At 44.9% G+C, this 66,252-nt stretch overlaps 2 protein-coding genes across 3 annotated transcripts; one reads left to right on the top strand and one right to left on the bottom strand.

Annotated features, from left to right (window-relative positions):
- Positions 1-10,441: 10,441 nt before the first annotated feature.
- On the bottom strand, positions 10,442-22,380 carry LOC129341682 (protein eva-1 homolog C-like). The gene is made up of 8 exons (XM_054996989.1): positions 22,281-22,380; positions 19,894-20,093; positions 18,218-18,341; positions 16,820-16,972; positions 16,167-16,310; positions 14,901-14,975; positions 12,497-12,586; positions 10,442-11,160 (listed from the first exon to the last, which is right to left on the bottom strand). Exons 1-8 carry the CDS (start codon positions 22,378-22,380, stop codon positions 10,775-10,777), a joined length of 1,272 nt encoding a protein of 423 aa, XP_054852964.1. The 3' UTR covers positions 10,442-10,774.
- Positions 22,381-27,083: 4,703 nt separating this feature from the next.
- CLIC2 (chloride intracellular channel 2) lies at positions 27,084-52,868 on the top strand. Of its 2 annotated transcripts, none has more exons than XM_054996504.1 (6): positions 27,084-27,458; positions 34,032-34,141; positions 38,066-38,191; positions 45,725-45,831; positions 50,197-50,378; positions 51,778-52,868. In XM_054996504.1, exons 1-6 carry the CDS (start codon positions 27,402-27,404, stop codon positions 51,937-51,939), a joined length of 744 nt encoding a protein of 247 aa, XP_054852479.1. In that variant the 5' UTR covers positions 27,084-27,401; the 3' UTR covers positions 51,940-52,868. The 2 variants fall into 2 exon arrangements, with proteins under 2 accessions (XP_054852479.1, XP_054852478.1); XM_054996503.1 differs by having other exon boundaries at positions 38,066-38,206.
- Positions 52,869-66,252: the final 13,384 nt, after the last annotated feature.

The following is a 66,252-nucleotide window of genomic DNA, read 5'->3' as shown; positions in this document are numbered from 1 at the left end:
GGTCTGGCGTCAGTTGTGTGCAGATGATTAACAGCAAGGTCAGTACTGGAAAGTGAGCATTCCCCAGGCACAAATGATGAAGAAATGCACAGTTTTTGCCAGTTTTTCAACTCTTGGAAAATGGTTAACCATTTGCAGCAAGATAGAAATGGTAAATGCCTCCATATCGTTGAGCGGCCCTGAATCGTTCTGATATTTGCAGGAACTTTGTATCAAGGTCACCAGGCCTTCCTGACTTGAATTCATTCCGACCATACAAGTATATGGGTGCATGCAGGGCTTTTTTTCTGGGAAAAGAGGTGGTGGAACTCAGAGAAAATGGTCACATGGCTGCAGTACGGAGCGGCAATCTCAACTCCCCTCTGTCTGGAGATCAGGGGGCGGGGCCACCAGCCATGTGACCATTTTCAAGAGATTCCAGAACTCCGTTCCACCGCGTTCCAGCTGAAAAAAAAGCCCTGGGTGCATGTATTTTTTAAATCTTTTCCTTTTAGCAGAGACTTTCCCTCTTCGACCGTTAATGCAGTCTTTTAAGATATTTCATTGTGGCCTTCCATCTCTTTCAGAAGGCAAAGCCAATTCTCTCCCAGTCCCCACCCTCTCACCCGCCCTTCGTTGCTGGGGTGGTTCAATTCAGTCTTCGCTTCTTTCCTCCTCTGCAAGTCTTGCTCCTCCCTGCCGGAGCGGTTCACTGGTGTCATCCTAAGAACCAGCCCAGCTCTTTTCTATTAATAGTCCTTTGTCTCTTGGGAGGTGTTACCTACCCCTTCTGCTGAGATGAACCAGAATTTTGCTTTAAAATTGTGCTTGGCTCTGCTTGCTCCTTTGCTTGCGAGGCTTTAATTATGTGTTCTTCCATCCGTTGCCATGGATTTGTACAATTAAGGCTGTAATTAACGTCCCGGCTCCAACATTCAGGAAGACTATATCATAAAAGTGTCCATGCTTTGTTGATTGTTAGATACAGTTCCCTTTCCCCTTTTCAGTTGCTACCTTTTTAGCTAGGGAGGCTAAAAGGTAGGACCTGGTGCTGATGGGGAGCTTTACCACTCCAGGGGCCACAGCCACGCGATTAGATGCTTATTCTCCCCCTCCCTTCCTCTTTCTTGCAGAGCAGTTCAGAACCAAGTGGATTTGGGGGCAGCCTTTGCCTGGAGAATGGGATCTGGCAGGCTGCAGCCCCTGAAGGCTACTGGTCAGTAATTTCCCCTCCCTCCCTCTGGCTTATGAAGGAAGTCTGCTTGCCTTTGTAGTCCCAATGGAGAAACATCATTTTTTTTTGCTTTTTTTCTCTTGCTCAGAGGCACTACAGTGCAACTGTACATCAAAGGCACCAATGGATATCTATTTGCCCAGACATTCATCACAGAGATGTTGGTTAGAGAAGGCCCTTTAACGTCATGGCATAGAATATCTTTTTCTCCCCCCTTTAAATTTTCTGTCATCCACCCCGCAGAAGAGTTCTGGCCTTCTCGAAAGCTCATGCACTGCTTTGTGTCATCATCATAGCTAGTCCTAATAAATGGCTTTACACAGATTATGATTTGGTTTTTGATTTTGGTCTTTTATGGCTGCAAACAACTTTTGTCTATGTGGCTTATGAGACAGGGATAAGGGAAGTGGCAATTAAAAATTAATAGACAGGAGAAGGCAATGAGAGAATCTGTGCATGTTCAGCCTTCAAAAAGGAAAAATAAAATCCTGCACCGAGCTAAGTTGAATTCTGCTGGCTGTCTTGATGCAAATAACAATACACGAGAGTTGCTTGCTTTGCATTCTGCATCTTCTAGTCAGGGGAGGGGGTCAGCAGCTGTGTAATGCATTGAAGGTCCAGTTTTTAATTGCAGTAGAGCTACTTAGCTTCCTATACAGACTTCCTCGAGATTTGTTCCAACCTACTTTTCTTCTGAGCATGGTTTCTCAGGGCCTTGCATCCAGAACTAATCTGTGCATTTGCTGGGTGCAATTCCCAAAATGTGCTCAGCCGTGTCTCTGCATACTGATTTTGACAGAATCTTCCTGCTAAGTCCACACTCCCTTCGACATCTGGATCCAAATATGGATTTTGAAAGTGTGCAGTGTGGGGAAGAATACCTTCCCAGTCTGAGTTCTTGATCCTCATGGGGCACTGAAGATACTGATCCACCTATCTGCTGACAGTTACATCCTCTACAGGGGTGTGTGTGGGGGGGGGGGGGTGTCATTTAGTACCTAAAGGAAATTACAACTTGGTTCTCACTGACATGCATAGTGCCACTCAACACTGTAGGTGGCTGGATGCTGCACTGTATAAAAAAAGGTCCTTGCATAAAAGCTAGGCTAGAACCCAGCTCCTTGGCATCTAGTTCTCTATATGCAAGGGATGTTTTTTAATATGGAAGAGCTTACAGGGATGTGAGCCCTCCCCTGCAGCCTGAAGCAGTACAGTCCATTGTAGTTTACCACTTTGGTGAGGTCTCCAGCAAAAAGGTATTTCAGCATTCAGATCAATGGCTGTGAGCACCATTTCTCCCCCAGGAATATGGCCCTAGTTGCCTACGTTATTGGTGGCTGCTGGTCCTTTGCCTTTCTAGAAGTTACAAGATTGCGTTTATGTTGCACAAAGAATGAAGTGTTTGCAGTAAAAGATTTGAAAAGATTGCTGATGAAGGTGAGAAGGATTGATAGGAATAACGGGAGGATGAACTTCAAGCAAGGGATGAACCGTTCCTTGGACAATTCGTGTGCCTTAAGATCTCTTAGTAGAAGCAGATCCCTCTTCAAACCAGGGAAACCCAAGATCCTTGTGGCACAAATGCTTTGTACAGGGCGTACAAGAAGTCGGAAAGGTGAGCTGTCATTGTTAACGTACACTTTTCCGCCTGTCATTTGTGTGCTTCAAGCCCCATCCACATGCAGGCGGTGCTTCTAGCAGCCTGACAAGGTCCCAAGCAAAAGAATTCTGTGAGTGGCTCTGGCGCTCTCTTGCTTTCTTTTTCCTTGTTTGACCTCCCACCGTGGTGCCCTTTTGTGGTGCAATTTGATCAGCACTTCTGGTTTCAAAATAAGTTTGGGTGCCATGAAAACAGATTTGTGCTAGAGAGGTATGGAGGTATAGAGTGATTCCCATTATCTTTGTCTCACAGCCTTGGCACTCCAATGGTGACTTCTACATAAGAACCACAAGTGGATGCTGTTAGTTAACTCTTAGCTGTCTCTCTCTAAGCATAGGGAGGCAGAGGGCAGGGCAGCCAATCAGTGATCATGCATGTAACAGCATTTTCTACTTTTCTGCACCTGCTTTGCCTCTTGGATGGGGAGGGGGCAGGAGATGGGGGATCAGAACTGTCTACAATTCTGTCTTGTTTCAGAGCTTTCTGCGCTCGTCCTTCAACCAAAACTCAGGAATGTGCTGAAGTACCAATGATTGTAAATCTTAATAGCTTGGATTCTCTTCATTTTCCAGGCAGGTGGGCACAGCCAGGACAGACCAGGTATCCTACCGAACTGCCAGCCCCACCTTCCTGGTTGACTGTCTTCTCGATGCCAGAGCCTATTGCTTGTTGGGGTGCCTTCTGTGGTGCTGGTGGCCAGAGCTTAAAAGATGGGGATAAGTGGTGAATATGGATTTTTCCCCATCTTGAATTTTTTCCATTGATATATCCTACTCTGTCCCCCTCCCCCAAACAGTTTCTGATTATAGATGTTGTTGGGGAGGGACAAGATGTTACGAAGATTGACAAACTAGTCATTTCTCACTTTTGCCTTTAAGTGAATCATAAAAAAAAATTAAATGTATCCTAAGTCAAACCTGAAATGCTTTGCAATTAAAAGGATGAATTCTGAAAATGGAGCTGAATGTTCAGATTTGCTTGAAGTTTCCTTTTAGGGTTTAGGATAACTTCCCCCCTGCCCACTCCTGTTCTATCTGAGAACCTGTTTGAAGGTAACGGATTAAGGGCCAAACGACAAGTGATGAATGACACAGGTTGGACACTTGTCAGCTTCCCTCAAGTTTTGATGGGAAATGTAGGCAGCTTGGCGGAATGTTGCACAAGTGACAGTTGAAAAGTCCATTGGACAGCAGTTGGAGAGCCAAGCTGCAAGACCAGGAGGCCTACATTTCCCATCAAAACTTGAGGGAAACTGACAAGTGTCCAACCTGTGTCATTCGTCACTTGTAGCTTGGCCCTAAGACAGCTGGTTGGTTTCCAGTTTACTGTTTTGCTTTGGAGCTAAGGCTCTTTTTTCACTATGTGAACAAGTGGAGGGCAAGTGAACAGGGAGGAATAACACGTGAGTCTGTTCACTTGCCAGGCAAGTGTAATTCGTCACTTGTAGCTTGGCTCTCAGTCTCTCCTTGAAAAAGGTACAAAATGTAAAGGATGTGGGAAAATTTCACCACCCAGAGCTCCACTTTGCCAGCTCTTGCTCTGTCCCTAGACCATCAAGCTTCATCGCTCTCTCTCTCTCATTTTTTTTTTTGCTTGCCCACCTAAACTCACCCAAGAAAAAGACCACTTCTAGCAGCAGCAGCAAAGGGAAAAGTAATGGGACGTGCAATCAATCAGCATTGCTGATAATTGCTGCAGAGGCGTGAATGTACTATAGCCCATTTCTGGGCTGGCAGAATGAATGTCAAGAGGTCTTCTTTCTCCAAGTGTAAAGAATTATTGACCAATCCGAATGTATTTTTGAGGTCCTCCCGTATCTTGCTCGTAGCTGATTCACCACTGTAGGCAGCATCGCTGGTGGGGAGCTCTCATCCTTGAACAATGTACATGATCGTTCCCCCACAAAGGGCTTTAAACGAGCACTTCTAATAGGGACTCATCCCGTGAACATATTTTGGCTGCATACACAAAGTTGGAAATGCAAATAGAAGCAAATTGGCCATTTGGGCAAAGCCTTGCCCATGATGCAGGGTGAAGTCAGAAAGCTCATTGCTGGTTATTTCTAGGATGGGCCAGAGAGAATATGATTGCCTGAATGTGTGGCCAAGAAGAAACAAAATGCCATTAACCTTGTAGAGTGTTGCGTCAGACTGCTCAGGAAAAAAAAATTATTAAAAGGTGGTGAAAAGAAAGAAATTAGCAGTGGCTAAATAGGACTTGATTGCATTTCAATTTTGTTCAGACAGCCTCCTGCCAGCAAAAAGTCTCCTATAGGTTTCCATGAAGAGAGTTGCCTCAGAAAACCCTTTTATTGGGGGTGGGGAGAGCTTTTAAATAGAAAATAGTTTGATCCCGACACAATGTCTTTAAGAAACCGAAATCTTCATTTTATTAGAGGATGCTTGTATTCTTTTCTCTTTTAGCTAGTTTTTAATACAAAATTTTCTGTTGCAAACTTGCCTCTCTTGGGGATCTGGTATTTTTTTCCATGTTCTACACCTAAGTGGATTTAGATAACCTTTTTCCTGGGGTGTTTCTGTAAAGGTAAAACTGATGTCCTACCTATACATATCTAGCTATCGCTATATTTGTATTTGTCTTAACAGTGAGCCAGTCCCAACAAAGACAGAAGCATTTTTGACTATTTTGTGTGTGTGGATGCAAATCAAATTTGGGGTGCACCCCGTTTTTGAATCTGGCACTCCTGTTCTTGCCATTGTACAGTATCTGGAGATGCATATAGAGACTTTTTTATATTTCTGAATGTTGTACTTTTTAACTCTTGCAAGCTTGGTAATACATTATCTAAATGTCTTAAAACCTGGCTATAAGTGTGATGAAATTGCCTGGGAGTCAGCTGGTTGGAAGGGAGGGAGGTGGAGGGAGGGAGGAGGCACCATGGGGATCGGTTGTACTACAAAGAATGATTAGAAATCATGCCTTAAGATTTTAAGGCATGTAAGGTGCTTTGACACAAGGGTCTTCAAGAGTTCATTTTTCAGTATTCCATGCACTCTAATAGTTTGTTCCAGTCATTTTGCCACTCATACATGAATTCTGTAATATCCCCTGGCACATTAGCCCTCATGGAGAAGGTAGGATGGGGAGAAGTTACTGAAGCAAGTCCATGGTCAGCCTTACCTGCTCCCTCCCCCCAATAATTAAACCTGGAAGGCATGCTCCCGTGTGAATGAAGTCCACATAGCACTCTACGGCAACTTCCCATCTCTGTAGTATCTGCTTGGAACATTGGTTCTATTTTTGTAAAATAAAACTTGCATTGAGAAACCAAGTGCACGGATTGTGTTCTTGTTCTCTCTGGATGTCGCCAAGAACAAGCAGTGAGAGAGTCACTTTTTTAAACAGGTAGTACAAAAGCAAGAGGACAGTTATTGTCTTGTTAAGTTTTACTTTGTAGAGCGTTGCGAAAGCCATGTTTTCCCCTGAGGAGTGATTCACTGGGGAATGTTGGTCAACTGATGATTGCATGGGTCAATGATAACTTGTATGCCTGAATGGGGCTGGCACAGAGGAGAACTCCTGCCAGAGCAGACCAATGGTTCAACAGGTCCAGCATTCTGTCTCACATAGTGGCCAACCAGTTACTATGGAGGGCAACAAACTGGGCATTGAGCCCAAGCCCTCTCCCCCTCATGTTGCCTCCTAGCATTGGTATTCTGAGATATTCTCTCTCTGAATGTTCCTTTCAGTCTCCTTGGCTAGTAGCCATTGATGGACATCTTCTCAATGAACTTGTCTAAACCCCTTTTTAAACCATCTGTACTTGCTGCCGTAGTTGCATCCACTGGTAGTGAATTCCATATTTTAATCACTCGTTGAGTAAAGAAGTACTGCTTTTGTCCATTCTGAGTTTGTTATGCATCGACATCATAAGGTGCCCCGAGTTCTAGTATTTTGGGAGGAGAAGAAAAAGTTCTCTGTTCACTCTCTCTACCCCATGCATAATTTTAAAAACCTTTTATCGTATCCCCCCACACCCACACCAAAGTGAGTTGTCTTTTTTCTAAATTGAAAAGTCCCGGTCTCTTTAGTCTTTTCCGTAGAGAGCCTGTTCCAACATTCTACTGCCAGTCATCAAGTACTGGGAAATCAAGGGAAGAGGGACATGTATGTGTGAATCACTCCCATGACCTTTCCAATGCTTTGCCTAAGAGTGGAAACACATGAGACAAATTACACACAAAGAGCACTTCATTGGTCCCACAAGTGTCCCTGGGAGTGGTAGTCTAAACCTCCCCCTCTCCATGCAACTGGAGGAAAACCGAGCAAAGTGGATTTTCTTGCAAAGAACAGCTGCTTGACTGGAGAGATTATTTCTTTCAAAAATCCAATTGGCTGGTTTTCCTTCAGGAGCTCAGAGATGGGGGGAGGGGGAATGTAACAGGACCCTGCTAGGAGAAGAAGAATTTGAGGGACTGGGTTTCTCTCTTGCTTGCAAAACACTTTGGCTTTTTTCCTGCCTCTTGTTCCCAACCTCCCCCACCCCCATCCTGAGCTCCTAGAGGATTTTTGAAAGAGAGAGAGAGAGCATGTGTGTGTGTGAGCGAAAGAAAGTCCCTCCAGTTGCGATTCTTCCCAGCTGAACTGAGATTCACATCGAGCAGCTGTTTCTTTGTTTTTTTTAACTACAATTCCCAGGGATCCTTGCAGGATCCAACACTCGCCCGTGTGTCTCGTCTGTTTTGACCCTCAGAATGGAGAGGAATTTACTGCCAAGTCAAATTGAGTAGAGATTAGTTGTGGTTAAAATGTAGCTCTGGGAATTTCAGTCAGATTTAAGCACAGCTAATCTTGGTTGATTTAGGTTGATTGTGTTTTACCTTATTCCTGGCCATCAGCTGTCTTTTGGGGATAGCTTTGATTTTTGACACAGTCTGATCTGGAGGCCCAGGTCTGAATCCTCACTCTGCCATGGAAGCTTGCTGGGTGACCTTGGGCTAGGGCTGCCAGCCTCCAGGTGGTGGCTGGAGATCTCCCGGAATTACAACTGATTTCCAGGTGACAGAGATCAGTTCCCCTGGAGAAAATGGCTGTCTTGGAAGGTGGACTCTATGGCATTATAGCCAGCTGAAATCCCTCCCCCTCCCAAACCCCACCCTCTCCAGGCTCCACCCCCCCCAGATCTCCAGGAAATTTCCAACCAGGAGCTGGCAACCCTACCTTGGGCCCAGCTATGTCTCACAGGGTGGTGGCTATTAGGGTAAAATCAAGGAAGGGTAACTCCTTGGGATAAAAATGCACTAAAATAATATACAGAAAGGGGAAATGTATAAAGATGCCTATGTAACTTGTGACTCACAAAGGCATATACAGTCATTAGCCATGGCAATCCCAGATTTTGCAATCCAAGGCAAACAGGCACCCTAGCTCTCCGCTGTCAGTCTCCAGGGTTTAGACAAACAATGGCCTTTCCCCACGTAAGCTATAGGAAATCCTTTTAACTGGTACTGCCAGGGATTGAACCGGAGACCTTCGGTCTGCCCCTAAGCCACAAGCTTTCCCTGACACATCCCTAATAGTCAACTGCATTTGCTTTAGGGGATCACAAGCTATGCAGATTTGGCAGTAACTATAGCATTCTACTGAAAAGCCACTGCTTAAAGAAAAGCAAGTGATGGAGGAGGCCTTGGTGCATATCACCCATCTCTCTCTTTCTGGCACCACCATTTCAGCTGCTTTCCACACACATGCACCAAAGAGACCTGAGTGTGCTGTCTTGATTCATCTTGACCATACAAGCACAGATGTCCATAGAAAGCAATTGTACTATCAATCAATTGAACTGTTAGTGGGGCAAGTTTTTTTTTAAAGGAACAGCTCATCTGTTGTTGTCAGCTAGTTTGTCTTGACCAGAAATCCCCCAATCCAAGCTGTACTTGTAGTGCATCCCCTGAGTAAGAAAACATTGGGTTGGATCTAAACAAATGCTTTCCACAAGCACAAGGACTTCTGCCCACAACATGCACTCTTTCTGCCTCCCTCAGCAGCCTGATATCCTCCAACATCCTGTTCTTGGGGTAGACTGGGGTCTCCCAGGAAGTGGATATCACAAGCAGGCATTTTCACAAGTGGCTGAATGTCTTTTGAGGCCTAGTCCGGGCAGCATGGAACAGCTTTAGTGTTCCATATTCTAGTTACTCCAAGAATTCCTTTGGTTTGCTTAAACTTGCATCAATGGACTAGCATCAGTGGTTATTTGTCATGTGGACTAAATGGATCTTTCATGTTCAGAGGCAGAAACCCTCTGAATGCTTCTGGAGGGTGAAAGCAACATCAGAGGGAACTTTTGGCCTCTAATGTCCTGCTTGTAGGCTTTTCCAGGGTGTCTGGTCAGCCACTGTATGAAATGGGATGTTGGACAAGGTAGACCATTGGTTTGATGCAGTATGGCTCTTCTTACGTGCAACCGTCTGCTGGGATCTGGTTCTCCCCACCCCAGTGAAAAGCAGTCTTGGATAATGTAGCTGAAACTGGAGCAGAAACCCCCTTAACTCTTTTCCTTCCTGATGTTTATCTGCTCTAAGTTCCTTCCCATGAAGACAATATATGTCCCTGCTTGAGAATTCATTTGGGATTGGAGGAATAGCAGGAGGTGTTTGTATAGCTCACCCTCTTCCCATGCTTTCTCTTTTTTCCCTCTTTCCAGGGAGGAAGATGGGGGGACCCTAATCTTCCTCACTATGGGGGGGGGAACACCGGTGTGGGGCGGAATAACATTAGAATAGACGAGAGATGGGCATGAACTGGAAAAAACCCAAACCATGTGGTTCGTGGTTTGTCATATTTCACGAACCACGAACTTTCACGAACCCACCCCTGGTTCACGAACCGGTTCGTTTGGTCCGCAAAAACGCCACACCCGGGGTCAGAAAACCATCACTTGCGGGTCAGCAGAAGGTCACTTCTGCATCAGCGGAAGGTCACTTCCAGGCCTGCGGAAGTTCACTTCTGGGTCAGCAGAAGGTCTGCAGGAAGTCCATCCCCTGTTGCCTAGAAAACTGATTGATTGGCACCAGGCTGTCTGCAGTGACGAACCAAAAAACAAACCAAATGAACCCGCCTAAAAGTTTGTGGCAGTTCGTCAGAAATGGGATCTGACTAACTGTGGTTTGCGAACCACAAACCGGCCTGGTTCGTGCTTAATTTTGGTTCGTATTTCAGTCCATGCCCATCTCTAGAATAGACAGCTGTACAGGAGGATAAGGGTTAAGTAGAACCCTTTACCACATTTTCTCCATTCCTAATGGCAGTCTGTAAGACTGCTTTTTATTTGAAGTGAACATTCGGAAATGGCTACATCTCCCCTGTAACATCGATTTTGACTCTCAGCAATTTAGATGTATTTTAGACCCTCTATGGCTTGCAGTACACGTTGTTTTTCTCCTCTCTCTTGCTGTTATCCCTGGCCAAACAGGTTTTTTGAAGCACTGTAAAACCCTTTGAGAATAGTGATTGTGGCACGGAAAAAAACAAACAAGAACCCAAACAATGTCCTAGTTCCATCAGTACATGGCACTGACGCCTTTATCTCTTCAGGGCGCTGAAAAGCTATTGTCTGTGCACAGCTTGGATGCTGTTAATACAAGCAAAAGGATGACTGGTTTTAAAATGTTCCAAGCACTCTGAATTTCTTGCATTAGTAAACTGAGCAAAGGAACCAAATGGAGGTCAGAGCCTGACTTATGAAAGTTCCCAGGGTCAGGATGTTATTGCATGGAGATCAAACATTCTAGTTGTTATAATATCTTGCTCTTAATTTACTGAACTTACTTAACAGCTCTAACTCCTACTCAGTGATTGGTGATAACAAACCATGCAACTAACAGTTCAAATCAACAGCCTACAACCTGCTTTTAGACCTCTACAACATATTACTTCTCTCACTTGGTGGCTGACTTAATTTTGTGAATGGCGTACGGGCTGGACTCCTTGGGTATCCAAATCTCGTCTCCCTCATGATGCCTCTGGTCAGCTACTCCTTCCAGGGCTGCAGTCAGCTCCGGCCCAAAGATGTTGTTGGAGTTCCGGTAGGTTTGGGTGAGGCGGCGGAAAGAGGAGTCAGATGAGCTATCATCATGGTTATCGTCTTCTCGTTCATCTTGAAACTTGGTTTGGTCCAGCTCTAAACTGTTACTCAGCTCTTTGCTTTTGAAGACCTCCTTTACATCATGCCAGAAGTCCACTTTGGGGGCAAAGAGGAGGAGAAGAAACACCAGGCCCGCTGAAACACCGCACAGGAAATAGAAACCCACCTTCTCTGGGACGCCTGTGAAGAGAATCAAACTTAAGTCACTCTGTCTCTCCTGCAGAAAGTCCTGCTTTTGTCGACCTTCTTTTGGGATCCAGGTGAAGAAGGGAATGATTAGCACAATTGTGCCAAAGACAGTCTGGGCCTTTGGCTATCTTTGTTATCTGGGCTTTTGGGTATTCCCCAGTCACGCTTCATAATTACACATCTTGGTTATCAGATACAGAATTCAGGACCAAAATTCAGATTATCATGCTAGGTGAAAAAAGTGTCTACATTGTATAATCAGTTTATGGAATTCACTGCCATAAATCAGGGCTTTAGCCAGTGGGGACATTGCCCCATCAAAGGATTTTTCAAAACACAGATTTTTTTCAAAAAGAAAAAATGTGAATGACTATTAGAAAATTGATTTGAGAATAGGAATATGTCCGGTCAAGGAGAAAATCAATGACAACTCGTGCTAGTTCTATCCCCAACTCACAATGCCCATTTCTCCCACACCTCGCTATTTCTACTGACGAAGAGTCCTCCTGATTAATTATCCTCACTTGTAGGAGCTTTAGCTACCCTGACTGTGACCATGACAGGATAATTGCAAGGGGGGAAATGAATCAACTTCAGTTTCTATTTATTTAAGGAAAGTGCTCACTATAAACAGGTAAATACTTCAAAATTTAAAATTAACTCTTCTTATTCCGGTTGCATGCTTCTGATACTACCCATTCATAGATATTCAAATATAAGTAATTTAAGTTTGGTGACGGTTGTAGGAATTTGGTCAGAAGGAATCAGCTATTTTTTCCAGTCGCTTCTACAAAGCCTTGCCAATAAATTCAGTGTCCCTGCCTCCTGCATAAGGAAGGCAGGCGATGGTAGTGACTGCACGGCCTTGTTATTAATGCCCCCTGGCTCTCAAAAAAGCTTATACCTTGCAAACTCTTGTTGGTCTTTAAGGTGATGCTACAGAAGTCGAACCTTGCTCATGTACTGCAGACCAACACGGCCACCCAGCCGAAAGGCAAATGTTTCCCCCCAACTTTTGTGGGCTTGCCACATGAATCCTGATCGGGCCCCAGAGTTCCCTGGCATTCTCAGCTCTGTCCTGAGCTCTTTTCAAAGTGAAGGGAGGATGAGGGCCAACCACTCATTCACCTCTCATTTATCCTCTCACTCATCTTCTCGAACATCCTAAGCCTCTTTGTATCTTGACTGCAATGAACATCCCATGTCTTGCAGCTCCAGAAGAGTGCCTTCGAAGCAAGAACCCACCAAATGCATGCCAATGGGGCCTGTCTTTCCCCCTCTGCCCCCCCTCTGCCCATCTCACACCGCCAGGGAAAGTTGCACATACCCCAGACATGGGCAAAGGTTTCCAGAGAGCTAGTAAATATCATCAGATTCTCTTGAAGCCTGGAAAGTCTTGGCCCAGTGTACCAGCCACCTGCAGCAAACAAGGGGATAGCAGGATCTTACCGACAAGGGTTTAGGAGACAAAACCGATACACCTGACACTAATCCATCCTAGGCATTTCCCTAGCAACTTACAGAATCTACTCAGGCAAAATTGGGCACTGACAGCCCTCCCAGATGGCTTTAACAGGGACTAAACGCATAGACAAGGAGTCTGTCAATGCCCATGAGCTATGGTAGTTAAATGGAACCTCTGGATTTGGAGGCAATCTACCTTTGAGTGGAAAGGAACAACAGGAGAGGCCTTTTTATCTTCTGTCTGTAGCCAAAGGCTACAGACTATGGCAAAGACTATGGAACTAGATTGACCCTTGGTCCAACATGGATGGAGGAAGATTCCACGGTACAGCATGTGAAAAATAGACAACAGAAGCCAAGTTATGGTGTTCTTTGGTTTTTAATTGTATTTATATGTTTTTAATGCTTTAGAGCATTTTTCTGTAACCCGCCCTGAGCCAATTTGTAAGGAGGGTGGTGTATAAATAAATAAATAAATTTCAGAGCCTGGAAAATGATCTCAAGTACCTGCCTGAGACCCTGGAGAGCTATTGCTGGCCATACTGAGCCCCAGGAACCAGTGCTCTGGGCAACCTTGTACGTTGTTCAATGTAACATACACACAGGTTCACTGTGGAGGGACAATGGCTAGTGGTGCATATGTTTTGCCTGCAGGAAGTGTCAGGATCCATATCGGGCATCTCCAGGCTGACAAGGACCTTTCTTTGCTGGAGAGCTGCTGCCCTACTGAGCTAAACAGACCAATGGTGCTGGTCTAATGCAGCACTGGCTGCTCAGAATCCAGCAAAGAAGTACTTGGGTTTTTATCCTGCACTCATCCCCTCTGCTTACACATAATGTCTCTCTGCTGTACTAGGTCATGCTGGCTATAATGGACAACTTGATCACATGTGCTGTTAGCTGGTTTCCAGCTCACGGCCGCTTTCTGGAGAATAAAAGGGTAGACTTTGGATGAGAATTCTAATGTTGGCCATCCCTGCACTCACTCAGTTGTCTTCTTCTGTGGCTGTTCTCCCACTTTCTGTGCTCCTCAGCCTTGTCCTGCCCGCTATTATCATATCCTAAGATATCTATTGCAAAACTTAGAGAACAGTTACACGTCTGTGTGGGTTATTCATCACTCTCCTCACCCTGACCAGCTAACACAGCATAGAACAAGTTGGATTTTACCTGTCCCCTTTACTCATATTTGTTGTCCACAGTAATTGCCCGGGATAAATATCCTCGCCAACACCATCGCCTTGCCAAAGTGTGGTAGTCTTGGAACTCACTACCTTTCCAGGCAACTGCTGAACAAATTTTGCAATGGAGCCAAGGAGTTTAACGGCCAATTCTGCTGCAACGCTGACATCCAAGAATACGTGTCTGGGCTACAGGTGTCTCGGACCTCTTGCATGTATAGTGGCTAAGGGTCCAGTTTAACCAAAATGCTGAGCACAGGTAACAATCACACTGGCAAGTTCTTCAGCATCCCATTTCAAGTGGGTCACAGGGGCCCAGCTGAGTTCCAAAAGAGTGAGTCCAAGGAATGGAAAACACATTTGGGTTGTGTCCTGACCCTTAGCTCAGCAAAGTTCGAAGCCTTACTCCAAGGAGAAGGAGACCTCTTAAACTGGACAATGATTTCAAACTTTGCTGAGAGGAGTGGTAAGAGATCAGCTACTACCTTTAGGGCAGAGCTGAGAACACAGAGAATGCTGTGCAGGCAGAAAAGGAAAACTTAGGGATTACTGGGAGAAAAGATATATAACAAGGAAAATCTGGGTTGCTGTAATAATTGCCCCTGGGAAGGGAAACAACCCAATGAAAATTTCTGGGCTTCCAGAACTAGGGTTTCCTAGGACACCTCACTGCAGGCAAGAAAAAATAATTCTCTGTTGCCTCATGGGGTGAGATCTCTCTCTAAATGTGTTGTGTGACCCATGGATGGGAAGGAAGGGGTTTCTGTCCCATGTATTAAACAACTTCAGGTTAGTACCTGTGTTGGTCTGCAGTAGAAGACCAAGATTCGAGCCAGTAACACCTCCTCGTACCTGACAAAGGGCACTTGATGCCCAAAAGTTTATACCATGAAAATCTTGTTGATCTTCAAGGTGCTACTGGACTCGAATTTTGCTCTTATACATAAACGAGACTGTGAAGATAAACTAGACAGCTGCAGCTGGTTCAGTAAGAGTCTTCTCCCATACGACAATGCAAGGTGGGCACATTTTCTACCAGCTAGTTGTAAAACTTTACCTACAATTACAGAAGGAACATGTATTTACCATGTGTGTAGTCTGAGATTGAGAAGGGGTCTTCCTGGGAATCGCGGCCTACCTCCTCTAGCAGCTGTCTTGGCACTGAAAAAAGGAAATTGATACTTTATTGCTGGCACTTAGGAAAACAACAAATTGGAGGCATGCAAGGGAATAAGCCATGGGGATGTTTCACCCTGACTCTCAGAATACTGTAATATCTTACGGGTGTGAGCAAATCAATTCCCATGTGCTCTTCTCTTTTGCTTCCTTTTGTCTGCTCTACACTAATTCTCAGCCACCCACAGTCTTCTATGCCTCTTAAAGAATGCCCAGTCAGGCCACTTGGGGAGGAGGATTTCCCTTATTATTCTTATTTTTTAATTTACAAAGAACCATGCTTACACAAAAGGAAGAATAGGGATCCCCCATCCCAGGTGTGTTGTCAAGAGAAAGAGGAGGGCATCTTACTTTTGCACACATGTTACACAGAGGTACAGTTTTAAAAAGTTGTGTTATAACTAGAGATGGGCATGAACTGCAAGACGAACCATCTCTAGTTACATGATTAATAGCAATAGAGATCTTTGTTAGGATGCTTTTGTGAGTAGGATGCTTTTGTGTTATAACTAGAGATGGGCATGAACTGAAAGACGAACCAAAATTAAGCATGAACCAGGCTGGTTTGTGGTTTGCAAACTGCGGTTCATCAGATCCCATTTCTGACGAACTGCCACGAAATGTAGGCTGGTTTGTTTGGTTCATTTTTGGTTCGTGACTGCAGACAGCCTGGTGCCAATCAATCAGTTTCCTAGGCAACAGAGGATGGACTTCCTGCAGACCTTCTGCTGACCCGGAAGTGACCTGCTGGCCCGGAAGTGACGATTTTCTGAGCCTGGATGTGCCATTTTCACGAATCAAACAAACCAGTTCACGAACCAGGGGCAGGTCTGTGAAAGTTTGTTGTTCGTGAAATTTGACAAACCACAAACTGCATGGTTCGAGTTTTTCCCGGTTCATGCCCATCTCTAGTTATAACCTATTTTAGAGAAGTATATGATCTATTTTTGCCATTTCAGATAGAAAACAGACTTTTCCCCATGAGTCATGAGATCTATGTACACAATGGGGTTGGGAGGGGGCTATAAGTTTGTTTGGGCCCAGAGAATTCTGCTCAGGTCCTGGTGAAGAGCCTCAGCTTTGTCTAAGTGTCAGCCCTTTTTCCTCATTTTCTCCTGCCACTCTTCTTTCTACGCTGCAAGCTCTCAAGTCAAGTGCAAACCCAGGGCAAGTTACCACAAGTATATGAGACTCTGAGCTGTTTCTTCACTCCAGGGAAGCAGGGATCGCCGAAGGTGGCTTTATTGGCAACCACAGTGCAGTTTTCTTTCCGGTGACATCTTCGGGAGACTCTCCTCAACGCATCAGGAACCAGACATTCTGTCAAAAACATACACTATGCAGTCACTCTCAGAAAGAGTGGCGGGGGGAGGGTGCAAGGTCAGCATGGCCTTCTGGGTAAAAATATCAGCGATGGACCTGCACTCAGCCACAGACTTGTCAGAAAATGTCAAGTAAGGAGCTGTTAGATTTCTTAGCCACAACCTAAAAAATGGGGCTAATAATGATGTCTCATGAACATGTTAAGAAGATGAAACTGATCGTCCCTGGTAAGCCCATTAAAAACATTCAGCAAATGATTAATAGCAATAGAGATCTTTGTTAGGATGCTTTTGTGAGTAATGCAGGAAAAGATGGTTAAATTTCACAGTCCTAAACAGTGGCCGTCGGTGAAGCCAAATTCACATATGCTACTTCAAGTGTCCTTCTGTCACTGTGGTGTGTATGTGGGCAAAACCAGAAAAGCTGTGGTGTTCAGAAACCACTCAAATCCCAGAGCTCATGTGAGTGTCCCCTGGAAGGGATTGGATCCAGGCATCTCCATTTACCTATGTCAGGGCTAGTCCCATTCACAGATTCACACTCCGGCTTCCCACGCAAAGGCCTCCCGTAGGTTGCAGAATAGATGGCTAGAACAGACTTATTCCGACACTGCAGCCTCAGCTTGTCATTTTCACATGCTGTCTTGAGGCGGTGGTTAGCTAGGAAGCAATACAGGCCATGAATTCATTCACGTTCGGGAACTTGCTCCTTCCAGATGATCATTCATTGATCATTAACTTTTCAGTCCCAGCTTGCCATGAGAGATGACCAAACAAAAGGGACACTTCTTAATTAACAGAGTTTTGCCATTCTAATTTAAACAAAATCCTACCGAGTAAGTTGGGTAAAATTTCTCAACCTCTAGCTACAGCTTGCGTGGCAATGCTGAGTTAGTGGCCCCAGACTTTCACCCTAAAGTCTGGACTTGACAGCATCCCCAAATGGGGACAGATTTCCCCCTCTGCAAACAAAGCATTAGTGGACCCCCACCACTACCACCATTACCAAACTAACAATTGATAGCTTCATTTCTGGTGACCTCATTTTTCATTGGAAGGAAAAAAAATTCCCAAAATGCAATGTGGTTTTCATCTATATTAAATAATTTCAATGTATTTTATTTAACATGAAAAACTGAAAACTAGATATTTTTAGAATGGAAGGAGGAAATTTCTTTGTTTAACACATGAGTCTAGTGGCTGCATGGAAATAACTGAACCTGTCTTTTATAGACATCACATATAATGTTTTATTAGATTTTACTTACATCGTTAACACCTTTTTTAAAAAACAAGCAATGCAAATATTATTACTCTAACCCTACGCTAACATGACTGACAGATTTCTTCAAATGAAAGTTTTTTAAAAATATACACTGGATAAAAAAGCAAGCTCATCATCTGTATTCTCAGTGTGAACGTTATCCAGAATAGACGAACACTTCCCAATCCACTCCTTGACCTCAGACATTTTCCAACCCTCCTCCTTGATGCTTTGCAGGTTTGAAACAATCACCCCAATCAAACAACACAGAATTTCCTTATCGCCCAGCATAACCTCAAGCCCAATGCTTTTTCAAATGGAAGCTGTTCCATTGCCCGTCCTCAGGTGATCAGATACATGAAGCATGGCACATGCCAATGTGTCAATCAGTTCACATGTGAACAAACTGGTGAATGGAGAATAAAATTAAAAAAACAAGCCCAGCAGAACCTTAAAGACCAAAATCATTTCTTTCAAGATGAGCTTTTGTGAATCACTGCCTCAACAATCCATACTGATGAAACAAAACTGCTGAAAATAAAATTATTTTGACAGCTGAAATAGGATTAATTACCTTTTATGACCATCTAAATAAAAGGATAGCATGAATGAAACCCAGTCTTTGTAGCACCCTCACTTACCTGGCCTGCATTTGTATGAAACTACTAAGTACTTGTGTGTCCCAGGACATGGATCTGGCCCAAATACACGGCTGTGGACAGAAAAATGGCACCAGCGCTGGTCTTGACACTCATCCATCAATTTCTGTAGCAGAAATGCCAAAGTTAAGTCATTCATGCCATACTCTGCAACAATCATAACTGAAACTCAGAAAGGTGATCTAGCACTTAAAATTTAAAAAGCACAAAAAGAGGTGCCATCCATGAGTATATCACTTTAAAAAGCAGAGAACTGCTTTTACACAAATGGGATAAAGTACTTTTAATGTACTTTAGTGATGGTTTGCAAGTGGATTTTCCTGTTCCACAGGAAACCACTAGATGGAGCAGGGTGCTTTCAGAAGACGATATCCCTCCTTGGCTCCATAGAACAGACCCACTCAGGCAAACTACAAGTGACGAATTACACTTGCCTGGCAAGTGAACAGACTCACGTGTATTCCTCCCTGTTCACTTGCCATTCACTTGTGCTCCAGAGAGCAAGTGAATGGCAAGTGAACAGGGAGGAATACATGTGAGTCTGTTCACTTGCCAGGCAAGTGTAATTCGTCACTTGTAGCTTGGCTCTCAGCCTGTAAATCCACCAATCCAAATACAGAGCCAAGCTACAAGTGATGCCTGACACAGGTTGGACACTTGTCAGCTTCCCTCAAGTTTTGATGGGAAATGTAGGCATCCTGGTCTTGCGGCTGTAATGGAGAGCCAAGCCAAGCTGTAAAACCGGGACACCTACATTTCCCATCAAAACCTGAGGGAAGCTGACAAGTGTCCAACCTGTGTAAGGCGTCACTTATAGCTTGGCTCTTAGTTGCCCAATTAGATACTGTGTCGCCTGCCAGGTATATTGACACAGCCCTCTCCCCCACCCCCTGCTCAATTTTTGTAGGCAACAAAGAGTAGAGCTGCTAATCATATCTGGTTATCTAAGTTGGGAAATTCCTGGAGATTTGGGGGCAGAGCAGGGCTGTCAGCATAAAGCTGGCAACCAACAAGAGACTTGCCCAGGTATGGGGGCCTTTGCTGATGACCCAATGAGGTCACTGGCAATGTGATAACATCATTCCTCATGAACCTGGAAGTGAGGTCACCACATTGCTGGGGATGCTCTAGTATTATGGTTTAACCATAGAGTTTTGCCCAAATACTAAAGCGTCCCCAGCAACATGCTGATGCCACTTCCAGGTGCATGAGAAGTGACATCAGCACATCAGGATGCTGCCATCACCTCCCCATTTTCCCTGCACTGGCAACTGTAGGGTGAAGCCTGGAGCTCAGCAAGGATGTGATGCCATACAGTTCACCCTCCAAAGCAGACATTTTCTCCAGGGGAACTGATCTCTAAATTCCAGAGATTGGTCATAATTCTGGGAGACCTCCAGGCCCCACCTTGAAGTTGGCTACCCTACTTGGGGGCGTGGTGCGTTACTTGTCCGCTTTCTGCCATCTAGCTTGCTGGATGATCTTGAGTCAGTCATTCTTTCTCAGTCAGGTGGCTGTTATAAGGATAAAATGGAGGAGGGAAGAACCATGTATGCCACACCTTGAGCTCCTTGAAGAAATGGTGAGGTAAAAATATATCACATAATTGCTAACACTTCCCACCCTTCTCTCAAGACCTGGATTTTAAGGGCCTTTACCTGGTGCGCTGTGGCAGATACACAATTAGTGCTCTCTAAGGTAAGGTCTCCTGGGGCTGGGCAGAGGTTTTGACTGGGCACCCGGCGCCCGTAGAACGCAGAGAGGACACTGATGGAGGTTTTGTGAGGGCAAATGACAGTCAGCTGATCACCATCACAGGCATGGGCAGTCTGATTCTTCAAAACCTTCTGTAGATAACCTGGCAGGAGGAAAACAAAGGGCAGGAATGTTAAGGGTAAGCTTGCCCACTCCCCCCGCTGATCCCAAAACCAAATGATGATGAGGTCAGCCAATTAAGATTCAGTAGAGGTTCAGCAGATTTAGATGATCTAGCTGAACAACCACCGATATTCACTCTAATTCCACTTCTGGAGGCCATTTTGGATTCCAAGGTCACTGTGTTGAGTGTTGCAGTGCCTTTCCCTATGGCTCGGTGAAAGTTCAAGAATTGGGTGAAGTCCCCAGAACCACCACAACATTGTAGGAATCCAGTAAGACTCCAGTTTGTTCTGGGACAGTCCTATCTTGAGAGGAGCCACAAATCTCCTGCATTTCTTACAGTGGAATTTGTCATCATCTTGACTGAAAGCCACTAAACTTCAACTGTATCCATATGGAAAGGAAGCAAAATGACCAGGAATCAGAGACTTTGTGGTTGACATTTAACATCTTTCTTGGAGAAGATCTGATGCAACTTTGCACTTACTGAGGGTAGGTAGTCTCCTCAGGCCCAATATTCACAATACATTTTTGAGGTGGTCTGAGCAATATTCACATAGAATATCCATTTGTTTATCTTTTCCTTTTTCCATTTGTGTATTTCGTTTCCCCATAAGTTTAGCATTGTCAGAAAGATACACACACTCAGAGTCAAGCATGTGTATGGTGCTTAGTTTGCTAGGCAATCAAATTCTTAATTCAGAGCTGAGTCATCTCATCAATCTCCAGTTTTCTTTTTGGCTTCCTGCCCTCAATTGACAAGTGCACAGTTTTTGGGTGCCACACCTGAATTTACATGATTGGATATTCAATTGTTGCTCAAACTCATTTCTACCTTTCACAAAGGACTAAGAGCAGAGGGGTACTCCTATCGATACCAAAGGAACTGTGTTCAGATCAGTATGGCGCACAAACAATTATGACACTGGAAAAAAAATCAGTGCCTGCAATTCCCACATAAGTCGCAACATGATTACCTGTGTGACCCCACATCCCATTGGACTGTAGTTAAATTTAATTCACTCGCCTAGGAGCAGGGCTTTTTTTCAGCGGGAACGCGGTAGAATGGAGTTCTGGAATCTCTTGAAAATGGTGACCATTTTCTCCAAGGGCAACCCACTGAGTTCCTCCACCTCTTTCACCAGAAAAAAAGCCCTGCCTAGGAGTAAGATTCATTGAATAGATCTGAGTAGGATTCTGAGGAGATCTGCTTAGGATTGACTGTCTATGTACACACAACACACATCATAGAGTTAATGCAGAGTCTTGAGAGTGATCTTTGGAGTGGATTGAGCTTGGCACCTGAGATTTATACTTCATTCAACAAAAAAAATTACCATTAAAAATTAGGGTAATATTTCTGACTCCACAGAGAATGAGGAATAGCTTAAATAACAACAACAACGACAACGACGACAACGACAATGACAACAACATTCAATTTGTATACTGCCGTTTAGGACAACTTAATGCCCACTCAGAGAGGTTTGCAAAGTATGTTATTATTATCCCCACAACAATCACCCTGTGAAGTGGGTGGGTCTGAGAGAGGTTGGCAGAGCTGTGACTGACTCAAGGATACCCAGCTAGCTTCAAGCAGAGGAGTGGGGAATCAAACCCGGCTCTCCAGATTAGAGTCCTGCTGCTTTTAACCACTACGCCTTTAACATGAAGTCTACCAAAGGAGTCTCCAAGACTTGTTTTAGAGCAAAGATCATATGACATTAGGGCTAGTCGTCAAACTGGCAGTTCCCTAACATGGTTAAACAAAAGAAAATGTCTCTAAGTCATATATTCTACAAGAGCCTACTTTCAAATTAAAAGAATAGTTATTTGCATGCTTTGCAAGCATTTTCCCTCTTAGAAAAGTTTCTTCCTTAAAAGGGGATCAGTAAAATTTCACCTGGACCTTTTAGGATTTGTTGCCCTCAGTCAAAATACAAGACCCTCCTCAAAAACGGGAGGGGGTCTTCTGTTCTTACTCCCTGTTATTTCAGGATGCACTTGCTTTGGTTTTGCTAGCTTCCGTTTCTGTGCATGGAACAGAAAGATCCAAATCTTGGGTGTATAATTAGTGGAAGTTGTCCCCAGACGCCACCCTGGGCCATAAGACGGATGCTGAAGAAGAACCTCCCTGGTCTCATTTTAGCTCTTCTCACACACTCACCTGAAAATTCAGGAGCTGCCTTCAGCAGGGTAGAGAACCAGAAGAAGCCCAGCACTGCCCCGGAGATCCGAAACCGACTCGCCTGCCAAGGTCCAGGCATCGCATCGTACCCTCAATGCCGATTTCTGCTGCTGTCGCCTGGACCACTCTCACTCCAGCCCTGCTGGCATCTCTCATCTCTTGGTGCTGCTGCTGCTGCAGTTCAAAAGCTCCTATTGTCCATTCACAATGGGCTGTTCTTTGCAATGCCTGTGTGTGTGTTTGGGCGTTAAGCAAAAGAAATCCAATCACTCCAAACAGTGCCGGCCTTAGACGACTTCATGCTAGAAGTGAAATGTTACAGACAGTCACACACCTTTCCATTCACTTCTTTGTACTACTCCTTTTTCAAATGATCTACAAGTTGAAGGGGAAAAGGGGAGACAGAAAAATAGTGCCCCCTCTGGAACTTCTGCTGCTCAAAGCAATTGCTTCACATCAGGTCATGAGAAGGAAGCCCTAATGCCTCTCCTAGAAATTTGTAGCTTTCCCATCATGGCCTGCAAAGAAAGGCATGAGGGGATATTCATAAATAGTAACACTGAGGTAAATTAATGACAAATATTTATTTTATCACTGTTGCTTCCACCTGTCCACTGAAAAGTCAGGGTGGTTAATTTTCCAGAGTTTGCTGTCACAACAACCTGTGAGGTAAGTCAGGCTGAGAGAAATGACTGACCCAAGGGCACTCAATGAGCTTCAATGGGCATTTGAATCCTGGCCTCCCCAAATCAGCGGTCCCCAATATGGCCCCTGAGGATGCTATGCTGACTATCAACACCATTCCTGATGCCTGTCAAGAGTTTTTAGAAAGTGGGTAGGGACCAGACAGCAATGGGCCATTGGAGATCTTACCAGCTGAGTAGAATCTTCATTGTATGACTGAAGATAGAGTTATTAGAGTTATGAATGACCTCATGCCCTGAGGTCATTTTGTGGTTGGCATTTTGTGCTGGCAGCCATTTTGTAGTTGGCTCCTCCTCCTGCGGCAGCCATTTTGTAGTTGTGTCCACCAGCTTGTGTCAGAATTCCAAAGGTGCCCACAGGCTCAAAAGATTTTGGGGACCCCTGCCCCAAATCAAGACCAAAACTCAAACTACTGCATTCTTAACTATCTCCTTCAGGTCTTGGCAGATCTGGGCCTAAGTGGGTCCCTGTGCAGACTGGATTAAAAATTACATTAGTTTCAAACTTGAGTCAAATTTACAGACATTCTCAGTGTGGCCTCCTCTTGAAAAGTGAAGAGGGAAGATGGAAACTGAATAAAAACGAAAGAGATGCTTAACATCGTGAGAATCTCCATACAACTCCATTGGTCACTGACCTTAAGACCTGGTTGTTTTTGCAGTGAGATTAAAGAGGTTTATTAGGGTATCTTTTATTGACTCAATATCTGCAGGGAAGAATGTAAAAAGTTGTTGGAATTCCCAAAGCCCTTCCTTGAGTAGAGAGGACATAAAACCGTCAAAGAAGGAGCACTCACCTCAGAGAGCTGCCAGCATTTTCCTGACAAATTCCCAGCGCCTTTCATGACTGCTGACAGGTGCAACTTTTGAAAGGTGCAATTTTCCCCAACATAGTAAGGTAAACTAAAGGAGAAATGTCACCTGTTGGATTTCTGTCACTTTTCAAAGCATAAGACAATGCTAGACCTAGAATTCTCCTGGCTGAGACCACAAACATTCGGCTGAATATATCACAGCCAAAGAGAATGTTTCATCTGCTACTGTCCACAGAACCCATTGGTTTAGAAATCTGAGGTCAGCGAGGACAGAAAGACAAGCATCTCAGCAGAGCACCAGCTTGGCTCTTGAAGCAGAGCTCTGAAAGAGAGCCATTATGTCAGTTCTGCAGCTAACACACAGGGGATAATAAACATCATCACCCATTTTCTGTTTATGGCTTACTCGGGCATGCAGCATGGATTTCCTCCGCTTGTTTCACATGGTCAAAATCATTCAGATAGTGAGCATTAGCCTTCAAAGTCAGGGGCAAAGATTCTGTTGCGCTAAGGAGGTTTTTTAAAAAAAATCTGAGATGGACAGCAAAAGCATTGATATGATCAAAATCTATCAACAACATTCACCATTTTGTGACATGCCTAAACCCACCAAAGTTGAGGATATCTGTGCTCCAGCAGGAGAATTCAGCATATGCCTTCCTTTGAAGTTAGTGGAACCTAGAAGTGCTTAACTTTGGTTAGATTGTACTAGATCTTTTGTTTAGTGTTGCTAGCCTCCAGGTGGGGCATGGAGATCTCCCAGAATTACAACTGATCTCCACATTACAGAGATCAGTTCTCCTGGAGCAAATGGTTACTTTGACGGGTGACTCTATAGAACCATACTGTCTAAAGTCCCACCCCTCCCCCAAATCCCATCCTCCCCACCAGCCAGTGACAGACTAGGATCTGGACAATCCGTCTTCAATTTCTATTCCCCTCTCTGTCGTGGCAGCTTATTGGGAGGCCTCGAGCAAATCATACACTCTCAGCCTAACATACCTCACAGGGTTGTTGTAAGGAAAAAATGGAGGTGAGGGAAATGATGTAATCCATTTTGGGTACACATTGGGGAGAAAAGTGGGGTATGAATGAAGTAAAACTAAAACTAAAATAAAATAAAGATATTTATATCCCTGCCTTTCTCCTAGGCATCTCAAGACTGAATAGATGTACTGATAATGGCCATGATCAGAAACAAAAGTAAGATTATCTGATCTTCAAGCTAGCATATATTTCTTTGTAGATCTTTCAGTAAGAAGCTACTATGGCTCTCGTCTAAAAGAAAGGAAAACAGACATCTGAAATTGATGCGGTCTAGTCCTACATTGATTTTGGTGCATTGAGCATATTGATAGGCTTAAGTACACTTAATACCACATAAACTTGGGCTAATGGTTCTCAGCTAAATCCAATTATTCGTGCTTCATTTCCAGATAGAACTTCCATAATACTGATGGTTCTTGAACTTATTTATTTTTTAAAAAACATATGTTACAATAATAGAGAAAGATTACATATTTCCAGATAGGGCTAAGAAGACTGGCTTTGCTTCCAGCAGTGAGTGGAAGCTTTTTTAAAAAATTAAAGAGTAAATTATCTTATATTTTTGAGATACAGTCCCCTTCGATCTCCTCAAAAGAAATACAGCAAGTGATTACTAGGGCTTTTTTTTGAGCCGGAACACCCCAGAATGGCATTCTGGCAGCTCTTTAAAATACCCACGAGAGTGGGGGTATTTTTAAAATGGCCTATTTCAGCCATTTTGGGCCCAGGTCAGGCCACTACCAGGCAGGGCACAGGCTCGACCCTGGCCGTTTCAGCCCCAATCCGGGCCATTTTGAGCCCTAAATAGGCCCAAAATGGCTGAAACAGTGCCAGAACGGCCCGGATTGGGGTCAAAATGGCCAGGATTGGGCTGGTGATGGGTGGGGGAGGGTTGCCCTGCCTGACAGCAATCTGATCCAGGCCGTTTTGGCCCTGACCTGAGTGCTCTCCCGTGGTGGAGCAGCCTGTTCCAGGCCAAATCGGACCCTCCCATGGAGCACAGGAGCACTCCCGGGGCGGCCACACCTGCATGATGATGTCCTGGAAGTGACGTCATCCTGCAGTCCCAGGAGCACACACCCGCATGTATTGAGAGGTGCACCACCTCCTCCTGGGAGTTGCCCAGGATGAGAGTTCTCCCACCTCTTTCCCCAGAAAAAAAGCCCTGGTGATTTCTAAATATAACTGATTAGAACAGATAAAACTAATAGATTTTACAAAATTATTTATTTATTTATTTCATGTATACCTTGTTTTTATTACAATTAGGAACCAGAGTAGCTTTATTCTCCTTTCCTCCAAATTTATCCTCACAACAACCCTGTGAGGTAGGATGGTTGAGAGTGTGTGACTGGCCAAAAGTTCCCCAGTGAGCTTCAACTGGAGAACTGGAAATTGAACCTGGCTCTCCTAGATCTTAGTTTGATCCTCTAACCACTACACTATGCTGGCTCAATCAAATTTAGTTGATAGCCCACATTTTCCATCAATGTTAGGTGTATCACACCCGGCCATTCCTCCTTTAGGCTTTTATCAGTCAGCGGAAACATATCCAGCACAAAACATTGAGTTGCTTGAAGGAGAACTTCTAAATGTTGTCCACAGGTCAAAAATAATAATAATAATTGACTGACAATTTGCTGCCCTTTAGTAATACCCTAAATCTGCAACCTGTGGTAGTCATTTGAGATCCAGTTTGGTGTAGTGGTTAAGAGCGCAGGACTCTAATCTGGAGAGCTGGGTTTGATTCCCCACTCCTCCACTTGAAGCCATCTGGGTGACCTTGGGCTAGACACAGTTCTCTGGAGCTCTCTCAGCCCCACCCACCTCACAGGGTGTTTGTTGTGGGGATAATAATGACATACTTTGTAAACTGCTCTGAGCGGGCATTAAGTTGTCCTAAAGGGCGAATCGAATGTTGTTGTTGTTGTTGTTTTACCTCATGGTAGCGCTGTCCCTGGGTGTTTGGGTATAACTGTATCTTCAAAAAGGAGGTACTTGAAAGAACTCCCCCCACAAACTAGCAGAGATAAGTTAAATAAGCAACCTCTCAAACCGCTGAGGTACAGGACACTTCCAGTTCACTTCCTGTGATAGAAACACTGGCGGCTGTAGAGTTACAATAGAGAATAGGAGGACCTATTCTGGGATGTTTCCCAGCAGCTCTGAACATCAAGGAGTCAACATCTGGCCTGCTTGATACACTATAGAAGAACCTGGTGCATGTTTCTGATAGACCGCATTGCTGAGTCATAGCTGGAAGGCCTGCGTGGAAATTCCCCCCTTGGTTGTAGCAGGTCACTCCATGTACCTCGCAGCCACCACCACTTCTGGCGGACGATTCTAAAGGAAGGAAGGATAAGGAAACCAACGGGGCAACTTGCGGACAAGCAACGTTCAGCCTTGGGAGGGGGGACGCATCTTCACTAGAGAGGCCACTGCTCTGTGCTATCAGGATTCTCACCTGCTTCTCAGAGCCACCCACAACAGAGAAACCATTCCTCTAGAGTGATCGACAAGCAAAAGAATAGAGGATGGCGAGTCGACTACGTAACCCCTTGAAGGAACCAGAGATTGAGCTGTTTGTGAAGGTAAAGTCCAGGGACATGTTCTAATTTATGTCTTTTGCCACTGGTTAAGGAAAAGCTGGGGCCCACTAAGAGCTTTGATTAAGTGCTTGGGTGTGGCCCATCAGCAGAGAACTGGGCATCTTGGCCTCAAATATATTTGGCCAACACTCTGGTGGCAGAAGGACAGCCAAAAGACCACAGGGGGTTAGCAGAAAAGCATACCCAGTTCCGGCAGTTCCTCATTATTATAACACGTTCCAGGGAGTACGCTTAGTGCTGCAGAGCCCTGGAGGTGCTACATAGTTAACTGCGGAGAGGAGGTGGATCACTTCAGTCCAGAGGTTGTTTTGATGATCTTTACTTATCAGAACTGTTGCTTTGATATGTGCCAGCCCAGTCAACACGAATGTTTTACAGAATACAGATAAGAGAGATGTCCAGAAAACATGACAGTATTTAAAAAAAATGTTTATTTAAAAATATTTGTTTATTTCGATATTTATACCCTGCATTTCTCCCCAATACAAGCCTCCTCTCCTCCATTTTAACTTCACTGCAATCTGGGTTAAGCTGAGGGACAGCGACTCATCCAGCACTGCCAGTGAGCTGCTCTGGCAGAGCGGGGATTCGAACCTGGATCTTTAAGATCGTAGTCTAACACTCTAGCCACCTCTATGCAATATCTGTCCCCCTGGATTGCCAAAGGCAGTTTCCAGAACAAATGCCACAGATATTGATGATAATATTAAAAACAACTTATTAATAAATCCACCACTTTCCTATCAGACACCCCACCACCACCCCAAAGATATTGATCGGGCTGTCTCCAAGTTTTGGCTGTATAATAGGTTATACAGAAACTATTCAAATGTTAAAATCAGATTTTGTTACGTTGTTCCCACCATTAGGTATAAAGAACCCATCTCATATGACAGGTTATAGGATACCATAAATGGACAGCACATTGTCGATTTAGATGTTTAACTTTATGGTTTGTGGAAGGGGGGCACCTTTTGTGTTTTCTCTCTCAGGCATCCAGCTCCAGTGTCTTGGGTTGTCTTGTTCATATCTGAGGTCCTCCCACAGAGACCACATCTTCCACACAATTTTGTGTGGAAAGGCATATATTTATGTATCTGAAACATTTGTACTCTGCCTACTAAAACTCTTGGGGCAGTTTAAAACATATTGAAAATGCAATAAAATAAACAATCTATATTAAAAGGTTACATAATCTAAAACTCCAAAAGATAAGGACCAGAGCAAGCCCAGTCAAGTAGTGTCAGGATAACTGGCAAAATACTCAGGAGAACAGCTGTGGTTTTACCTGGTGCCTAAAACTCATCCAGAGATAGGCAGTAGACAGAGGAGTTCTATAAAGGAGCTGCCAACTGAGGTTTCCAGTTAGACTGCAGCAAAAAGTCCTATCCCTTCAATAAATGTTTAATGTGTAGAAATACAGAGCTGAAGCTTTCCATAGCATAGCTGTGGCTCAGTGGAAGAGCCTCTGCTTTGCATGCAGAAGATCCCAGGTTCAATTCCTGGCATCTCCAGTTAAAAGGATCAGGTTGTAGGTGATGTGAAAGACTGCTGCCTGTGACCCTGGAGGGCTGCTGCCCATCTGACTAGATAATACTAACCTTGACTAGATAATACTAACCTAGATAGCTCCATTGGATGATTCAGTATAAGGCAGCTTCGTGTGTTGTCATAATATCACAGGATAATGGCTGCAAATCAAACAGATATTAAAGGGACAGCTAGAGGGACCTGTTGGCAACTCTCTCTCTAAGATGCCTGTATCCTTGTTAGGCGCCTACCACCTCAGGCTCAGAAAGTGAGAAGACGCTCAGATGGGCCTTCAGCAAAGCTCTTAACAGCCAGGCAGGTTCATATGAGAGAGGGCAGTCCTTCAATTTCCCTCTTGAGTTTTTATCCTGCCCTTCCTGTAAAGAGAAGAGAGTGGCATACATGGTTGCCCCCCCTTCTCCATTTTATCCTGGCAAAAACTCTTGTGGGGTAGCTTTGGTTGAGAGAAGTCCAGGGTCCTCCAGTGAACTTCACAGCAGAAGGCTGATTGGAAGTGAATCTGGATCTCCTCAATCATCGTATAGAACTCTAACCACTATGCCATGCTGGTTATAGATCTCAGACTCTTTAGAGCTTTACATCAGTTGTACTTCATTGAAGTCCTGGCAAGCTATGTTCCTTCCTATCTCATTGTATTCTGATCCAGTTGGCAGACAATTTTAAGGCAGCCCTGTACAGCACATTGTGGTATCAGATCTGAAAATTATCAGGATGGCTGGATTACATTTATCTGGAACTCGCCCTTCCGCATTCTCCACAGAAATAGCTGCAGTTACCACAGCAAGAAAGACACACATCGAAATCTTCTTGCGTGTGGTGACTAAGATTATCTGAAGTGGGAAACCACCGGGTCAGGGGTTCCTTCCCGCCTTCCATTCCCAGTACAAGTTTCTCTGACAGTCAAGGTTGTGCTGGAAAAAATACACAAACATGGGGGCCTTTTCTGCATCAAATCTTAGTTCATGGGGGGATCATAGAAAACACAGATTCAATCTCTGGAACACACAAGTACCTGTAAATCTCCTTTCACTAATGAAAAGAAACAGAAACAAAAAAGAAAACACACACACACAATTGTTTTATGGAAAACATGAGTGTATTTCCCCTCACACCTTTCCTCTTGAGGCTTCATTAAAGCACTTCCCTTCCTGCAGGTCCCACGCTCTTAAAACATGGCTCTACTTCCAGGGTTCCCAACCACGTACACTGTGTTCTGGCTGCCCTTTATCTCATTTCCCCAAGACCCATCACAATCACACCGAAAAGACACAATTGCCACAATTGCTTGGCAAGGCCCTGAGAGGGCTTTCAGTATTGCTTTCACCCCCGAACCAGCTCCCGCCTAAGGAAACAGACACAATATTCTGTTTCTTCTCAACAAAACACCAGTTCCTAACTAATAAATCCAAAGTGTGATTCGAACTAGGATCTGTTTTTCACCCGCAGGGATCTTATTTAACCGAATAGAGTTGGTAGGCCTCTCTGGAAGGAATGTGCCTCTGAGCATCAGCAGAGTGCTTTTCCTACAGTGTTTAACATGCTCAGGTTATGCTTGCCACTTTGGCAGGCTGCAGCTTCTCCCTCCCTCCCATAATCGCCACTGATGCCAGGAGGACGTACGGTCCAAGAGTGCCTGCCTATTCCTCAGTCTCTGACCCTGTTAAATCGCTGCCACTATTTTTGCCTTTGGGGGAATGCCTCGGTAAATTTTTGAAGTGTGAGTTCTTCTTCATGGGTCTCCAGAAGTTAAATCTTTGAGCAGCATGGATGCAGATGCATCTTTCTTCAAATGCACAATTGCAGAAACCAGTGTGATATAGTGGTTGGACTAGGCTCCAAGTTTGCATCCTCACTCTGTTATGGAAACTCACTGGGTGACCTTGGGCCATCATTCTCTCTCAGCCTAACTTACCTCACAGGATTGTTGTGAGGATAAAATGCAGCAGAGGAGACTGATGTAAGCTGCTTTGGGTCCCCATGGTGAGGGGAAGCGGGAAATAAGTATGCAAATAAATAAACACAGATGTGCCAACATAAAGATCTAGTGCATAGCCAGGTCATGTGCTGATAGAAGCTTGTTTTGAACTGTTAAGAGATCACAGGAAATGAAGTTTTCATAGTGTATCTTACATCCAAAGGACAAAACTCCCCTGTCTTTAAAATCAATTGAAACAAATAATTGCACATATACTGGATTGTAGTTCCCTGGGAGAAGGGCAGCCCTATAAGTGTTTCAACTAAATAAATATAGCAAAGGGCCAAAGAACATTTATGCTATTACTCCTCTGTCATCTGGATCATTCATGTCGTTGCAATGACTGGAAAACTTTTCCTTTGACTGCCCAGGCTTCTGGGCACAGGAAGGCTGCTGGAGTGGGTAGGTGGGAATCAATCTTGTATCTGGTTTGCTTCCAAGCAGACTGGAACATTGCACTCCCAGTGTCCAAATTAAGCTGTTTAGCATCCCTGACATTGCTGTATAATGGCTAGAGCTGAGAGCTGGAGAACATCAGGTCAGTCATTCTCTTTTAACCAAACCAACCTGATAGGGCTGTTGTGAACTGAAGATAAAATGGAGGCCAGTATAAACTTAACTCCATGTGTTGCCCTGAATTTCTTGGAGGGAGGATGGGATAAAAATGTGATTGATTACTCCCAAAGAAACAGAGTCTTGTGATGCCTGACGAAGTAACACATTAATTGTGCGACAAAATTGCAGGAACTGGAGCCCCAGCCATCAGGTGCATAGTATTGTTCTCAGTCGGTAGATGTTAATTTGTATATAAACCATAATATATTTACTTAGGGCTCAACTGTGAACAGAGCTTGCTTTACCAGTATAGGCTTTCAATTACCATAGCATAATTAGGAAGGCTGTGTTATCCTCTATTACTATGATGATTAAGGGCATGGTGTGTCAAGGTTTGAACTTTGTAGACTATACCAGTTTAGTGTAGTGGTTAATAGCAGCAGGACTCTAATCTGGAGAACCAGGTTTGATTCCCCATTCCTCAGCTTAAAGACAGCTGGGTGACTTTGAGTCAGTCACAGCTTCTCGGAGCTCTCTCAGCTCCACCTGCCTCGCAGGGTGCCTTTTGTGGGGGATAATAACAACATACCTTGTGAGTGGGTGTTAAGTTTTCCTGAAGGGCAGTATATAAATCGAATGTTATTATTATTATTAATGTCCCAGGGCCAGGGCCTTTTGCCTCCACAGTTTACAACTGCCTCTGTACGTGTGTGATATATATCACATACACAAACCTGCTATCTGAGGCATGCAACAAAGTAGACTCCAGACCACAAAAGCTTATATGTCGTAATACATATATTTGTCCTTAAAGTGACACAAGACTTTCAATTTTTTAAACTACAGTCTTAAATTTCTATAAAAGCAGCTTGAGGATGGCAGATGTAGACATAAGGGGAAAGGGAATGAGCTCCTTTCCCCCTCCTCCCTCTTTTTGATGGTCTTTGCTGCAGTATATAAAAATTTTTAAAACCTTCTGTAAAAAGGAACTACTTGGGGACATGCATTTCCGCCCTCAGTTTCAGTTCCTCCCTCACCACACCTGCACTTAGGGCTGCCAGTGGGCCAGAAATATAAACCAGTCTGCCCTCCACTTGTGCCTTTAACTGCAGCTTGAGGCAAAGATTGAACGGCTGAAAAACTTTTCAGGACATAGAGAAAAAAATGTGATCACCTTTGTCAGTTGTTTTTCATTGCTCAGTGGCTGCAGACTGAACTGTGATTCTTTTATAAGTGTAAGGTCCAAACCAGTACATTCATGGTGTTGTGGTCAGCATATCAAACTAGGATCTGGAAGACCCAGGTTCGAATCCCCACTCTGCTATGGAAATTTGTTGGTGACCTTGGGCCAGTCATGCACTCTCAGCCTAATCTATCTCTTAGGGTTGTTGGGCGAATAAAATGGAGAGGAGAATGATGGTGTAAGCCATTTAGAATACACACACACACACCAGATCTCAGAAGCAAAGTAGGGTCTGCCTGGTTAGAACTTGGCTAGGAGACCATGAAGGAAGTCCAGGGTGTAGAAGCAGGCAATGGCAAACCACCTCGGAATGTGTTGCTTTAAAAACCCAATGAGGTCACCATAAATTGCCTGCAACTTGGTGGCACTTTCTGCCACCACCATATATATGACTGCCACAGATCAAATGACTTTTAAAGGCACAGCTGATTCATGTCTCATTCCAATGTTGGCAACACTGGCTGCTCTGTGGCAGGGTAACACTGGCATATTATATTACTGAGATAACATTACATATTGCATGCTTGGAACCAGAGCTTTTTTTCAGGGGGAACACAGGGGAATGGAGTTCCGGCACCTCTTGAAAATACTCGTCAATAGTGCTTGAAAATAATATGATTTCAAAGAATCCCGTGTGTTTCTTCCTCATTTTCCTCTTGAGAGTTCCGCCACCTCTTTTCCCAGAAAAAAAACCCTGCTTGGAACATTATATAAATTTGCATTATTAGTTTTCCATTAATAACTGTTAGGAGGAGATCCTGGGAACTGTAATTTCAGCTGCTGGAGTGTTTGGGGCGAAGTTTCTCTGCTGTGAGCTGCCTCGTGACAGTTGATGCATAAGGCCTCTTTCACCAGTTTTCTGACTAGTTTTGACTGTTGTTTTTCAGGAAGAAATCCTGCTTTTTGAAAAGCAAAAATGTCCAGAAGGCAATGTTTTCTCTATAATATATAATTATATTTTTGCAGTGGTTAGAAACATGCTTTTAAAAATCCATGAGAAGATTTTTCAGGATGATACTCAGCAGCTGTAAAGACTCAAAATTTTGCTTTTTTGACATGGAAATTCTTTGGATGCTTAATTCTGCACAGTCATAAGAATAACGAGAGTCTCTGGGTGCTGGATTCTGCATCCACTTTCAAATTATTTGTTTACATAGAGTTATCATTGAAGCATGAAGAGCTCACAGACTTTCAAAGAATGAACTACTGTCCTGTTTTGCTCCCTCTGCAGGCTGGCTTGGATGGGGAAAACATTGGGAACTGCCCCTTCTGCCAGAGTCTTTTCATGGTGCTGTGGCTCAAAGGCGTCCGATTCAATGTGACGACTGTTGACATTGCAAAGTAAGAGGAAGGAGGTGGTGTGTCGACCTTTGTGCTTCACAATCTAGATTAGGGTAGCATCTCTGCCACAAGAAGACTAAAGGTCTGTTCAAAGGGCTATAAAAGATGCTTCTGGGATATGAAAGCATCTGGACTAAAGGGATTTGACCAGGGCTTTTTTTCAGCTGGAACACGGTGGAACGGAGTTCCAGAACCTCTTGAAAATGGTCATATGGCTGGTGGCCCCGCGCCCTGATCTCCAGACAGAGGGGAGTTTAGATCGCTCTCTGTGCCACTCAGTGGCGCGGAGGGCAATCTAAACTCCCCTCTGTCTGGAGATCAGGGCGCGGGGCCACCAGCCATATGACCATTTTCTCCAAGGGCAACTCACTGAGTTCCACCACCTCTTTTCCCAGAAAAAAAGCCCTGGATTTGACTTTATATTAAACATTGTTTTCAGAAGAAAGTAAGAAGGTACAGGTAGAAACAAAGATGCAGAGGAGTTAGCCGTGTTAGTCTGTGGTAGCAAAATCAAAAAGAGTCCAGTAGCACCTTTAAGACTAACCAATTTTATTGTAGCATAAGCTTTCGAGAATCAAGTTCTCTTCGTCAGATGCATGATACAGAGACTGGTCAAATATAGAACAGGAGGGAGAGAAGGGGAGGAGAGAGAAGAGGCAATTAGGAGGGGAAAGGGGAGGGTGCAACCAAAACCAAAGGAGTTTGCCCTGTTAGTTTGTAGCAGCCAAACAGCTAGACCATCCAATTCCAATGCAGTATGAGCCTTCGATAACCACAGCTCTCCTTGCCAGATGCATCTGACAAAGAGATCTGTGGTCCCCGATCTCTTTGTCCATAGATCACAGATCTCTTTGTCAGATGCATCTGGCAAGGAGAGCTGTGGTTATCAAAGGCTCATACTGCATTGGAATTGGATGGTCTAGCTGTTTGGCTGCTACAAACTAACAGGGCAAACTCCTTTGAAGCCAACTGATCCACACACCAAAAGGAGATGTTTACATATACTAGCAAAGGAATGTTTTGGTTGCTCCCTCCCCCTCCCCCCCTAATTGCCTCTTCTCTCCCCTCCCCTTCTCTCCCGCCTCTTCTATATTTGACCAGTCTCTGTATCATGCATCTGACGAAGAGAACTTGATTCCTGAAAGCTTATGCTACAATAAAATTGGTTAGTCTTAAAGATGCTACTGGACTCTTTTTGATTTAGGTAGGAACAACGTGTCAGTATAAGACTGACTGGTAGGATGGCAGTACTGCCAAAATCTAGGAGATATAAAAGATTGTCATTATAAAAGATTGTCGGCTGCATCCTCTTACGACCTTCCACCCTGTCTTCCCTCAACACAGAAAGACTTCTGTTACGAGCCCCTTTCTTTCTCATAGGGCCAAACTACGAGTGACGAATGACACTTGAACGGCAAGTGTATTCCTCCCCATTCACTTGCCCTCCACTTGCTCTTCACTCAATCCACTTGCCGTTCAAGTGTCATTCATCACTTGTAGCTTGGCCCTCAGTTAAATTTTGCCTTTAACCCTTTTCTTCCTGCCTCCTCTGGGTAAATTGCTGCCACCAGAAATTATATTCGAAAATAATTTAAATTTCCCCTTTTAATAACATGCCCATGGGTCAGGCTCCTTTATGGTACTACATGGCCCTGAGGATAGGAATGGGATATGGGAATAACAGTACTTGGGGGGGGGGGGACAAAAAAAACTTTAATTTTTCAAGAAGAGTATCAGTTTCATATTATTTCTTAAGCTTGATGGTTTCAAAAAGTATTATCTGTTCTTAAAGTTTCTTTTCATTGACACAGGGCCAAACTGCAAGTGACGAATGACACAGGTTGGACACTTGTCAGCTTCCCTCAGGGTTTGATGGGAAATGTAGGTAGTTTGGCGGAATGTTGGACAAGTGACAGTTGAAAAGTCCATTGGACAGCAGTCGGAGAGCCTGGCTGCAAGACCAGGATGCCTACATTTCCCATCAAAACTTGAGGGAAGCTGACAAGTGTCCAACCTGTGTCATTCGTCACTTGTAGCTTGGCCTACAGTCACTCATCTTCTCTCAGGCAGCACAGATACCTCGCCTCAGGGCTTTTTTTCTGGGAAAAGAGGTGATGGGACTCAGTGGGTTGCCCTTGGAGAAAATGGTCACATGGCTGGGAGCCCCGCCCCCTGATCTCCAGACAGACGGGAGTTTAAATTGCCCTCCATGCCAGTCAAAACTCCCCTCTGTCTGGAGATCAGGGGGCGGGGCCACCAGCCATGTGACCATTTTCAAGAGGTTCCGGAACTCCGTTCCACCGTGTTCCCGCTGAAAAAAAGCCCTGCTTCGCCTGCTTCAGATATCAATTTCTCAATTCAAATACACATAAGACTTTTTCTCAGGCACTCACACAGTTTGCCTCTATTGCTCTGACTCAATATTTCTCTCATAAATGCATAGACACCCTCAGGATGCACACAGGTTGCCTGCTTTGCCCAGACTGAATGTTCTCTCTCTGCTCAGTAACTAAAAACTGCAGTTCACTCCACCCACACTCTCAGTCCTCAACCAATCATCTCACTCACTCATCCCTCTCTTGCACCCCCACCTTTCATCTGTACCACACCAAGCATTTAAAGACACACATGTACACACACGCATTTGAAATCATTACAGCTTCTTTCAACAAAGAAAGACTTGTCTCCATCAGACAAAGTTATTCTCCATTGCAGGAAGTCTTTCGCTCTTAGCAGAAGAGTGTTTCAGGAAGGGAGTTATAGGATTCAACTCCTTCAGCTTTTAAAAAGAAATCTGCCAGCCTCAGGTCTTCCACTGGACGCCTGCTATGTGTCCTGGAAGATTCCTCCTGCCTGATCAGATCAAGAGCCTGTCTAGCTCAGTTGTCCCCTAAAGGCCTACAAGCAGGACCTGAGGAGCAAGGCCTCCCCTCTGCCACTCAGCAACTTGGATTCAGTACAATGTCTGTGAACATGGAGGTTTCATTGAGCTGTCTTTATAACTAATAGCTAAACAACCGATCATTCCGTAGACCCATCCATGGCCGTTTCCAGACGGCTTACCTGCCTCCCGAACGTTGCGCCATCTTGCAGGGAAAACACGAAATATCGCATTTTCTCGCGCGAGTTTTGTGCGACATCGTGCAAAACTCGCGCGAGAAAACGCAATATTTCGCGTTTTCCCCACAAGATGGCGCAACGTTCCAGAGGCAGGTAAGCCGTCTGGAAATGGCCCATCTCACGTTTTTCTAATTCCCCTCTTAAAGCCACCTAAGCCAATGGCGGTCACCACAATCTAGGGTTACAGGCTGAAGATCTTCCAGAATTACAGCTGATCTCCAGGTGACAGAGATCAGTTCCTCTGCAGAAAATGGATGCTTGGGAGGGTAGACTGTATAGAATTATACTACACTGAGGCTCCTCCTCTCCCTAAACTCCACCCTCTCCAGGCTCCATCCCTAAAATCTCCAGAAATTTCCAAACATGGAACTGGCAACCCTACAACAATCACAGAAGTCCCTAAGTGAATGGTGCAGTTTGTGGAGCAGTATTTCCTTTTGCCTGTCTACTGCCAATTAGTTTAATTACATGACCCTGAGTTCTAGTATTATGAGGAGAAAAATCTCTGCCTCCATTTTCTCCACACCATTCATCATTTTATGAACATCTCCCCACCCTGTTTCTTGGTCAACTTCTTTTTCTAAACGAAAAACGTCCTGAATTAAACTCACTGCAGATGGGGGTAGGGGAGAGATGCTATCCAGCCACATGACTTTGTAGCAATTCCTTTTTTAAGCAGCAGGATGGCCACAGATAGGAGGGGATGGGGTTAAGAAGCCCTTGCAAGGGTGGTGCTATGGGCCAGCCCAAAAAGTTTCTTCAAGAGTATTTTTTCCCCCTTTCTCACTTCCTCCACTGTTTTAGGAAACCCGAAGAGCTGAAGAATCTGGCTCCGGGAACAAAACCTCCGTTCTTGGTGTTCAACAAGGAACTGAAAACTGACTTCTTGAAGATCGAGGACTTCCTGGAACAAGCCTTGGCCCCTCCCAAGTATCTTCACTTACAGTATCTAATGCTTCTTTCCCCTCTTTCCAGCCAGATTCTGCTAATAATTCATTCCCTTTCCCTCCCGATTATGAATGCAAAGAACAAATGCTTTGTATATGCGCAAAAGTTTCATAATATTGCGAGCAGGTCGAAAGGCTGAGCCGTGCCCCTGAATATCAGTGGAAATGATTAAGTTGGCTACTATTGCAACCATCACACCCATGAAGCTGCTTTCTATTAAATTAGAGCACTGGCCCATCTTGCTTGGTGTTGTCTGCTCTGATGCTCTGACTGGCAATGGCTCTCCAGGGCCTCAGATAAGGAAGGGTCCATCCCCAGTGCCTGATTCAGTGTTGCCAACTCCAGCTTGGGAAATTCCTGGAGATTTGGGAGTGTGCCTGCAGAGGGCAGAGTTTGGGGAAGGGAGGGACCTCAGTGGGATATAATGCCAGAAGGTCCACCCTCCAAAGCAGCCATTTTCTCCAGAGGAACTGATCTCCATAGTCTGGAGGTGAGTTGTGATTCCAGGAGACCTCCAGGCCCCACCTGCAGGTTGGCAACCCTAGCCTGCTACCTGAGATCTTTCTGCATACAAATCCCATGTGCTATTTCTGACCCCCCTTTCCCTTAAAATGAAATTTCATTCAAAATTGCCTTACACCAAGTACAACTTTGGTCTGCCTAGCCTAGGATCATATAGTCTGACTAGGAGCTTTTTCTCCAGGATCTTGGAAGAAAGGTCTTTCTCTTCCTTAATACCCAAGATCTTTAAAGTGAAAATGCTTGGGTTGAATCTTGGACCTATAGTAATCAGTCTGTGTTTGGCCACTAAGCCATGGCCTCTAATATCTACAGTGTGGTGGAACAACCTTCCTCTTTTGTTGTGAAAGCTGCATAAATACATGTAGTTGCCTTATACTGAATCAGACCCTTGGTCTATCAAGCTCAGTACTGTCTACTCAGACTGGCAACAGCTCTCTAGCACCTTAGGATATGATCTTTCACATCACCTACCATCAGATCCTTTTAGGTGAAGATGCTGGGGATTGAACCTGGGACTTCCTGCATGCAGCGCTGATGTTCTACCACTGCCCATCAATGACGAGGCCAAAGTGTGAAAGAGGCGGCCATTTTGTAAAAGAGAATTGCACAAACCTCAACCACCCCTTTCAGTTCAGTGTTGCTGCTCAGCGACTTTGTAGCTGCGTACGTTTCAACAGGAAACTCCCCAGGAGTGAACCACTGTGATGGCTGACTAGAACAGCCACAGTAACAACAAAATAACAAAATTTAATGCTATATATTCTGGTGCCTATTCATTACCTATATATTACAAAGTATGTTCATAGTATATAGCTCTATATAATTCTACATAAACGTGAGTCCAAAATGAGAATACAAATGCCCAAGTCATAGATGGAAAAATTCCAAAAACGTTCTTTGAACAAATACAAAAAATTTACAGTCCACAAATCCTTGAGTAAATCCTTGAGTTGATTTGTAGGCACAAAACCAAGAGTCCATGAACATACTTTGTAATATATAGGTAATGAATATGCACTATAATATATTGTGTTAGATTTTGTGATATTGTTGTTACCAGGGCTTTTTTTCAGCAGGAACGTGGTAGAATGGAGTTCCGGCACCTCTTAAAAATGGTCACATGGCCAGTGGCCCCACCCCCTGATCTCCAGACAGAGGGGAGTTTAGATTGCCCTCCACACCGCCGAGCAGCGCGGAGGGCAATCTAAACTCCCCTCTGTCTGGAGATCAGGGGGTGGGGCCACTGGCCATGTGACCATTTTCACCGAGGGCAATTTAAACTTTTAACCCCCCCCCCCATTCCAACTGACCCAAAGTGACGTCATTGTGCGGTCCTGAGTTCCACCACCTCTTTTCCCAGAAAAAAAGCCCTGGTTGTTACTATTGCTGTTCCTTGGTTGCTTGCTTTTTGCTGTGATTCTTTCTTTCTTTATTGACATTTCACCAGGACTAGACTGGTGTTTAAACTGACCAGCAAAGTTCCTGATGAGCTGAGCCCCAGCAGCATTGGTACCGCCACAAGGAAGGTCCAGCTCAGATGCTACCAGTGGGCCGATGCCTGTCCTCTTCGCTGCTGGCCAGGTCCAAACCGGATGGTCCCTGTGGAGCTGCCAGTTCTGCAGTGGCTGCTCGGCTCAGTTCGCTCCTGAGCTGCTTTAACATCCCAATCCAGCCCTGCATGTAAACATCAGAATGAACGCGCATAGATGCAAATAAGCAAATGGCCTCTTGTGGGGAGCTGGCGATGGTGACCTCCAAGTCTGTTTGGCCTCCTGTTGAGAGACAGATGGTTTGCAGGACCCCATCTGTTTCCCCACCATGTTCAGGGAGGAAATAGGTTGGCTTGAGAGAGACAGGAACAATGCAAGGAAGTTCTGTATCAACCCAGGGAACAGACTGAAGGACTGGAGCACACAGACCATCCTGGGGAGGGGTAGAAACAGACAGTAAAGATACTGCAAGGGATGTAGCTACCTTTATTTATGTGCATGGGGGAGTCTGGGGTGCTCAAGAACTTCTTTATTGCTGTTGATGTTTTTTTGCAAATGGTCAGAGGGGAGATGCCTGTAGCTGAGCCAAGAGAAACACTCAGCCCCAAAAGGTCAGGAGAGCTGCCAAGATGCGCTCATACTTGGCGCTGACCCTTCTCCACCCCCTCCAATTGTCAAACTGCAGCTGCAGTAAACAGGAGGCACTTGAAACGATCACAGCTCTGGGAAGAAGCTACATCGTCACAGTAGATCAGGCTTGCCAGGCTGCACTTCCATGTTGCAAAGAGACCCATCAAAGGGAGATATGCAGCAATCCCTGTTTTTCTCAAAACTAAGATAAAATGAGCCACATGCAGCTTAGGAGTAAATGCCACTTTAGTGTTCAGGTGATCCCAGGTTCAGATCATGACTTTTCCAGTTAAAAGGACATCAGGTGGGCTGGGCTGGGAAGGATCCCCATCTGAGACCCTGGAAATCTGTTGCTGCTCTGAGTGTCTAATACCTGCCTAAATGGATCAGATTAATAGGTAAAGTGCACCTGCTGAAACTCTCCATCCTGTACAAATCACTAGAGGCACTAGAGCTAAGCCCACGCTTCCAGTCTGTGTTCCAGAAAGGTGAAGAAATGCCAAAGAAGGCAGTGTGGTACAGTGGTTAGGGTATCAGGTTAGAACTAGGGAGACCCAGGTTAAAATCCCCAATCTGTCATAGAAAGTGACTGAGTGAGTTTGGGCCAGTCACTCAATCTCTGTCTAAACTACCTCACAGGGTTGTTGTGACGATAAAGTAGACGAAAGCTATTCTGCTGCCCTGAGTTACTTGGAGGAAAGGCAAGATAATAGTTTTTTTTTTGTTTGAAAATTTTATTTTTCAATACCTAACATACAATAACAATAACTACAAAAGATTACAATAACACAAGGGAAGGAAAAGAGGGGAGAAGAAAGAAAAAGGAAAGGTGGAAAAAAAAGGGGAGGGTAACCTACAAACACTAAACACTAAACACTACACTTCAATGCTTTCCCTTCATACTGCCATAGTAAAGAAATAGCTTAATAGAATAATGATGGAGTGGTTGATCATACAGGCTACAAATTACAATCGAATTCAAATTAAATTTTCCTCCCCCTCCTGGGTCCCGGACGCAATTCTCTCTGAGCAACTGCCGCCGCAGTGCTCGTTTCCTCCCCCCCTCCTCAGACTTCTCCCTTTCTTCTTGCTTGGTACACTGAAATTCCGAATTTTTATCCTCAAAATCCCTTAGTTGATCTTCTGATAGTATCTTATAGGTTTGATCTTTGTAACTAAACCAGATTCCTTCCGGAAATAACCATTTGTACTTTATTCCACGTTCCCTCAGAAGAGCTGCGAGTTTTTTATACTTAAAACGTCTTTTCCAAACTAAAAATGGAACGTCCTTCAGTATCTTAACTTTGTTACCCAAAAAGTTCAAATCCGCATTGTATGAATTGTATAGGATGGTGTCTCGGATCCTTTTAGATGAAAAATCGATGATGATCTCGCGAGGCAGCTGACGCTTCATTGCATATTTTGAAGAAGCCCGGCGGACTTCCAAAATAGAGCTTTTAACCTCTTCTTTAGTTGTCCTCGCAGGTGTCGCCAGTAGTTCCGAGACCAGACCCCATAAATCCTCATTTTCCTCCTCTTTCACGTTCTGGAGGCGCAAAATTGTCTGCGTTCGTTCCACTTGTAGCCCGATCAGCTGGTTCTCCACCAGCTTTAACTCTTTTTTCGTAGCCTTCACGAGTGACGCACTTTCCCGGGCAGCCTTCTCTGCCCCCCCCCGCTGCTTCCTTAATGGTTTTCACTTCGCCTTCAATTAAGCCCACCCTTTGATCTGTTTCGTTCAGCTTGTCAACAAAGGGTTTTATGGCTTCAACAACTGCCCTGCGCACCAGTTCCTCGAGCGATTCTCCCTTCAGGGTAGCCGAGATTGACTTACCCAGAGCGGGACTTTGTTTTTTTGCTGCCATTTTAGGGGGGGGGGACCACCAGCCCAAATTCTGAAACTCAGCGAAGGGGAAGAACGAGCCTTCTTAGCTTCAGATCCCACCACTCCTTCGCGTACGCTTGTAATAACAGAAGGGATTCGCTTACTTGCAGGCTTCCGCCTAGTTCTGTTCTTTGCCGTTTTCCATAGCCCTAAGCAAACAAGGGAATCCACCCGGATAGTAGAAAACCAAACAAACAAACAATTCCGGGAATATGTATATATCTAACAGTTTTTTATATTTTTATATAGTGCAAAAGTGCAAAGTGCAAAATATAGTGCATGATTATATACAATAATAAATATACAATAAATACAATAAAATATTGATCTCTCTGTCCCAACATGCAATAAATATGGTAAAAATACAGAATTTAATCCTAATGGTTATGAAGTATATTTTTCAAAGGAACAATGTCCATGAATTAATTAAGATGAAAATGTAGCAGCATGCAGGTTTCCTCAGATAGAGCTCCAGTGCAGACGTGTGAGAGGCATGAGATGGCAAGCTCCAGTCCAAACTGCAAATAAGTCCAAAAGTGCCGACGGGATTATGCGTGCATATTTATACAATTCCCGTTTCGTATAACATACTTCTTCATGGGCACAATAAATATGGACAGCCCCCACTTCACCGGTAGCTCCAATATTGCTGCTTATACCATTCTGATTTCATTCAATTTCAAAAAGCATGAATTGATCCGAGAGGAGCGTCCGACATGGCTGAGAAAACGAAACGGAATCCCCAGGCAAGATAATAGTTGAAGGGTTAAACAGAAGCTGGTGCGGAGTGGCCAGGTTTCAAAAGGCCTCTGATTCTGTGTTGGAATGGGGGTTCCAGAAGACGAGTGAAGAAAGAGGGAGACGGGGAGGCTGAACTAAAAAAAAAAAGCATTTTTTAAAGAAACACAGACTTATATCCAGACTCCAGAGGGGTACCTGTGTTAGTCCATTGCAGTACAGTCAGCAAAAAGTCTTGTGGCATTGAGTTTTATGCATCAGGACTGCTTTATCAGATGCCTCACCTGAATTCTCTGTTACGATATGCCTGCCGATAGATTTGCATGGTTGTAGAAGGAAAAAGGTTGGATAGAGTGAGGATAAAAGACCATAAGCTGGAACACTGTGGAACAGAGTTCCGGCACCTTTTGAAAATGGTCACATGGCTGGTGGCCCTGCCCCATGATCTCCAGACAGAGGGGAGTTTAGATTGCCCTCTGCGCCACTGGAGTGGTGCTGAGGGCAATCTAAACTCCCCTCTGTCTGGAGATCAGGGGGCGGGGCCACCGGCCACGTGACCATTTTCGCCGAGGGCGATTTAAACTTTAAAAAATCCCCCCCTTGTTCCAGTTGACCCAGAGTTGACATCATTGTGCGGTCCTGAGTTCCACCACTGAGTTCCACCACCTCTTTTCCCAGAAAAAAAGCCCTGCATTTAGTTATATTGTTTTTATATTGTTGTAATCTTCCTTGGGTCCTGGGATGCCAGGGAGAAAGGTGGGTATATAAATATTTTAAATAAAGAAATTAAGAAGAGAGAGACTCATCCACAACTGCAGTAGGAAGCTCTCTCAGAGCCAAGGTACAAGTGACACCTGACACAGGTTGGACACTTGTCAGCTTCCCTCAAGTTTTGATGGGAAATGTAGGCATCCTGGTCTTGCAGCTGTAATGGAGAGCCAAGCTGTAAAACCAGGACGCCTACGTTTCCCATCAAAACTTGAGGGAAGCTGACAAGTGTCCAACCTATGTCAGGCGTCACTTGTAGCTTGGCTCTCATACTTCAACACTTGTCAAGTTACCATTACTCAGCAGCAAAGGGAACTCCAACATAAAATTCCTGGACTCAAATTCGTCAGTAAGTTTGATATCATTATTTTAATACTCAACCAAGAAGCAGGATAAATTAGCACAACAAAGCCAGGAAGACTGATGTCACACATGATTGCTGTATTAATGGTCATGTGTATTATACATACATTTGTGCAAAGAAATGATAAGATTGGACCTCTTGCCTTTCTTCCTCCCCTGTAATTGTACACATGCTTATTAATATATATAATAAACCAATTAGTGAAGCCGCAGGACTATGCATCCAGAAAACTGTTCTGCTTCCACATCTCAGATTCCCAAGATACATTGAAGTTAAGCCTTAAATCTGCAGTGGAAGACTGAATGGAGAAAAGAAACATTATACTATTTAATTCCTGCCCCTGCCCCTTCTGGTTGGCAGTTATGTTGCCAGGATCTAATACAAGTTTGAATTAATCTTTCCTGGCTACCTACCCCAAGAGCCTATGGCCATTCTGGATTAGGTGACCAGATGAAATGCAAGACAGACTCATCTTTAATGGCTCCTCGGGAGGACTAGCATTGCAGGGGGAAGGAAAGCATTCTATGCTAAATATTTTTTAAAGGAAGCTTGTCCTGTAAGACTCTCATGGTTTGATCGAAGCTTCAGGCTTTTAACAGGTGCTCAGTGTCTGGGATTTTCATTGCTTCTTGGCTTGAGAGTATTTGCTATTTCCTCTGCACCATCTTGCTTAGACTCTACCCAAGCACAGCCAGACTTGAGCCACCAGATGGCATCACCTGACCATACCAGTACCAGACACTAGTCAGTTCCATCCATATACTACCAAACCTCACCCCTATTTGCCAGGTACCACTCCAAATCTGCCAGGCTCCACTCCCCAAGTTTCAGGAAACCTTGACGTTCTACCATTTTCATACCTTGCGTCTGTAGAATGCTTTGCTCTGGAATAGGGATTGTTTCCAAACTCTTACCTGCCCGGCTCCCTGGATTTCAGAGGTTTAAATTCCGTTCAGGTCATTATAATGGTATATGCTTTAAAAATCTTACCCCCCACCCCCCGCCCATTATTTTAGCTCTTATAAGGTCAGATTTTTGGCTGATAAGCCTTAATGGTAGAAGGATGAAAATCGTGTGTTCTCTTCCTATCTAAACCACCTCTCTGATTTATATTTAAGGTACCCTCAACTCACCCCCAAACACAGGGAGTCCCTGCATGTTGGCGCAGACATCTTTGCCAAGTTCTCTGCATACATCAAGAACCCTCATAAAGAGGCCAACAAGAGTAAGGAAAAAATCTTTTTCTCTTTCTCTTTCAAGGCTGTGTTCCTGGAATGTCTGCTAGGAGAACATATAGGGCACATGGTTATTAACCTATTATTTTATCATATTCATTTCCAAAGTTTGATAGCATTATTGGGCCCAGCAGAAGCCTGGGAGGAGCATACTAGACACAGTGGGACGGGTCACTTCCAAATGGGGCTTTTTCACTGGGTCGAACATAGCATGTCCCTGCTTTTATTGGGGCGGGGTGAGGAGAGCTTTCCAAGCACAATGTGTGGAGCCCCCAGGGGAAAATTCCTTTGCTCCAACATAAAGGGGAACCAGAATGGAATCTCTGTGCACAGCCAGTCCGGGGAGGGGGCTGGAGCTAAGCTGCTGGAGCTAAACTGCATTTTCTAAGGGCTTTTCTGCACCCTCAGCTTAATCTTGATTTTCTTGACAGCTGGTCCACAAACACTGAAATCAGTTTGGGTACAGTTCTTCCACATTTTCCCTCTCATTGCATTTTTACAGTTGTGAAGATGGTTTATTTTCTTCTGCACACATCTTAAATAATCAGGACTTTCAAACAAGGAAGCTGTCATAATCAGTGGCATCAGCGATGATGTCTCAGCACAACCACCCTGTTATTTATTTATTTGCATGCTGATATCACTATATCAATATAAAGGCTGGATTTTTTTTAAGGTAGAAAATAAACACAGTCTTTGTATGGGGAAACCCAAAACTGAAGCAGCTCCACCACCCGTAACAAAGTTCCCCTCCCCCCATCCAAACTGGAGAACCCTGCCTGGGCTGACCCAGTTCCGCATTTAGGTAGGAAAAATCAAAGGCATACTTATAGGATGGGGGAGACTTGTCTTGGTAGTAGTACATGTGAAAAGGAGCTAGGGATCTTAGTAGATCATACACTGATCATGAGTCAGCAGTGTGAGGTGGTGGCCAAAAATGCTATTTTAGACTGTCGCAACAGACGTATAGTGTCCCTCCAAGCCACTCAAAGTGAATGTATTGCTTTACTCTGCTCTGGTTAGACCTCACTTGGAGTACTGTGTTCAGTTTTGAGCACCATAGTTTAAGAAGAACGCTCTAACGTGTCCAAAAGAGGGCAACAAAGATGGTGAGGGGTCTGGAGACCAAGTCTTATGAGGAAAGGTTGAAGAAGTTCAGTATGTTTAGCTTGTAAAGGAGGCAACTGAGATGTGATATGATAGCCTTCTTCAAGTATTTGAAGGGCTGTCCCATAGAGGATGGATTGGAATTATTTGCTTTTGCCCCAGAGGATCAAACCAAAAACAACCAGTTAAAATTAAAACAAAAGAGTTTTTGATGAAACATTAGGAACTTCTTGATAGTTAGAGCAGTTCCTCAGTGGAACAGACTTCTTTGGGCGGTGGTGGGCTCTCCTTCCTTGGAGGTATTTAAAGAGAGGCTAGATGGTCACCTGACAGCTATGATGATTTTCTGACTTAATAGGAATGTACACAGATCAGGAAAAGGAGTAAGTTCAAGTTCAAGTTAGCCTTTATTGGTATATATCAACAATTCAGGTTATCCACTTACAAAAAGAAAAACAAAAATTAAAAGGATACTACATTACAAATACATAAGTACAATTGTAACTTATTTCTGTGATATCCTTTTACGCAACTTCAAAGTGGAATGGATAAACTTAGCCACCTTCTTGGTGATATCAGAAAAGGACTCATTCAACAGTCTATAGACCTTGAGTGAGTCAGAGCAATCCATCATACTAGCTAAAATAGATTTTAAATATGTTTGACGTATACCAGCGTACAAATGACAATGCAAAAGAACATGTGTAATTGACTCGACACATTTTTGTTCACATAAACAGCATCTAGCTGAATAGACTATCCTGTTAAATCTGCCATATAGAATGGCCGAAGGCATGGCATTGCACCTGGCCAGAGAGAACGCTCTACAAAGTTGTGGCACCTACAGGCAAGATAAATATGGAGCCATCCTCCCTACAGTGAGGGGAATTTCAAAGCTCAGAGGAGAGCAGGTTTTAGTAGCCAGGCTGTATAACTTCTGGCGCTCAGTATCTAGCATCCTGTTCTTAATTTGTTGAAATGCAGCATTTGATGTTAACATAGACAGTGAGTCCACAAATATACCCATGCCTTTAATTTTTTCCACAATATACACTGACCAGTTTTGACACATTGGGCTCTGAAAGCATTTGATTTATAAAGCTTCTAGGGTCACAATTATAATGTAAACATAGCCAGTATTTAAATGTCATAAGCCAGGCCCTCGTTTCCACTAGAATTAAACCAGTTTCTAAGCAGATAACTGCATATGGAACACACTTTGGTAGGGCCAGCATTTTCTGCAAAAATTTAGATTGAACATGTTCAATGACCCAATCAAAGACCCTAATCCAAATCGGAATACCATACAATAGTTGTGAAATCACTTTGGACTTAAAATTTTTTGAAGCAACTGGTACAAATTGATTACCTCTGGAGTAAAAAAATGGGCTATAGCTGATGTACTAATGTCAGCAGTCTTCGCTGCATACTTGCAGTGAGTGGACCAAGTCGCATTATATTGAAAATAAATACCTAAGTAATTAAAATATTTAACTTGTTCTATCTCCTTCCCATCCACGGCCCATTTATACGGTCTCCAAGTTTTAGAAAAAACTATGATTTTTGACTAGTCATAATTCAGCTGAAGCTTGTTTTTAGCAAAAAAAAAAAATCGATACAAGTCAGCAAGCGTCTTAAACCAATTCTAGAGCAAGACAACAAAACTGTGTCATCAGCATATAAAAGCAGAGGCATGTGAATTGCACCAAGTTTTGGGCTATGACAGTCAGCACCAGATAGGTGATCAGCAAGGTCACTAAGAAAAAGATTAAATAGAAAGAGAGCTAAAATACAACCCTGTTTGATGCCCTTGTCAACAGGAATCTTTGAAGTCAGTTTGCCTGCTAATGAGCACTTAATCTGTCAGGTATTAGAAGTATATAATTTCTTAATAAACATAAGAAGTCTTTTATCCATATTTAACTGGTCTAATTTGGTCCAAAGAAGATCCCTGTTAACTGAGTCAAACGCTCCCTTTAAATCCAGGAAAGCCACAAATAATTTCAGATTAGTTCTCACAGTGTGATAGAGTGATATTAAATGAAATAGGGTGATACAGTGGTCAAACGTGGTCTTCCCTTTACAAGAAACCAGCTGTTTAGGGCTTAAAATACGCTTCTGCGTCATCAAAAAGTTAAGCTTGGCCAATAAGTGCTTAGTATATAGCTTACCCATTATGGAGAGTAGGCTAATTGGCCTATAATCGGCAGGGTTAGTATGGTTGCCCTTTTTATATAATGGAACCACTATTGTGTTCAGCCATGCCGTAGGGATTATGCCTGTTCTATCTACTATTGTAAACAGAGATGCAAGGGGGGGCAGCCCACCAATCCGGGTCTAATTTTAAGATTTCCAAGGGGATAGCATCAGGGCCAGGTGCCTTTCCTGATTTCAGTTGCAGGATTAATTCTTTGATTCAGGAAAGGGAGCACATGAAGGGATGAGCTGGTGCTGGGCTATCCTGGCCCTTTCTTATATGCCCAGGGTAATGCTGATCACCACTTTGTGGTCAGGAACGAATTTTCCTGCATGCCAGAGGAGCCAGCGATCCTGGAGTTGTTTTGCCTTCCTCTAGGCATAGAGCAGGGGTCACTGGGGAGGTGAGGGGGGAGATAACTGTGAATCCCCTGCACTGTTGTAGGGGGTTGGACTAGATGACCCTTGGGATCCCTTCCAGCTCTATGTTTCTATTGTTTCATGAGTGTCACCAAAAAACCCAGGAAGTAGTAAAATAAACAGAAAGGTGAAGGTAAATGTAAAGGAACAATAACCCTTAGACAGACCTGTTACCTACTGTGGTGCAGGAGCAATCACAGACAAAGCAACAGACGTGCCATTCCACGTAACACGTAAGTAGAGGCCCCTTTCTAAGGTCACTTCCATTTATGGCACTTAAATCACTTAGTGTATTCACTGAGTTTATAATTCAGATTGAATCTCTCCATGGGGTTGAACATTCATTCAGTTTAAATGTACTCCCTTCCTATTTTTATCCTGCATTAAGCATTCATGTATATGCTCAAACAGCATGAGGGAACTTGGAAGATGCTTTAAGTGAAAAACATCCAAAGATGGTTTCTCCAGCAGTTAATAAAACAGCACAAATCTTGAAAAGATTATATCACCCATTACTGTGTTGACCTTCTGTCAAACTGATGTGAGCCAACCAACCGATGCAGCTAGTGAAAAGCAACGCAATTGAAGGAAGATGCTCAGTAGGCTAAACACCTCTGTTCTGTGCCATGCAGATTTGGAGAAAGCTTTGCTGAGAGAGTTCAAGCGCCTGGACGATTACCTGAACAGCCCACTCCCAGAGGAAATTGACCAGGACAGCACTGAGGAGGTGCTGGTCTCTCGGAGGAAGTTCTTAGATGGGGACTGGATGACGTTAGCTGATTGTAACCTGCTGCCCAAACTCAACATCATCAAGGTGAGCACCTGTGGCGAGCACATTACAAGGGCCGCTTGCTCCCTCTGAGCCATCCCATGCTTTGAACCCCAACTTAGGGTTGCCAGCCTCCAAGGGGTGGCTGGAGATCTCCTGGAATTACGACCGATCTCCAGGCCGCTGAGGTCAGTTCTCCTGGAGAAAATGGCTGCTTTTGAGGGTGGACTCTGTGGAGTTATACAATGCCGAGGTCTTTTCCCTCCTCAAATGCTGCCTTCTCCGGGCTTCACCCCTTAATTCTCCAGGGATTTCCCAACTTGGAGCTGGCAACCCTAGTATATTCTCATGCACGAGCTATGTTCCTCAGGTAGTCTTCACTTTCTGGGTGTTTTTAGGATTGTCTGTGCAGCAACAGCTAGGTCAGGAGAAGGCAGACTTCATGTTTCGGGGAGCTACTTAATGTTTTTTCAAGAATCTTGGTAACTACCAGCCACAAAACGGCAGCTTGGTGGGCAGACCCAATTACAAAATGACAGGATTGGCAGCTCGTACAAAGATTACAGTATTATCTCGGTGCAGTGATTTGTCTTTGAAGGGCTGGTGCTTATGATGTTCACCTCCCCACAGCTGAACCTTCACCCCTCATTGGACAGGAAGTGATGCAGTCCAGAAACCTGGCCAGGGGCCTGTTGATGTGATTCCTCATGTGGTGGAATTCTACCACCATCTTCCCCTTCAGCTTGTCATCAATGATGGACACAGTGGCAAGGGGAGGCTTCATTTGCCGCAAAGTTCCCGATAACCTGTGCTCTGAAGATGAAACTTAAAATCTGGACTGGGATGGGGAGGGAGAAGAGACAAAAAAAAATTAGAGTCAAAATCCTGACTGAAGGCACCATTCTGAACCTTACAAGGTGACCTAGCGACACCTACTGGGGGCATGAGGCAGCTCGGCTTTGCTAACGTGCTTTGCCTCGACAGACACACACCCCAGGATGTGAGAAGATCTGCCCTTGGCTTTTAAGCCAGTCTTTGAAAAGAATTGAAGCACACAGCTTGCCCTTGAACTTGACACCTTTTTAAGGCTCATGGCTGGCGTTGCTGCTTCGTCAGAGAAAAACCGGGTTGCAAATATTCTCGGAAGTCTCTTTATTAGATCATTGGAGTGAGGTGTGGTGTGGGGAGAGGAAAGGAGAGATGGCAAAGTCAAATGCCTGAAACCTACCAGACAGTATTTTGGACATAGGAGAGGCAAGCCTAACACAGAGCTGTACTGAAATGCCTTATCAGGCACTCTAACCACTCTGGCTGTCCATTGCCCCTACCTTAACCATCAGTCAAACCTGCCTCTTCTTTAAGCATAGACAGTAATGGAGCTTCTATTCTAAAAATTTTTTTTTCCATCTCTTGCTTCTTTGTATCGTTCTTCTATCCCTCCTAGATTGCCGCAAAGAAATATCGCAACTTTGAGATCCCACGGGAGATGACAGCAGTTTGGCGCTATCTCCAAAATGCTTACGCCCGCGATGAGTTCAGCCACACCTGCCCAGCAGATAGGGAGATTGAACACACCTATGCCAACGTGGCCAAGAAGATGAGCTAAGGACAGGGTTCCGAGAAAGGCAGCCAAGGTGATGTCTGGAGTTTCCAACTCTCCATCCGGCTGGTTTTTGTCTGGAAGCTCTTTTTGTTGTGTTGGCTTCATGAGAGCCCTTTGTTTGGACACTCCAGCAGACTAGACCTCAAGGAGCCCTTCAGCCTCTTTTGAAAAGAACCTTGCTTGCAGTTTCTGCTGTCACATGTCTTCTTCCCACAAGCTGGCTGTTACCTATGTATTTTGTATCTTAGCATGCCTGCTTTATACATACCACTTTGTGGAAGCCAAAGCAGCTGATTGCTCCTTATCATAAGTTGGAGATGCTTAAGGCTGTCTGTGACTGATTGCAAAATTCGTCTTTGAGCCAGACCTCTGTGCAGCTGGACTTTGAAACTGTTTTCTACAGATGCTGAGAAGTTCTTTTTCTCCATGCTGGCTGCAGAAGACATTGCATATACTTGCCTTCTGAAGCTTGAGCCTCCAGGCTAGAGTGCTGTCGGTTCTGCTGTTTCTCCTCTCAAGCATAGATTTGCTGTTTGTGGCCCACAGAATGAGCTGAAGGCATGTAGAGGCATTCTGTGGCTGATGTTAAGCAGTTATGGCCCTGCAAAAGTCATCTGTGCGCTAAGCCACTCTGAGCTCTCTGGAGGACATAGGGTATAAGCTAAATAAACTAGAAAGCAGTCCAGAGCAATAGATCAAATCCTTCCAGAGGAAACTCTGGTTTGCCCCCCTGGAAGAATCTTCTCCGTCTGTAAGCCTGCCATTTGGAGGAAACTTGCATACAACATACAAGTCACATGCCCTCAACCTAACCTACCTCACAGGGTTGTTGTGAGGAAAAATGGAGAAGAAAATGATGTAAGCTGCTTTGGGTCTCCATTGGGGAGAAAGTGGGGTATAAGTGAAGTAAAATAAAATAAACAAAAAAGTCACCCAAGTGTTTCCTCCCAAAGGGGCAAATAACTCTAGGAGTTATTTGAAGACAGGGAGAAAGGATTACTTCCCCCCACCCCCGCACAAGGCACATGCAGCGGCCTCAGTTTGAATCAGGGCCCCACACGTGCTATTTGCAAATTTAAGACGCTGGTCTCCCAGCATCTCAGCTGGTCTGGACCTCAGGATGCAATTCGCCTCGGTAGAGAGGGGGGAATCGTTTTGTAGACTAAAAGGGTGAAAGCCAGAAAGGAGGATCTTTGGCAAGGGCCCAAGTCTAGTAGGAATTGCCAGAGATTGTGGAAGGAAACTTGCAGTCTTACCAGGGTGATGCTGTTAATATTAGTGGCATTATCTCCTAAACAGCAACTAAGATTGCCAACCTGCAGGTGGAGCCTGGAAATCTCCAAGAATTATAACTGATCTCCAGGTGGCAGAGATCAGTTCCCCCGGAGAAAATGGCTGCTTTGGAGGGGGAACTCCCCTCCCCAAACTCCACCCTACTGAGCCTCCACTCCCAAATCTCCAGGAATTTCCCAGTCCAGAGCTGGCAACCCTAAGCAGCAACAGTGTCGACTGGTTGCTTGTCGTGTTCACACATTTCCCAGTACTGCGTGTCAACTTGGCTAAGCTTTCATCGCCAGCTCTAGGAGTGTCCTCTTGGGCGGCATAGCCGATGCTGAGCTAGGCAAGATCTTTGTGTGCTGATCCATGCCACGAGCTTCTGTTGCAAGATATGAGCAGAAGCGTTACTGGAACTTGTTCAGTCAGAAAGGTGGCACATTGGCATTTCCTTCCTTGGAAAGATACCATCTGATTGTCATTAGGTAGTGGAGGCAGCAGAGCCAGGGCTAATCGTCCTTGCATTGACACATGGCAGCAAGAAAATCAACCGGGGGAATGGTTTCCCCCAAGACAGGAATGAAGCAACACGGAAACACTCTTGTAAAACATCAGCTTGTGATCAGAATAGGAGGTTAGCTCCGTTTCTACCATTTTCTGCCCATTAACCACCAGCTTCCTCACTGGCTCTACCTTAAGCTACCAGGTTCTATAGCTCCCCTTCCCCCTGCTAGTATTTTTCACATTAAGATTGCCAGTCTCATAAATCGACAGATATACTGTATGATGTGAGGTGTCATATTTTATTAGGATGTATGTTCAATGCACTGAGGAAAAAATGTAACTCTTAAAAACAAATGCCCATTGAGTAACTCCGATAGTCTGTTGCACAAAGGCAACAGGAGCCTTGTGCACTTAACAATTCTTGTGACATGAGCACTAGTGAGTCATTAGTCTGCCTCTGCTGAAAATAAACCTTATTTTAAGTACACCTTCCACATCTTGCCCTAGATGTGTGCAAAGAAGAGCTGCTGGGCTATGATACAGTCAGACTTTGACAGGCTCAATATGATCATAAGATCTAGTTTGCAGGATTAAATACTTACCTATGGGGATAAAATCTCTGCACCTACGGGGACAACATCTCTGGTATTGTGTTTTCTCTGACATTTAGTAACCAGGAATGTGTATAGGAGGAGCATTTCCCCACTCGCTACAATCTGAAATGGTACAGCGCAGGAACATTATTATTACTGTGGTGTCCTCTGCCTGCATGGACTAGTAAATGTGTTTAGGATTAAGTAAACTTAAACAAGAATTGCATTTGAGTCAGCCTGGGTTGGGCTGGGTTGTCACACCATTAAGGCATAATCCAGCCCAAACTAAACCATTTAAGTCCCATGGATATCAGCAGCTCTTCCACTGAATTCATTAAGAGGACTGAGCAGTGCTTACATTTGGTTTTCCACCCACCGAAGCACAATGCACACCTCATGCCCTGAATCAGCTGTGATGGCATAATGAGCTGTTCCTGCACAAATCCTTTAGAACGAGATTCGGAAATCTATTTTACCCCAACTGGCGGCATGGGAAAATAAATCACACCCAGACATTGTTGCTATTTATCCTAACCTCCATGTAGTGAGTGGAGTGGCTCAGCGGAAGGCCCTCTGCTTTGCATGCAGAAAGCGCAGGTTACATCCCTGGAATCTTTAAAGTTGAAAGGACCAGGCAGTAGGTGATGGGAAAGACCTCAGCCTGAGACCCTGGAGAGCCGCTGCCAGTCTGAGTAGGCAGCACTGACCCTGATGGACTGATAGTCTGAGAGCCAAGCTACAAGTGATGCCTGACACAGGTTGGACACTTGTCAGCTTCCCTCAAGTTTTGATGGGAAAGGTAGGCATCCTGGTCTTGCAGCTGTAATGCTGTAAAACCAGGACGCCTACATTTCCCATCAAAACTTGAGGTAAGCTGAACAAGTGTCCAACCTGTGTAAGGTGTCACTTGTAGCTTGGCTCTCATTCAGGCAGCTTCATGTGTGTTCATCAGCACACCCTGGCCTTAAGTTCCGCCTGAATGCTGATTAAGGTTGCTAGGTCCCCCGGACCCCCTGGACAGGAGGTTTGAGGCCTGGCACCTTCCTTTCGGTGTCCCACTTGCGTGCACTCCTGGTCTGTGTGATGACATCACTTCCAGGAACTGATGTCATCACACAGGCCACCCTGGGAGCGCTCCCATGCTCCACAGGGGGCCAAATTGGGCTGCTGCTGAGCACGGGGCGCTGCTGAACTCTGCAGCAGCCAGATTCGGCCCGAATCAGACCCGAATCAGGCTGCTGCAGAGCACGGGATCATGCCGCCCAGGAGCACACCCCCCCACAGGACACGCCCAGGAGCGTGTTCCCCCCCCCACAGGCCAGGTAAGTGAGGGAAGGGGGCGGAGGGTAGGAGCAGGGGATCCCCCGTTCCCAGCAGGGGACTAGCAACCCTAATGCTGATCAATACAACCAACTTTGTAATGAAAGAGCAGTTCGGGCCCCTTGCAAGGACCACCCTTTCCCTAGCCTGCTGCACAATAGCTCCTCCTCCAAGTCTCCAGCTGCCATTCCCCGGGGGCGGGGAAGCACAGACCCACCATGTGCTTTTTCATATGCACTGCCCCACAACCAAAGAGAGCAGACCAGGGGCACGATGATGAACACTGAGACCGCAATTGAGAGGAAGGGATGATCACATCAATCATAAACATGGATGGGTTTATTTAGAAGAACAAAGGATAAAAATACAGACTTGCTGGCGGTAAGGTGGAGTATGCAAATACTGAAGGATGAGGGGAAAGGGTTGTCCTGTTTTTATGCTGGGTTATCAGTTGATATTGATAACATTTTTAAAACATCAAAGGCTATGGGGTGTGGCTGCTTCCTCCTTGGGCGCAGTACGCCCTGGGTATTGGGCCCTCCATGCCCATACAAGGCAAGAGGACAGCCTTCTGACGCCTCCGTAAGCGAGCAGCTCTTGGCTTAGATTTTGGAGCTGCCAAAGAACAGCCTGGAGGGATCACCAGTCATGCATCACAATGGGCAGGAAATGAGCTGAGCAAAAAGCAAAGGGAGTTTCACTTGAAACTATTTTTATCCCTCCAAATTGTCCAGTTTCATTTCATTTCATTACAGGAAGTGAAACTCCTCTGCCCCAGGGGTGTCTGTGTGTGTTTGATTTCAGGGCGGGGTTCTAACTGCCGCCAAAAGAAGGGGCTTGTCTTTTACTAAGATCTTGCTTCTCGTGTTTGTCATTGTTAGCTAATAGGAGACCTTTGAAAGAGCTTTGCTTCCCCTTTATATTTGCTTTCCCTTCCCTTTATATTTTAACTTAAATTTTTTTTGGGGGGGGACACAATTAATTCAACAATCGAACCTCACCTGAGTCCATGAAAGGGCCTAAATTCTGCTCCTGAATTCTTCGTTTTGGTGTGTTTATTTATATTCTGACCCAGTGAAAGAAATTAATCGATTTCTCCTCTTCCCCCAGTCCCCATTTTCATACATCCAGAAGCACTATCCATCATGCTTTCTCTCAAGAAGACAGCCTGTCATGCTATAAACCAAGCCAGCTCCTGGTTTACAAATGGCTTCTACTTTCCACCAATGGGCTGTCATGGTGATTTGCAAACTTGTATTTACAGCGCAATGCAATGCACGTTTCTCTGTGTGAAGAAAGCGATGCAGCTTGGAGGCGAACTGGCACAGTGACGGCTGGGTGAAAGCAGGGAACCCACATTCTGGACAGCTGAATTTGAAGGCATTCTCCAGGAGGGACTGGTGGCAGGGGGGAGGCAGCACACGTGCAGTCCTTGCACTCAGTTGGTGACACAATATTTCCAGAAGCAAGCTGGCAAAGAAATGGGAAGGACACCATTAACGGCAAAATGCCTGTTGCTGTTTTTGCGCTCAAGAAAGCTCCGACTTCGGTTCAGTGTCAAAACATCAGCTTTGCATGACGTTCAGTCCCCAGCATCTTCAATGAAAAGGATCAAGTAGCAGGTCATGTGAAAGGGCCAAGCTAGAAGTGACGAATGACACTTGAATGGCAAGTGAACAGACTCACGTGTTTTCCTCCCTGTTCACTTGCACTCCACTTGCACTCCACTCGATCACTCATCACTTGTAGCTTGGCTCGTAGTGCAAGTGGAGTGCAAGTGAACAGGGAGGAATACACATGAGTCTATTCACTTGCCATTCAAGTGTCATATGTCACTTCTAGCTTGGCCCTTTCACATGACCTGCTAATTGCACTCCACTCGATCACTTGTCACTTGTAGCTTGGCTTGTAGTGCAAGTGGAGTGCAAGTGAACAGGGAGGAATACACAAGTCTGTTTACTTGCCATTCAAGTGTAATTTGTCACTTTTAGCTTTGCCCAAAGACTGCACCTTAGGCCCAGAAGAGGAGCTGCCCTACTGAGTAACCTGTACTGATAGAACAATGGTCTCACTCAGCAGCAGGCTGCTTCATATGTTTAACTTACCTGCGAATTGTGATCAAAGCCGCTAGTAAAAGTGAGCAGCAAGGGATGGGTATAGAGCACCATCCTGGAGCTCACGGTGGCTTATACGGTTTCCCCCCTTCCCGTGTTAATTTCACTACAACCCTATGAGGTAGGTGAGGATGAAAGAGTGTGATTGGCTCAAAGACACTGAATGATGAGCTTTCTTGGCTTATTTAATAATAATAATAATAACAACAACAACATTTGATTTATATACTGCCCTTCAGGATGACTTAACACTCACTCAGAGTGGTTTACAAAGTATTACCCCCACAACAAAACGCCCTGTGAGGTTGGTGAGGCTGAGAGAGCTCCTAGAAGCTGTGACTGACCCAAGGTCACCCAGCTGGCTTCAAGTGGAGGAGTGGGGAATCAAATCCAGTTCTCCAGATTAGAGTCCTGCACTCTTAACCACTACACCAAACTGGCTCTGCATAAATAAATGGCATTTATTTAGTTATTTTATTTATTTCACATTTCTATTCCACTCTCCTGGAGAATGGGCTCAGGGCAGATCACAACCCATTAAAATACAATAAAATTCCATTTCCATTTCCATAAAACATTTAAAAACATCATTAAAATAAAAACATATTTCTAGTTATACAGTCAAGCCTTATAAACTAAAACAGGATGGTGGACAGCCTTTGCCGGGAGGGTGAGATTTTATACACCCCTTGTTGTTTCAAGCCAGCTGAGGCCCAGACCTCAGCCACGTGCCTGGCGGAACAGCTCTGTCTTACAGGCCCGGCGAAAAGATAGTAGGTCTTGCTGGACCCTGGTCTCAGTAGACAGAGCATTCCACCAGGTGGGAGCCAGGACTGAAAAGGCCCTGGCTCTGGTCAAGGCTAAGCGGGCCTCCTTGGGACTTCTATGCCATGCTTGATCTTCCATGGCTATCTGGTTGGTTGCTGTGTGAAATGGGATGTTGGATTAGAGGGGTTGCTGATCTGATCCAACAGGGCTCTTCTTACGTTCTTAAATACTTTATATATGCGGTTCACTGATCCTTTCGCCTTTCTTAAAAAACACAAAATGCAGTAAACAGAGCAACAAATTAAAGGAACGGGGCGCTATTTAAACCATTTTTCTTTTTTTGCCTTGCTCAGTTTCCTGCTGAAAACTGGCCAACCGAACTGCTTCTGGTGCCAGTGGGGGGAAGTTATGGGCACAGCTAACTTTCCCCCAGTGGAAGTAAAAGTAGCATGGAGGGGCAGCTATTTTCCACCAGAAAACAGGATGAGGGGGGAAAGGTTAAATATCTCTCTTACCTTGTGCTGGTCTTTCTTTTTAAGTCGCAGCCCCAGAAGCTACATAAAAGAATGTCAGTAAAAAGAGACCGGGACCATGCCTTATACAGAGCCGGGCCACTGGTTCATCTAGCCCAGTATTCTCTACTCCTTCTGGCAGAAGTTCCTGTGGTCTGGAGCACAGAAAGCTCTTTCCCAACTTTTACTACCACCACCTGCACCTCCCCCCTCCCCCACAAACAAATCTATGAATTGGAGATGTCAAGAATTTCCACCTGGCACCCTTCTGCATGCAGAGAATATGGTCCACAACTGACCCATGACACCTTACCTTGTGTGTAATGCACCTGAAGGCCTAACTGTATGCTCTGTTGTCTTTGTGTCTCTCCCCCAACCAACACACACACATATGCAGGGCTTTTTTTCAGCTGGAACGCGGTGGAACGCAGTTCCAGAACCTCTTGAAAATAGTCACATGGCTGGTGGCCACGCCCCCTGATCTCCCCTCTGTCTGGAGATCAGGGGGCGGGGCCACCAGCCATGTGACCATTTTCTCCGAGGGCAACCCACTGAGTTCCACCACCTCTTTTCCCATAAAAAAAGCCCTGCATGTATGTATGTGTGCACACACAATGTGTCCATCCCACTCCTGTTGATCAGACATGCACTGCTTGGAGTTCCATGCTTGGCACTTAATTCCTGGGCAGATGGGGGTCACATTTGCCTTGGGACCAAAGTTCAGGGGGAGAGGACATTATGCCTTCCTCCAGTGCCATTTTAATTCCTTGGAATTGCCCCAGGAACTGCTTATTTGTCCTGCCGGAGAAACTTGCATGCCCTTCTGGGCTACACATAAGTTTAGTAACACCTTAAAGACTAACGACAGCTATGCTGGCAGGAGTTTTTGTGAGTCCGACCTCAGTTCTTCAGATTCCTAGGCAAATCTCCTTCCATACAGCATCTGAGAAATGAGCTCTAATTCATGAAAACTCATGCTGGCACAGCACTGTTGGTCTTCCAGGTGCGACTGAACTCTGGTTTTGTTTTGCTGCAATATGACTAATACAGGTACATACGTATTAGAACACACAGATGTTTCCATGCCTGGGAATTAAGCTCTCAGAACAGCTCTCCTAGCACACGTCTGGTTGACAGTCCAAGGGCGAATCCACACTTACCCGGCACAGCGCTAAGCAGGTAGAGTGAGAGCATCTTTCTGGCGGCCGCTCTCATGGCGCGATGATGTCATAAAACACACCAGAAAGACGCTCTCACTCCGCCTGCTTAGAGCTGTGCCGGGTAAGTGTGGATTCGCCCCAAGGTGGACACCTGTGCTCCATGTAGGTTCTGAGCAGAGAGACAAGACTGAAAGCTTTTGGAGTGGGGAATAATGAAGAAAAGGCTTCACCCCCAGACTGCTCCTGTGCATCTTTAGATGCAGAGGAGGTAGCCGTGTTAGTCTGTAGTAGCAAAATCAAAAAGAGTCCAGTATCACCTTTAAGACTAACCAACTTTATTGTAGCATAAGCTTTCGAGAATCACAGTTCTCTTCGTCAGATGCAGGGCAGGAAGGCATCTGATGAAGAGAACTGTGATTCTCGAAAGCTTATGCTACAATAAAGTTGGTTAGTCTTAAAGGTGATACTGGACTCTTTTTGATTGTGCATCTTTAGACTCCCTGTCGAAATCAGGGAACATATGAGAAAGCCCTAGGCAAACCATCTTCTTTAAAGGCTGTCTGTTTGCAAGTTCTGGCCTTCTCTGGTAGTATGTGGGAATACCTACATTATATACACACACACATACACATAAACACACACGGGGCTTTTTATCAGCGGGAATGTGGTAGAATGGAGTTTCGGCACCTCTTAAAAATGGGCACATGGCCGGTGGCCCCGCCCCCTGATCTCCAGACAAAGGGGAGTTTAGATTGCCCTCCACGCCTCCATTGCCCTGATCTGGAGATCAGGGGGCGGGGCCACCAGCCATGTGACCATTTTCACCGAGGGCAATTTAAACTTTAAAAAACTCCCCCCTTGTTCCAGCTGACCCAAAGTGACGTCATTGTGCGGTCTTGAGTTCCACCACTGAGTTCCGCCACCTCTTTTCCCGGAAAAAAAGCCCTGCAGATAGATAGATAGATAGATAGATAGATAGATAGATAGATAGATAGATAGATAGATAGATAGATAGATAGATAGATAGATAGATAGATAGATAGATAGATAGATAGATAGATAGATAGATAGATAGATACCAGTTTCATTGACATGATGTTCTCACCAAATTGTGGAAATTATTGATTGGTAAGGAAACTGAGAATTATCTTTGGAGAATGCTAGACTCCCCCCTTCCAAAGTTAAAGTTCCAGGGCAGGGAGTGAACACACTAATGACTCTTAAACTGCAGCTTTTGCTAGCGAGAGGTGGGAACCTCTGGCTCAGTCACAACAGTGCAGTCTGGCACAGCCTACCCACATTTGTTAACCAGAAAACCTAACACAGGCACAGCCTTGTCAGAACAGGAGATAACTTCGCAAGAGCCAAGCTTTCAGCCTGCAATTGGCATTAAACATTTCAATCCTCCACTTAGGCAAGGCTCCTAAAAGGCTCTGGGCAAAACCCCTAAAACCACTAGCTCCAGCCTGGAAAGGGCGTCACCTACTGAATTGTTGCCTCTCCTGGAACTAAGGATGCCAACTCCAGCCTGGGAAATTCCGGGATATTTGGGGACAGAGACTGGGAAAGGAGCTCAACAGGAATGTGTTGTTACTCTAGGATTTCCATTTCTCCTAGACCCTATGGTATATCATACAGTCTACCGTCTGAAGCTGCCACTTCCTCCAGGGGAACTGATCTGGAGATTCGTTGTAATTCTGGGAAAACTCCAGGGAGGGTTGCTAGATCTCCTGCTATAGTGGTAGGGCAGTGGAAGATAAAATGAATGAAAATTTTTAAAAATCAGTGTTGCTCTGACACTGTTACATCCCTTCCAGGACAAACCTGGAAGAGATGTCATTGAAACAGGGTGACACTTTAGGATTCCAGTGAAACTCTAATTTATTCAAAACAGGAAACCAGAACATCAGAGAGAAAGGTTTTGTGTGACATTCTCTGTCCTGCACCTTTGCAAAGGACACATTTAAAAATGAACAATTTTAGAGATACAGTCCAGAACATAGCATGTCTCTTGTTTTCACGCATGCTGCTTAGCAGGGCTTTTTTTCAGCGGGAACGTGGTGGAACGGAGTTCCGGCACCTCTTGTAAGTAGTCACATAGCCGGTGGCCCTGCCCCCTGATCTCCAGACAGAGGGGAGTTTAGATTGCCCTACGCGCCACTGGAGCAGGGGCCAGGAGTGGCGCGGAGGGCAATCTAAATTCCCCTCTGTCTGGAGATCAGGGGGCGGGACCACCAGATTTAAACTTTAAAAAACTCCCCCCTTGTTCCAGCTGACCCAAAATGACGTCATTGTGCGGTCATGAGTCCCACCACTGAGTTCCACCACCTCTTTTCCCAGAAAAAAAGCCCTGCTGCTTAGGCCCCCAGATCTCTCACCTCTCTTGCTTGGCTTCTGAGGAGACTGCTCTGCTTTGACAAAGCCCTGGCTCCTGAGTTTGTCTGCTGCTGCCAGCTTCCACAGAATTGTCTTCATATCTTCCACCTGAAAAGCAAGCTTGCTATGAACAAGAGGTTTTCTATTATGGCAAGTGAAAGGGGGGGGGAGCGCTCTCCCTCCCCCCTCCCCCTCCAGACATGGTTTAGCCTCTTGGCTGATGCGCACAATCAACACCAAGAAATTCTGTCCCAACCATTCTGGAATACACCGTCACTCTTTCGCCTTTTGGACGGGAATCTAGGGATACCTTTTAAAAATATATATGCACAACTACGTTAGACTATCCAAGCTTTCCCCTCCCACACCCGTGAAATGACCTATTCTGATTCAGATTATAAACATTGGGTTTGAACTGCTGCTTTCTGTGTGTCAATCAGATCCACTATGAAATTAAGCAGTCAATAACCATTTTCTTCATCAAAAAATGAATTATGGTTGGTTTTACTGGTCCGGAAGCCAGGCAGGGCAGAGCAGCCTGCTGCAGAATACGTGAATGGAGGCAGAGAAAGGCTTACAGCAAGGGAGGCTGCCCATATTCAAGCATCGAGCCTTAATGAGACAAAGCCAGCACTGACAGTCCGCATGGCTTGCTGCGGCCCATGGCTTGCCAGAACCACCCCAACACTGGATACCATCCTCCAGGTGGGGGCTGGCGATTTCCCAGAATGACACGTGATCTCCATACTGCAGAGCTCAGTTCCCATAGAGGAAATGGCTGCTTTGGAGTGTGGGGTCTACGGCATTATACCCCACTAAGGTTTCCTCCCTTCCCAAGCCCCACACTCCCTAGGCTCCATCCACCTCCAAATCTCCAGGGTTTTCCTAGCCTGGGAGCTAGCAACCCTATGTCGCTCAGAGTTCTTCCAGAATTACAACTAATCTCTAAGCTACAGATATAATTTCTCCTGGAGGAAATGGCAGTTTTGGAGCCTGGACTCTACAGAATCGCATCCTTTTTGAACTGCCTCCCCTTTCCAAATTCTACGCTTCCAAGGCACTGTCCTCAAATCTCCAGGAATTTCCCAAGCTGGTGTTGGCATCTATACACCCCCATTTGAGACAGCCTCCCATTTCACAAAGGGAGAAATGCCTGGGGCAGAGGTAGCAGAATTTCTCCAGCCTCCTCCACGTACCCCTCACCCAGGGTTGCAAACCTCCTGAATTCCAACTGATCTTCAGACTACAGAGCTCAGCTCCCCTGGAAAAACATGGCTGTTTTGGAGGGCGGACTCTATGGCATTATAACCCACTGAGGTCCGCCCCCAAATCCCACCCTCCCGAAGCTCCCTGCCCTGAAATCTCCAGGAGTTTGCCAGCTGGGAGCTCGCAAGCCTATCCCGGCGATGGCATGAAGGACCTTGGACCATTTCAGAGGGTTTTTTCCCCCTTTCTCCATTTAAACTTGCCAGCACTGGTGGAACTAAAAAAGTTGTTAGAAAAGCTTCTTCCACCATAGCATAAATGGAGGGAGAGGCAGCCAAAAGTTGGGGGTAGAATAGAACCACAAGTGCAGGGTGTGTGTGGCTACAGACAGTGGGGGAGAGGGGAGAGAAGGAAGTCGCAGTGGAGGGACCCATGGATAACACTGATTTGAGAATACAGGTAAGCATACATCAGGTTCCCCCAACCTTTTTGAAGCTGCAGGCACATTTGGAATTCTGACACAGTGTGGGGGATGCAGCAACAATATGGCTGCCACAAAATGGCTGCTATGGCTTACCTTCAGACACATAGTGAAGATCCTTGTACTGTGGAAGCAGTTTCTTCCAAAGCAATGTTTTTTAAAGTCTGCACAGCCAATCGCTATTCCAGTGACCAATCAGAAGCCATGCTTTGCAAAAGCCACACTAAGCTCCAACCACTTTCTAAATACACTTGGTGGACACCAGAAAGGGTGTTGGCAGGCACAATTGTGCCCATGGGCACCATGTTGGGGACCCCGGCATATGCAAATGAGAATACAGGTAAGCATGCACAAAAGCATACACTCACCAGGTTCTCTGGGGTCTCATCCTGCAGTGATTCTTTGCCTCCTGTAACAACAACAACAACAACAACAACAACAACAACAACAACAACAACAACAACAACACAAGTTATATAAGTATTGGTCAGTTATTTTGCAAGAAAAGTAGGCAAAACTGTCAAGGATAGTTTTAAGAAGAAAAGACCGAATGGAATGAAAGGGACTTAGAGCAGAACCACAAGTGACAAAAGGCACAGATTGGACACTTGTCAGCTTCCCTCAAGTTTTGATGGGAAATGTAGGCAGCTTGGCGGAATGTTGGACAAGTGACAGTTGAAGAGTCCGTTGGACAGCAGTCAGAGAGCCAAGCTGCAAGACCAGGATGCCTACATTTCCCATCAAAACTTGAGGGAAGCTGACAAGTGTCCGACCTGTGCCTTTTGTCACTTGTGGTTCTGCTCTTAGGCTCCTTTGTCAAGAAGGGCTGTTGCATGCTTCTTATTTATACCAGCGCTTTTTTTCAGGGGGAATGCGGTGGAACGGAGTTCCAGCACCTCTTGAAAATACTCGGCAATAGTGCTTGAAAATAATTTTATTTCAAAGAAACCCGTGTGTTTCTTCCTCATTTCCCTCTTGAGAGTTCCGCCACCTCTTTTCCCAGAAAACGCCTCCTATGTATACCTTTGCATACAACAGGGGGCTAAGCATATGCAAATTGATAATAAAATGTTTAGACACCATTTTACATCTTCATAGTCCTACACATACATCATCTTGTTCTAATCCTCACAGTAGCTCTGAAAGGTGGGGCAGCATTATTAACCCCATATCGCAGATAAGGATGAGCGGAGGCTGAGAGTTTTGCTTAAGCTAAATCAGTGAGGTTGCAACAGAGGTAAAATTTGAAACGGGCTCCTTCTGCGGCACACCTCATTCTCATCATCACTACTTTAAGCCATACATGACCACACAAAGGTGCCATTGACCAAGGCCGTCTCCGCATGTCTTACCTGCCTGCGGAACGTCATGCAAAAGACCTGGAAGACAGCATCTTCTTGCACAAAATCGCACCAGGAAGATGCTGTTATCTGGGAGGTTTGCGCAAAATCGTGCAAAACTCCTGGATAACAGCGTCTTCCTGGCGCAATTTCATGTGAGAAGACGCTGTCTTCCGGGTCTTTTGCGCGATGTTCCACCGACAGGTAAGATGTGTGGAAATGGCCCAAATCTGGTTCTTGCACTATCATAAACAGCACTGTCTACTCTGACCGGCAGTATCTCTCAGGGGTCTTGGATAGAGGCTTTCTCATGATCAACAACATAATCCTTTTGACTGGAGCTGCTTGGATTTGAAAGTGCTAAGTATTATTATTGTGGAGTTGAAAACCTACCACTGAAGAATCTGATGTTGGCATCTGTCCTCCATTTCTTCATTGCAAAGATGCAACTGATGACATAATAAAGATAAGCTAGTGGTTGCCAGCTCCTATGCAACTACTAATAATTGCATAATGAAGACCTGAGTTAATTTACAAAGTTGTGCTTCTCTGGACTAGGTACCTAAAACTGAAACGTAGCATAGATGGAAGGCTAGAAATCTGTTATTCTGCCACATTACTAATGGGCTGCTGATTGGGGGTAGAGTAAACAGAGAGAAGAGGTGGT

Source organism: Eublepharis macularius, chromosome 13, assembly GCF_028583425.1.
Source record: "Eublepharis macularius isolate TG4126 chromosome 13, MPM_Emac_v1.0, whole genome shotgun sequence".
In the NCBI taxonomy this organism is placed as follows: Eukaryota; Metazoa; Chordata; class Lepidosauria; order Squamata; family Eublepharidae; genus Eublepharis; species Eublepharis macularius.
The sequence above is the reverse complement of the archived record's forward strand: the minus strand, read 5'-3'. Positions and strand labels throughout refer to the sequence as shown.

What these genes read in the sequence shown, in the direction of transcription:
- LOC129341682 (XM_054996989.1), bottom strand. Translation starts at nt 22,380, where the DNA reads ATGCCTGGACCTTGGCAGGCGAGTCGGTTTCGGATCTCCGGGGCAGTG. An exon ending in TATCTGCCACAGCGCACCAG is followed by an intron (nt 18,342 to 19,893) that starts GTAAAGGCCCTT and finishes TTTCTGCTACAG; the next exon opens with AAATTGATGGATGAGTGTCA. An exon ending in TGGGACTAGCCCTGACATAG is followed by an intron (nt 16,311 to 16,819) that starts GTAAATGGAGAT and finishes TGTTTTTGACAG; the next exon opens with AATGTCTGGTTCCTGATGCG.
- CLIC2 (XM_054996503.1), top strand. Translation starts at nt 27,402, where the DNA reads ATGGCGAGTCGACTACGTAACCCCTTGAAGGAACCAGAGATTGAGCTG. An exon ending in TCATAAAGAGGCCAACAAGA is followed by an intron (nt 45,832 to 50,196) that starts GTAAGGAAAAAA and finishes TGTGCCATGCAG; the next exon opens with ATTTGGAGAAAGCTTTGCTG. An exon ending in CCAAACTCAACATCATCAAG is followed by an intron (nt 50,379 to 51,777) that starts GTGAGCACCTGT and finishes TATCCCTCCTAG; the next exon opens with ATTGCCGCAAAGAAATATCG.